Source organism: Sphaeramia orbicularis, chromosome 20 (assembly GCF_902148855.1).
Source record: "Sphaeramia orbicularis chromosome 20, fSphaOr1.1, whole genome shotgun sequence".
Taxonomy (NCBI): Eukaryota; Metazoa; Chordata; class Actinopteri; order Kurtiformes; family Apogonidae; genus Sphaeramia; species Sphaeramia orbicularis.
Genome location: NC_043976.1, coordinates 1,321,095 through 1,384,992, shown reverse-complemented (window position 1 = coordinate 1,384,992; position 63,898 = coordinate 1,321,095). Strand labels below are relative to the sequence as shown.

The following is a 63,898-nucleotide window of genomic DNA, read 5'->3' as shown; positions in this document are numbered from 1 at the left end:
TGTTTAAACATGTAAACAGGCTGTTGCAGTAGTCTAAGCAACATACGAAAGCGTGAACGATCATCTCGAGCTCATTTGTGGACACCATAGATCTGAGTTTGGAGATGTTGCGTAGTTGGAAGAAACAGTTTTTGACTAGGTGTTTGGAGTAGAATTCTAAAGACATGTCCTGGTCAAAGATGACACCCAGATTCCTCAGTTTGTCTTTACCGAGGAACTCAGGTCTCCAAGGTGATGTTTGATCCCTGGGATTGCACTATCCGGGGCAATGATGAGGGTCTGTGTTTGCTGGAGTTCAGCTGGAGGCTGTTCTCATTTAGCCACTGCTTCAGCTCTGACAAGCAGATGATTAAGGAACTCAGTTTGTGGGGCTCAGAGGAGTTAAAGGAGCAGTATCTGGATGTCATCTGTGAATAGATGATAGGAGACATCACTGTACTGTCGGATAATGTGGCCAAGTGGGAGGACATAGAGTAAGAATAGGACTGGTCCCAGGACAGAGCCTTGGGGCACACCACACAGTAGATCCGCTGAGTCAGATGGAAGTTGTTTATTGACACAGTGAAGCTTCTGCCGGTCAGGTAAGAGGAGAACCAGTCTAGCACAGGACCTGACATCCCTACCAGGTCCCTCAGTCTCTCAATCATTATGGGATGGTCCACTGTGTCAAAGGCCGAGGAGAGATCTAGCAGGACCAAGACCGTGGATTTCCCGGAGTCGGCCTCCATCAGGATGTCAAAGGCTCTTCCATCATGGCCTGGTGAGACGTAACTTGCGGGTCGCTGCTACGCCATGATGAAGGGTCTCCAACATACATAGCTCTGCAACTTCTATGGTATTGAGCCTCACACGCGTAAAGGTCATAGCATTTGATCCTTCGAAGCATCTCAAAATCTTTCCGGTCTTCTGCAATTTTGAGAACAGTGTCACCTCCAGCATATTCGAATCTAGATGTCGGTTCAGTTGTCCAGGCGCCTCCTTTTTGACTTTTTTCCTGCCAACTTTGTTGCAGAAAATGCAGTCTGGATTAAGATGAATCTCTTGCTTTCATTAGAGGGGCACCTTGATGGACGACCAGTATTGGTTTCAGTTACCGATGAAGAGGTTGACGAGGACGAAAGTCTTCTCAAATTTGATGTGAACCGCTTGTAGCATTCGCGATGATATCCCTGGTGCTCCCCAACTGTATCTGGAATTTGCGAACAGATATGGGTCATCCGATGAACAGAATCTACAGGCTCAGAAAGTCTTTGCTGTTTTATTTCTTTCAGCTTTGCCAGCCTCTCCTCTGTCAGTGCTGTGAAAGCTAATGATGACGTGTCCGTGTAATGAATGATGCAGAGTTCAGATTCGTGACCAGTGTCGGTGACACTCACATCCCTCTTACGTTTCTTGTGTGCCATTTTCATTCAGAATGGACACCTTAAAAGAAAAAAGAAGATGTAAGTACATTTTTATGACAAAACAGAATTTGAGAAAATACTGTTCTTCGATTGATAATGCGCAGGTGAATCACCGAAAAAAAACATGAAACAGGGAATCAGTTCTTGAGGCACCACTCAAAATTATTGTCTGAAACTGATATTTTCAATTCTAAAGTTGAAGAGATGGTCATAGGTTGTTATAATGTGGTTTATTGGATTGCTGGTACTCAAACACATAGGTATAGACACCAAAATCACGTCTCTATCTGTCATATTTGCAAAGTTATGAGCCCGAACAGGATTTTTCGAGTCGCGTCGGCGACCATTTTGAAAATGTCTGCTGATGGGTAGTCCATCCCAAAATTTTGATGTTGGCATCATATTTTCTTCTTCAGGAAGGTCCAAGGGAAAAAAAATCATGGTCTAGTACTGTTATGGGGGGGGTGCACGGTGACCCCTATTGGCCCATGGACTATGTTCACTGTGAGGAAGAGAGTCAGGTGAGTAATGACAGACAGACAAACAGATTCATGATACTGACGATATGACTGAGGTTTGACACATTTGATGAAAAACTGGTGACGAAAGTCTCCCACACCTTTAAGAAAACTGTCATGTAATAAAATGTCACTTAATCAAAAAATGTTACACAAAACAGACTCAGATTCAATACATTCTCTTCATGAAGCAATTCAGCCACAAGACAATGATTGACTCACAAATGTGTTCATTTAATCTGTTCTGAATAAAAAAATGTATGATTTCACACAATAAAGTGATCTTTTGCATATTCTAGGACCAAAACTGAGCAATAAGAATTGTAATCTACCTGCCACTGCGACTGAATAGATAAATAAACCATATATGTAAATGATCAGTCACACATCATCTCATCAAAACAAGTTCAACCAAAGTTTTTACTCTGGTTCACACTGGAACAAAACCTTTGTGTTGGTACTTTTAAAAACTGTATTAGAACTTCATCCTTTACCCACATTGTCGCTCATTTGTAGGTCTGTTCTGTCCATCTCTGTAGAAACAAACACAACAGTTACAGGCTTAGAAAGATGCATACAATTAGCATTCTGAGTCATCTGTATTATACACATCTCACTGTGTCAACCTGGACTTTGTACACTGGACAAAATCTAAATCTTACCAAGATAATTTTCACTTGTTCCATTGGCAGATTTTTTTGCTTGAATTAAGCAAACAAATCTGCCTGGAACAGGTGAAAATTATCTTGGTAAGATTTCTTGAACTCAGATTTTCCAGATCTATTGTCTGTAAATCAGTTCTTCTATCTCACTGAAAAGTTCCTCTTCAGGTGATTCTGTCTGATTTTAACTGTGATGAGATATTTGGACCAGAAATGAGACAAATACACTTGGTAAGATTTAGATGTTTTTCTGGTGTAGTTCAGCTATGAATAAAGAGATATGTAACAGATATTGCTAAGTATTAGTAGTGTAATTAAATAGTGTAATTAAATCATCAAATATTACATGTGATTCACTTGTAAATGCATATAATTTAAACAAGAGCCATCAGGGAATGATATATCATCACAGCTGTAAACAAAACTAGACAATTTCCACACGTGGAAATCGTGAGAGGCGCTCGGGGGTCGGGGGGGTGGGGGTGTCCCGCCGTCGGTTCTATTCTGAGGTCATTCACGACAACAGGTCCCGCTCGTGATCGCAAGGTCACGTCCATGTCCAGGCCCAAGCGGCGCACAGCCGAGGCAAATTTCCGGGACCGCTAGATGGCGCTATGAATCGGATTCAATATCGCTGTGTCATTTTGTTCGAGGCAGGAACAACATCAACCAGGTCAAGTTTGGTGCTGATCGGACAAAAAATAACCAAGTTACCATGCGGGACCACTAGGTGGCAGTATGAGCCTAATTCAGTATCATTTCATTCAGTCAGTATTATACACCTTGCCCCCCCCCCTTCTTAAATTCTCCCTATACCCCTGCACCAATGTAATGTGACATCTGCCAAGGGCCTTACCCACCAACCCAGTGGCTATATCACAGGGCTACGTCATGATTTAACCAGACTGGGAGAGCCATACTATTGTGTAAAGTTTTCTCCATCAATCAATCAATCAATCAATCAATAATATCTATGCAAAATACATTTAATATAATGTTTATGTGTATTTGTATGTTGTATATATTGTAAAAAAAAGTGTATGATATTGATAATTGAAATGTAAAAAATTATTTGATATTTAATTTTTATTAAATATTTATTTAATTAGATATTTACTTTTGTTGTCCATCTGTGACGTTGCCATTTGCTGCCATTTGCCAGTTGATATTTGTCAAAACTCTTGCTTATTAGGTATGATAAAATATTTTTTCCTCTAACCGATTATTAGGTTGTAAAATAGAGGGTATAAAAGTATACACTGAATACATTTAGGATGATAATGTCGTAGAAAACTTTACTTTTGAGAACTTTGTTATTCTTGCAAAAAATAGACATACATTTTTTGTCCATCTGTGACGCAGTAGTTTTGGATATTTTTCATTTAGAAATATTTGAAACTAATTTGGCCCTTTGAGTATGTTTAAGATGGCATTTAGACCTTTCCAATTATGTGAAATATTTGTCTTAACTTGTCTGGTTCAAAGTTATGAATGAAAGTAGTGAGCTGTCCATCTGTGATGCCCTTGACCACACCCAGTAGTAGTTTTTTCCCTTAGTTTTTATGATTAGAATTTCTGTGAGCCTAAATACAACATTTTCAATCTGACACACACACACACACACACACACACACACACACACACACACACACACATTTTATATATATTTATATTTTTTAGATATTTTTATATATTTATATATTTATTTATATATTATATATATATATATATATATATATATATATATATATATATACATATGTTGTCGCATACAGTTTCAAAAAATCAAATGCGTGTAGATTTTTACCTCCGCAAGGAGGTTATGTTTTTGCCAGGGTTGTTTGTTTGTCTGTTTGTTTGTTGTCTGTCCGTTAGTGTGCAACATAACTCAAAAGTTATGGACAGATTTGGATGAAATTTTCAGGGTTTGTTGGAAATGGGATACGGAAGAAATGATTACATTTTGGTGGGGATCGGGGGTGGGGGGGGCCCACGGGGGGGGCCACTGATCAGCCTTGGCGGAGGTCTGGCGCTCTCCGAGTGCTTCTAGTTTTTACTTAATCTACCCTGTCCATATTGAACCACACTGGGAACATGAAGAAATAGAAGCACTCGGAGAGCGCAGACCTCCGCCAAGGCTGATCAGTGGCCCCCCCCCTGGGCCCCCCCCCCCCCCATCACCACCAAAATGTAATCATTTCTTCCTTATCCCATTTCCAACAAACCCTGAAATTTCATCCAAATCTGTCCATAACTTTTTGAGTTAGGTTGCACACTAACGGACAGACAAACAAACAACAAACAAACAGACAGACAACAAACAAACAAACAAACCCTGGCAAAAACATAACCTCCTTGGCGGAGGTAACTAGCTCAGCTTGTCTGCATCAGTGCAGGATGAGGGGTTTGCTGCAGGATCACTTTCTCTGACAGTTCTGGAATGTGTTTCACAAATTCCATTTTAGCAGCAGCTAGGATGGATGATAGCCACTGTGAAGGCAAATATCATGACATCTGGTAACTATCCTCTATGCCAGTGTTTCCCAACCAGTGTGCCGCAGCACATTAGTGTGCCGTAAAAAGTCATCAGGTGTGCCGTGGAAGATGATCCAATGTGACCTGACTGGTACCGGAAGAACAGCGGGATATAGAACCACACGACTGTACGCACTAATGATCCACTCAACCACAACAGTCTCCTGTTTGCCTTTGCAAAAATAAAAATAAAAGTGAAAGTGAACCAGCCCCCATGCGGTGCGATCTGCTGATAAAGCCCCCCCTCACTAGTGACGGACGGACTAGTGTGGATTAGGCGAGTAACCCCCAAACCCCAGGCATCAGGCTGGGGCAGGGGGATATGCCTCCCATACTGTTACACATCGGACTTCAATCCGGGGGTTCCTCTGAGGGGTAGCTGACGAACCGCTCTCACCTTTCTTGTTCTAAACGCTCCGTGACAATGTGCCCCGATGTGCCACTCTGCTTTGAATAATTAGTTCAATTCCCAAAATGCATCTGTGATAGAATAAAGAGATATTCCAAAAAATGGTAGTATGTAATTTTCGTGTCCTTTTGACGTGTTACATGCGGATTTATGTATTAAATATAATGTTAAATAATATAAAAATGTGTTTATCTGAAAAATATTTCTCTTTATCTCAGAAAGTTTTTCTTTTTCAAATAGGAGTGTTTCCAAACCGCTTCAGAACATTCGTCTACATCTGGGTTGAATTTTCAGCCCCGTGTCCTGTTTTTAAGACCAGTTTCACACAAGAACCCAGTTACAAAAGGTCTTAGTGTTGATGGTACCTTTTCTCTGAGGGTCCAGGTTCACTATCAGAACGTAGAGGAGGATCTTTGGACCGATCACTCTTCACAGACCAGCGGCTGGACTCTGTAGACTCTGATGTGTCCTCTGTCTCTTCATCATCACTCTTTGGGATTCCAGTGAATGTGATGGCCAACCTTCAGCATGATGGAACCTGGAAGTAAACACTGTCATGTTTCTGGGCAGGTCTGATTGGTCCTCGTCTTGCTGTTGACTATCCTCCAATGAAAATATTCTTTACACATGATCCACATTAGCTCCATCTTTAGTCTCTCTGACACCCTAACCTAGTTCATGGATTATTTAAAGCTCAGTGGTTTAACCCATAAAGACCCAGTTGCTACTTTTAGGGCAGTTTCCAAATGAATTTTTCTCTCTATTTAACCTTTCCAAAATGATTTTTTCCTCCCTTTTATTGTAATATTAAACCCTGTATTTTGAGGTTTTTCACTAAAAATCAGGTATTTTTCAATATTAATTTGCCGATCATGTAGATGTGCATAAAAGTACAAATTAAAGTTGATGTTTATTATATCAAACAGAAAACTGAAGCAAAAAGGGACTTTATCAGTAACAATCCTCTCATTAACTGAACATAAACCCAGTGTGTCCATCACTGTCATTGATCCAACTCTCCATGGATTTTACTGGGGAATCAATGTTGTAGAAGATGACGGTGTTTCCACGGTAACTACGGAGCCTCTGAACGTCCAAATATGGTCATATCTGATGACCATGAAAAGATGAAGAACTGTATTTGACACCAGTTATTTTAACATATTCATAGTATTAGTGGATCAACAAGCATTTAACTTTTTAGATCAGTAAGTGATAATGGTCACCAGTGCATGTTTGGGTCTTTATGGGTTAATGTGAAGCTTTCATTTAATATTTTAATTAAATAATGGATGAATGCACTGATGATTTTCAGCTCATTTCTATAGCGTTATGACAATAAAGAAATTATGCATAACTTCAGTTTTGTTTTGTTTGTTTTTTTACTTTGTCACAATCAACTATGGATTCAGATTCCAAGTCTAACCATAAACTATAATAACAAACAGAACAAACCAAAGAGTTTGCAGACTACATTTTGGACTCTGCAGAAAGTGACACAGCCGATTCACTCCTGAAATCTTCTGGTTGTTTCTGAGGTACAGTTCAGTCAGATGGCAGGGGTTGGACTTCAGAGCTGAGGCCAGTGAAGAACAGCTGATCTCTGACAAGCTGCAGTTGTTCAGTCTGAATAAAATCAATGACATAGATTAATATCATAGATGTTCTCTCTAATTTCTTTCTTTTTTTTTTTTTTTTTGGTAACTTAAATGTTTATTGAATTTTATGGACAATTATAACAATTTAAAAAAGGCCAACAAAAAGAACACACAAACAAGAGAACAAGTGAGTACAACATGAGAAAACAATGTGTCCAGGTAGCAACAGTCAGTCTAGTGACTGAGTGTAAATATAGTCCATTTATTCCACTTTATCCAGTTGTGGTTCTTGCAGTCTCAGTCTGTGTGTTTATTTCTCCATTAGAATTATTTCTTCAGTTTTGGATGTTCACTGGTCCTTTGATGGAATGGTTGCCTTCCCCCAGATGTTCTCTCTAATTTCAGGTTTGCACACACTACAAGATTTGATAATCTTGGCAAAACATAAGATATTATTATGATTCCTTTGCCCGACGGATCAGCAACCACTTCATACACATAACATGGTGCTGAACACATACTTTCATTCATTCATTCATTTTCTGAACCTGCTTTATCCTCACTAGGGTCACGGGGGTCGCTGGGACCCTATCCCAGCTACATATGGGTGAAGGTGGGGTTCAGCCTGGACATGTGAGCAGTTCACTGCAGAGCTAACATACAGAGACAAACAACCACTGTCACATTCACACCTATGGGCAGTTTAGATGAACCCATGACCTATCAGAGCATGTGTTTGGATGGTGGGAGGAGCCAGAGGACCGGAGAGAACCCACGCAGACACAGGAGAACATGCAAAACTGCACACAGAAAGGCCCCTGGTTGGACTCCAACCCTGGACCTTCTGCTGTAAGATGACAGTTCTACTGCACCGTCATGTCACCCCACGATGACCGCTGTGATCCAGCTTGACTGACAGACGCAAATACTGGCCCTGGGTGTACAAGACTGATCTGGGTAAGCAGTGAGTTAGTTAGAAAATAAATACATAACTTAGACACAAGCAAGCATAGTCAGAGAGATAGCAGATAGCTGGATGGATAAAATAACTGCACTGTAACAAATGACTGTAAAAGAACAGGAACTTTTGTCCAGTATCCTGCTGTTCTTTGTAAATCCAGTCTAATGCTGTAAATACTGAGGTCTTTCAGGAGGACATTTAAAACAGTCAGCTCCTGCTACATGTGACAGTATTCTCCAGTCTTTTCTTCAGCTCCTCCACTGCTGTCCACCCAGAACTGGAATGAACAAAGTCATCTGGCATCAAGTCCCACCAGCTCCTGTAGAAGAACATTCAGTCTAACCAGTGTTAACTATAGACTGGCTGCATCAAAGGTTAGTGGTTCTTTTACCAAACAGAAGGAACAAATAAATACAGAAAAACCACTGTTTTCCCCGGACCATCCAGCAGTGGAACAGAGGCCACCTGATGCTCCCATCCTTCTACCTCCACTGCCATCGCTCCATCCTGCTCCAGTTGGTCATTTATCACATAAATGGGATTTTATCAGTGGAACTGTCCCCATGCTGTGGCATCTGGAGTTCATTAAACATTACACTGCCTCCATAAACCACGTTCACACCAGGTGTAACAGGCGGTGTAACAGGCGGTGTAACAGGTGGTGTAACAGGTGGTGTAACAGGCGGTGTAACAGGTGGTGTAACACTGCTTCATATTTGGGGTGTTAGCCTTATGTAGCTAACATGCAGCTAATGTAAGCTGAAGCATACATGCTAGCTGTGAAGTGGACACAGTTCAACTAAACAGTGTCAGTGTGTGTGGTTTTCACTGCCCCAGGTTACATTTAAAAGACTTTAAATCTGTAAAGTGGAATTTACTAACTCGGACATCCATGTTAACAGATAATGAACCACTGTTTTCATAAAGGAAGTGACTCAGGCTAATGTTTCCCTCTGTGTGGTCAGTTTGTATAGGATGTGTAGCATTATTGAATGTGTGTATGCTTTACAGCTCTGTAAACACAGTGTCATTCATCAGTGATCTCCCATTGTCCAAATGTGTTCCACTGCAGCTGATCCTGAGCTCACCCTGACCCTCCAGCCAGTCCCACACTAATACTGCTGGAAGTGTGTGTATGTGTGTGTGGATGTGTGTGTGTCTGTGTGTGTGTGTGTGTGTGTGTGTGTGTGTCAGTGTGTGTCAGTGTGTGTCTGTCTGTCATTCAGTCTGTCTGTTAGCTGTCTGTCTGTATCTGAGGAATAAAAGACCTGCTTTTGTCCTTCCATGACAGTGTCTACCACTGTAAGACAACAGCCATAAGTGGTAGCAGTAGAACTATGATACCAAATTTAAATAAAGTACGAAAAAAGTACAGAATAAATGTATGACTCAGAATTTTGGGTTCATCGTAACCAGTTTTCAGACCTTACAGTGACTCCATAGGTTCTGGGTAAACATTATATCTGATCCTGTTTTGGGACATGAACCTCAGTTCTTGTCTCCATCAGTTGCAGGTGATGAAGTCACATCTGGAAGTTGGATGATGAGCATTCAAAGCCATGTAGTCTGTGAAGGCCTCCAACCAAGCTTCATCACAACGCTGCTGCTGTCGCAGTGGATTTAAGAAAAGCTCATGTTATAAGGTCAGCTCTTGTTTGAGCTTTTTCTACCAATGTTCATGATTTTGTATTTTAAAATGTAATTTGAAATGTTACAATCCTAGCTTTTTGCTGTTATACTGTAAATATTACATTAAATATCCATCCATCCATCCATCCATTCTCTTCCGCTTATCCGGGGCCGGGTCACGGGGGTAACAGTCTAAGCAGGGATGCCCAGACTTCCCTCTCCTCAGACTCCTCCTCCAGTTCTTCTGGGGGGACCCCGAGGCGTTCCCAGTCCAGCCCACAGACATAGTCTCTCCAACGTGTCCTGGGTCTTCCCCGAGGTCTCCTCCCGGTGGGACATGCCCAGAACACCTCCCCAGGGAAACGTCCAGGAGGATCTGAAACAGACGCCCGATCCACCTCAGCTGGCCCCTCTCGACGCGGAGGAGCAGCAGCTCTACTCCGAGCTCCTCCCTGGTGACTGAGCTCCTCCCCCTATCCCTAAGGGTGCGCCCAGCCACCCGACAGAGGAAACTCATTTCGGCCGCTTGTATCCGGGATCTGGTCCTTTCGGTCCTGACCCAAAGCTCATGACCATAGGTGAGGGTAGGAATGTAGACTGACCGGTAAATCCAGAGCTTCTCCTCTCGGCTCAGCTCCTTCTTCACCACAACCGACCGGTACAGCGACTGCATCACTGCAGACGCTGCACCGATCCGTCTGTCAATCTCACGCTCCATCCTTCCCTCACTCGTGAACAAGACCCCGAGATACTAGCAAAGACTCCCCACCAACCCAGAGATGGCAAACCACCTTTTTTTTTTTTTTACATTAAATATGTTTTACAGTAATATATTGTTTCTTGGAATACGGTAGTTACTGTAAAATGCAGCAACTGTGGCTAACAGTATTTTACTGTAAAAGGAACATTATATACAGCCCAGTACCGTAATACTTTTTACAGTAAGTAACTGTAGTTGTAGATTACAGTAGAGGTACTGTAGAATAACAGTAACATGCTGGACACTCTAGCTGACAGTATTTGACTGTTATTTAACAGTCAAATTTATTACAGTGTAGCTATCCAGCTGCTAAATAATAATAATAAACAAAATTAAAGCTGCAAGCAGCATTGGGCAGGACCTCGCACCGGGCGATCCGCCTCCCCCGCGATCCGCCTCCCGTGACCGTCCACACCTCAGCTCCACTCACACCTCTCCGTCCCCATACCAGTTCCCATCCTTTAGTGTATGTCCTCCTTACATCTGTACAGAACACCAGTGACCCTCTGCTGAAACCACCATCACCTTTAAATGAGACTTTTATTTTGGAAACCCTACTGTGTGTATGTGCATTTGTTTTTAATGTGAGAGAAAGAATCAGTTTGAAAAATGAATTGAAATTGTATGAATAAGTGAGTATAAAAGTGATGATTTACCACATTTAAGGCTTTTATTTTGGAAAAACCCTATTGTGTGAGCATGTGTGTCTGTGAGAAAGAGTACTTTTGAATGAAGAAACATTGTACAAACAGTTGAGTGTTTGGTCATAAAAATGAAAAGAAGTTATTTACTAGACATTTTGTATTATTCTTAATTTTGGTTTTATTTTGAAAAAATGTACTCCGTGTACTTTTGAATGTGTGCAAAATTTCCAATATCCACAATACAATGCAGTAAAACCTGTTTTAAAATAAAATAATTAAAAAAAAAAAACTTTTGGATTATCTGGGACTTGAACCAGGGTCCTTCTGCTCCATAGGCAGCTACATGAACCACTACACTACAGAGAGACATGTGAAAATGTGCACCAGCAAGACTTTTATAGGGATTTTGCCATTTGGAAAAGTGAAACTAAACATAGTCTTCAAAAAAATAGCCATAATTCCATAACCGTAGGTCGTATCTGAAAAATTCTTTCACTTTTGGATTCTGCAGACTCGTGGGAATTCAATGAGGTATCAATGAGGTAACTTTTATGTCAAAACTCTGAAATGAATAAGCAGTAATTGAAGAAACGTAGAGTAACTTTCAAAGGCAGATTGCCAACTTCCTGTTGGAGTTAGCTCATGAGTGTCAGTGTATGATTTGTCGGCTCAATCAGACCAACATTTTGGCATTTGTTTCATGTTTCTGTGACATTCCTACTGGCTGCTAGGGCAGATTTTGTGTGTTTTTTAGTACATAGGTGGCGCTACAGAGTCCATTTTGGCACCCAAGGGGTTAATTTTTGATATTGTATGAAAGTGTTCACCAGCCATGACATACATGGCAAATTTGGTGAGTTTTGGAGCATGTTAAGGGGGTCAAATGGCAGTCTAAAGTGGAAAAAGTATGAAAATAAAAGAATTGTTATAAATCAACAACCGTACATCCTATCTCAAAATTTTTTGCATGTGAGCATTGTGCTGAGTCCCATGAACGTGTAGATATGTTACATGTCAGGAAAAACTGCAAAGTGAAAAATGAGTTCCAAACATCACAACTTTGCGGGCTTGTAAAAAAAAAAATTAAGACAGTTCCGGAAAAAGTGAGAGATCACTTTTTTGAGGAGGTTTCACTCTATCTTTTGATGCTATTTAGAAGTCAATATGACAAACGGTGTCATCGGAGTTAGTTTTAGAAATTTTATTTTGAAAGGCATATTGCAAACTTCCTGTTGGAGTTAGGTCATAAGTGTCAGTGGATGATTTGTAGTGCTTCATCCAACAAGAATTTTGGCACTGGTTTCATGTCTGTACGACATTCCTAGTGGCCACTAGGGCTTTTCCCATTTTTTTTACATAGGTGGCGCTAGAGAGGCCATTTTGGCACCTGTGGGGTTAATTTTTACATTTTATGAAATTTTTCGCCAGGCCTGACATGTGTGCCAAATTTGGTGAGTTTTGGAGCATGTTTAGGGGGTCAAAATCCAGTTGAAAGAGACGGAAGTATAATAATAATAATAATAATTAAAGCTGCAAGCAGCATTGGGCGGGACCTCGCACCGGGCGATCCGCCTCCCACGCGATCCGCCCCCCTGCGTGATCCGCCCCCCCCCGCGTGATCCGCCTCCCCTGCGATCCGCCTCCCGTGACCCTCCACACCTCAGCTCCACTCACACCTCTCCGTCCCCATACCAGTTCCCATCCTTTAGTGTCCGTCCTCCTTACATCTGTACAGAACACCAGCGACCCTCTGCTGAAGCCACCATCACCTTTAAAATGAGACTTTTATTTTGGAAACCCTACTGTGTGTATGTGCATTTGTTTTGTATGTGAGAGAAAGAATCAGTTTGAAAAATGAATTGAAGTTGTATGAATAAGTGAGTATAAAAGTGATGATTTATCACATTTAAGGCTTTTATTTTGGAAAAACCCTATTGTGTGAGCATGTGTGTCTGTGAGAAAGAGTACTTTTGAATGAAGAAACATTGTACAAACAGTTGAGCGTTTGGTCATAAAAATAAAAAGAAGTTATGCAACAGACATTTTGTATTATTCTTAATTGGGGTTTTATTTAGAAAAAATGTACTCCGTGTACTTTTGAATGTGTGCAAAATTTCCAATATCCACAATACAATGCAATAAAACCTGTTTAAAAAAAAAAAAAAAAAATTTTGGATTGTCTGGGACTTGAACTAGGGTCCTTCTGCTCCACAGTCAGCTACATGAACCACTGCACTACAGAGAGACATGTTAAAAATGCACCTGCAAGACTTTTATAGGGATTTTACCATTGTGAAAAGTGAAACTAAACTTAGTCTTTAAAAAATCGCCATAATTCCATAACCGTAGGTCGTATCTGAAAAATTCTTTCACTTTTGGATTCTGCAGACTTGTGGGAATTTAATGAGGTATAATTTTTTTTTTAAAAGTGTGAAATGAATAAGCAGTAATTGCAGAATCATAGAGTAACTTTCAAAGGCAGATTGCCAACTTCCTGTTGGAGTTAGCTCATTAGTGTCAGTGTATGATTTGTCGGCTCAATCAGACCAACATTTTGGCATTTGTTTCATGTTTCTGTGACATTCTTACTGGCCGCTAGGGCACATTTTGTGTGTTTTTTAGTACATAGGTGACGCTACAGAGTCCATTTTGGTACCCAAGGGGTTAATTGTGATATTGTATGAAAGTGTTCACCAGCCATGACATACATGGCAAATTTGGTGAGTTTTGCAGCATGTTAAGGGAGTCAAATGGCAGTCTAAAGAGGAAAAAGTATGAAAATAAACAAATTGTTATAAATCAATAACCGTAAATCCCATCTCAAAAATTTTTGTATGTGAACATTGTGGTGAGTCCCATGAACGCGTAGATATGTCACATGTGGGGAAAAACTGCAAAGTGAAAAATGACTTCCAAACATCGCAACTTTGCAGGCTTGTAAAAAAAAAACTAAGACAGTTAAGACTAAGCTACGAGACCACTTTTGTGCAGAGGGTTCACTCTATCTTTTGGTGCTATTTAGAAGTCAATAGGACAAACGGTGTCATCGGAGTTAGTTTTGAAAATTTTATTTTGAAAGGCATATTGCGAACTTCCTGTTTGAGTTAGGTCATCACTGTCAGTATATCATTTTTAGTGCTTCATCCAACAAATATTTTGGCACTAGTTCCATGTCTCTACGACATTCCTACTGGCAACTAGGGCAGTTACCGTTTTTTTTTCACATAGGTGGCGCTAGAGAGCCCATTTTGGCACCTATGGGGTTTCTTTTTTCATTTTATCAAATTTTTCACCAGGCCTGACATGTGTGCCAAATTTGGTGAGTTTTGGAGCATGTTTAGGGGGTCAAAATCCAGTTGAAAGAGACGGAAGTATAATAATAATAATAATAATATTAAAGCTGCAAGCAGCATTGGGCGGGACCTCGCACCGGGCGATCCGCCTCCCCCGCGATCCGCCACCCGTGACTGTCGACGCCTCAGCTCCACTCACACCTGTCCGTCCCCATACCAGTTCCCATCCTTTAGTGTCTGTCCTCCTTACATCTGTACAGAACACCAGTGACCCTCTGCTGAAGCCACCATCACCTTTAAAATGAGACTTTTATTTTGGAAACCCTACTGTGTGTATGTGCATTTGTTTTTAATGTGAGAGAAAGAATCAGTTTGAAAAATGAATTGAAATTGTATGAATAAGTGAGTATAAAAGTGATGATTTACCACATTTAAGGCTTTTATTTTGGAAAAACCCTATTGTGTGAGGATGTGTGTCTGTGAGAAAGAGTACTTTTGAATGAAGAAACATTGTACAAACAGTTGAGTGTTGGTCATAAAAATGAAAAGAAGTTATGTAATAGATATTTTGTATTATTCTTAATTTTGGTTTTATTTTGAAAAAATGTACTCCGTGTACTTTTGAATGTGTGCAAAATTTCCAATATCCACAATACAATGCAGTAAAACCTGTTTTAAAATAAAATAAAAAAAAAAAAATTCTTGGATTACCTGGGACTTGAACCAGGGTCCTTCGGCTCTATAGGTAGCTACATGAACCACTGCACTACAGAGAGACTTGTGAAAATGTGCACCAGCAAGACTTTTATAGGGATTTTGCCATTTGGAAAAGTGAAACTAAACATAGTCTTCAAAAAATCGCTATAATTCCATAACCGTAGGTCGTATCTGAAAAATTCTTTCACTTTTGGATTCTGCAGACTTGTGGGAATTCAAAGAGGTCTAACTTTTATGTCAAAACTCTGAAATGAATAAGCAGTAATTGCAGAAACGTAGAGTAACTTTCAAAGGCAGATTGCCAACTTCCTGTTGGAGTTAGCCCATTAGTGTCAGTGTATGATTTGTCGGCTCAATCAGACCAACATTTTGGCATTTGTTTCATGTTTCTGTGACATTCCTACTGGCCGCTAGGGCAGATTTTGTGTGTTTTTTAGTACAAAGGTGGTGCTACAGAGTGTATTTTGGCACCCAAGGGGTTAATTGTGATATTGTATGAAAGTGTTCACCAGCCATGACATACATGGCAAATTTGGTGAGTTTTGGAGCATGTTAAGGGGGTCAAATGGCAGTCTAAAGTGGAAAAAGTATGAAAAGAAACAAATTGCTATAAATCAATAACCGTAAATTCTATCTCAAAATTTTTTGCATGTGAGTGTTGTGGTGAGTCCTGTGAATGCGTAGATATGTCACATGTGGGGAAAAATAGCAAAGTGGAAAATGAGTTCCAAACATCGAAAATTCATGGGCTTCTAAAAAAAAAACTAAGACAGTTAAGACTAAGCTACGAGATCACTTTGTTGAGGAGGGTTCACTCTATCTTTTGGTGCTATTTAGAAGTCAATACGACAAACGGTGTCATCGGAGTTAGTTATAGAAATCTTATTTTGAAAGGCATATTGTGAACTTCCTGTTGGAGTTAGGTCATAAGTGTCAGTATATCATTTGTAGTGCATCATCCAACAAACATTTTGGCACTGGTTCCATGTTTGTACGACAAACCTACTGGCCACTAGGGCCGTTAACGTTTTTTTTGACATAGGTGGCGCTAGCGAGCCCATTTTGGCACCTATGGGGTTAATTTTTTCATTGTATCAAATTTTTCGCCAGGCCTGACATGTGTGCCAAATTTGGTGAGTTTTGGAGCATGTTTAGGGGGTCAAAATCCAGTTGAAAGAGACGGAAGTATAATAATAATAATAATAATAATATAAAAACGAACGAATAACAATAGGGCCTTGCTTGCAGGCAAGGCCTCTCACTGTGTGAGAGGGCCTTACCTTTCGGCTCGGTCCCTAATAAAAACGAACGAATAACAATAGGGCCTTGCTTGCAGGCAAGGCCTCTCACTGTGTGAGAGGGCCTTACCTTTCGGCTCGGTCCCTAATAATAATAAAAAACGAACGAATAACAATAGGGCCTTGCTTGCAGGCAAGGCCTCTCACTGTGTGAGAGGGCCTTACCTTTCGGCTCGGTCCCTAATAATAATATAAAAACGAACGAATAACAATAGGGCCTTGCTTGCAGGCAAGGCCTCTCACTGTGTGAGAGGGCCTTACCTTTCGGCTCGGTCCCTAATAATAATAAAAAACGAACGAATAACAATAGGGCCTTGCTTGCAGGCAAGGCCTCTCACTGTGTGAGAGGGCCTTACCTTTCGGCTCGGTCCCTAAAAACGAACGAATAACAATAGGGCCTTGCTTGCAGGCAAGGCCTCTCACTGTGTGAGAGGGCCTTACCTTTCGGCTCGGTCCCTAATAATTAAAGCTGCAAGCAGCATTGGGCGGGACCTCGCACCGGGCGTTCCGCCTCCCCCGCGATCTGCGTCCCGGGAATGTCCACACCTCAGCTCCACTCACACCTCTCCGTCCCCATACCAGTTCCCACCCTTTAGTGTCTGTCCTCCTTACATCTGTACAGAACACCAGCGACCCTCTGCTGAAACCACCATCACCTTTAAAATGAGACTTTTATTTTGGAAACCCTACTGTGTGTATGTGCATTTGTTTTGTTTGTGAGAGAAAGAATCAGTTTGAAAAATGAATTGAAATTGTATAAATAATTGAGCATTAAAGTGATGATTTCTCACATTTAAGGCTTTTATTTTGAAAAAACCCTATTGTGTGAGCATGTGTGTCTGTGAGAAAGAGTACTTTTGAATGAAGAAACATTGTACAAACAGTTGAGTGTTTGGTCATAAAAATGAAAAGAAGTTATGTAATAGAAATTTTGTATTATTGGTAATTGGGGTTTTATTTAGAAAAAATGTACTCCGTGTACTTTTGAATGTGTGCAAAATTTCCAATATCCAAAATACAATTCAGTAAAACCTGTTTTAAAATGGAGAAAGAAGAAAAAAAAAAAAAAAAAAAAATTGGATTGTCTGGGATTTGAACTTGGGTCCTCTTGTTTCATAGGCAGCTACATGAACCACTGCACTAAGGACAGACACATACATCTGTGCACCAGGAAGAGTTTTATAGAGACTTTGTCATTGTTAAAAGTGAAAGTAAACATAGTCTTCAAAAAATCGCCATTATTCCATAACCGTAGGTCGGATCTGAAAAATTCTTTCACTTTTGGATTCTGCAGACTTGTGGGAATTTAATGAGGTATAACTTTTTATTCAAAGGTCTGAAATGAATAAGCAGTAATTGCAGAAACGTAGAGTAACTTTCAAAGGCAGATTGCCAACTTCCTGTTGGAGTTAGCTCATGAGTGTCAGTGTATGATTTCTCGGCTCAATCAGACCAACATTTTGGCATTTGTTTCATGTTTCTGTGACATTCCTACTGGCCACTAGGGCAGATTTTGTGTGTTTTTCAGTACATAGGTGGCGCTACAGAGTCCATTTTGGCACACAAGGGGTTAATTTTGATATTGAATGAAAGTGTTCACCAGCCATGACATACATGGCAAATTTGGTGAGTTTTGGAGCATGTTAAGGGAGTCAAATGGCAGTCTAAAGCCGAAAAAGTATGAAAATAAACAAACTGTTATAAATCAATAACCGTACATCCTATCTCAAAAAGTTTTGGATGTGAGAGTTGTGCTGAGTCCCGTGAACGCGTAGATATGTCACATGTGGGGAAAAACTCCAAAATGAAAAATGAGTTCCAAACATGGCAACTTTGCGGGCTTGTAAAAAAAAAAACTAAGACAGTTATGGAAAAGGTGTGAAATCGTTGTATTAAGGAGAGTTCACTGTATCTTTTGGCACTATTTAGAAGTCAATACCACAAACCGTGTCATCAGAGTTAGTTTTAGAAATTTTATTTTGAAAGGCATATTGCGAAGTTCCTGTTGCAGATAGGTCATGAGTGTCAGTGGATGATTTGTAGAGCATGATTCATCAAAAATTTTAGCACTGGTTTCATGTCTGTACAACATTCCTACTGGCCACTAGGGCAATTGCCGTTTTTTTTCACATAGGTGGCGCTAGAGAGCCCATTTTGGCACCTATGGGGTTAATTTTTTCATTTTATCAAATTTTTTCGCCAGGCCTGACATGTGTGCCAAATTTGGTGAGTTTTCGTGCATGTTCAGGGGGTCAAAATCCAGGTCAAAGTGGTGTGTGAATAATAATAATATAAAAACGAACGAAAAACAATAGGGCCTTGCTTGCAGGCAAGGCCTCTCACTGTGTGAGAGGGCCTTACCTTTCGGCTCAGTCCCTAATTAACAAATGTGGGTAACACTTTATAATAAGTCCACACTATGAAGCATTAGTTAAGCATTAACAAATACTGTATTCATTGTTTGCAAAGCATATTTCTGACATGAATACTCATTAGTATATGGTTTATAAACACAGTTATAAATGTTTTACTCATCATTCATAATCATAATCCTTCATCATTCAGTCATGCAGTTTGTTTAATAATCCCCTGTGCTGTGTCTTTCCTTTGTTAGAATAACAGACTTTTGTGAGTCTTTAGGCGTTGCCATCCTTTAAATCTCATTTGTAAATGCTTTAGATGTCACAGATAGTGCACACTTTAGATGAGCTCACACCAGAGACTGAATCAATGAGTAGGAAGTGCTTTAGAACTACCTGAAAGAATGAATTCCTGTGTTAATAACTGTTTATGGGACATCTATTGGAAAATAAATGTGTGTTAGTATATAATACACACTAACATATTAGTACATGTCTGAATACTGTATGTGTGAGCAGAAATGCACATCAGAACTGGTCTGAACCTTGTGTGTGATGCAATACTAAACATTTAAATGCTGAATCCCTAATTTATAAAGTATGAAAATACAATCATTAAGCACATTGTAGATGAGCTTATTAATGATGAGTAAAACATTCATCACTGTGTTTATAAACCATATACTAATGAGCATTCTGTCATGTCGGCTGTTGGACTTTGTCTTTTCTGTTTTGTTTGTCGTTTCCTGTTTTATTTTGTTAAGTTTCCCTCATGTGTCTTGTCTGTTGTCTTTACTTCCTCTCCCTGATCGTGTTCACCTTTTCCCTGATTACCTGACTCCTCCCTGATTATCTCCACCTGTGTCTCATTGTCTTCCCGCCCTCCTGTGTATTTAAACCCTCAGTCTTCCCCTGTTCAGTTGCCAGTTTGTGTTCTACAACTAGTTTGTGTTCACTAACCAGCGTTTCTTGGATCCTGTTCGTTTGTCTGCCGTGTTTGACCTGTTTCGTCCCTCGACCATCGATTCAGCCTGTTCCTGTCCTGCCTGTTTGTTCCCGACCTGGTTCGTTTACCCGACTCTGTCTCTGCCTGCTCCTTTTGTTACCTCAGCCTCCAACGATCACCTGTGCTTCGACCTCCGCCTGGATTACTACCGTGAGTTAGCCTGTCCCCCATGTACCGTTGCTTGTATGACTGTCTTTCCGTGTATGACCTGGCTTGTTTATTGACCACCCTCTGTCTGTCCCTAGTGGGGATTCCGTTGGGGTTTTCCCGGCTCGGCCAAGCCGACTGCCTATCGTTACCACCCGCAGCCCAGACGTTTATCCCCGGAACCAGAGGCTCCACAGGAATTATATATTCTCTGTGTTGTTCCATTTTCCCTGTTAAAGTGTTTAATAAAAACACTAAACCTTATTGGTTTCTCGTGGTCTTGCTTTTGGGTTCAGCCTTTGTACTCAGCCCATTACAGTACAAACTGGCCAACATTATGAACCCAGCAGACCTAGACCAGGTCCGGGAAGCTATCCGCCTACAGGGGCAACGCATGGGGGGACATGAGCAGATCCTGCAGTCCCTTATGGGCCAGATGTCTCAGCTGTCCTCCCAGATTTCCCAGCTCACCGGTAATCAGGCGTCCGCCCAGGGTCCCCCGAGCGAACCTGAACCCTCAGATCCACCTGTGAGGGCCTCGGAGGAACCTAACATCCCTCCTCCCTCAAAGTACTCTGGTAATCCGGACACATGTCAAAGTTTTTGTACCCAGATACGCTTAATTTTTGATTCCCAACCCAGATGCTTTTCTTGTGAGTCAGCTAAAATTGCTTATGTAGCAAGTTTGTTGGAAGGACCTCCATTAAGTTTTTTCAATTCCCTCATGGAGCAGAATTCCCCCCTAGCTCAGTCTGCGTCTTGCCTGTTGGCCGAACTTAAAAGAATATATGATCATCCTGTTCGTGGCCAGCAGGCTGCACTGAGGCTTATGAGGCTGAGGCAGGGAGACCGATCGATCAGACAATATGTGAGTGAGTTTCGCTCTTTGGCAGTTGAGTCGGGTTGGAATGAGGCAGGATTAATTACTGCTTTTCAGTCAGGACTGAACCGCACCATTGGGCGTGAGATGGCGCTCTGTCAGGAACTACACACTCTGGATGACGTCATCTCAGCTGCCACCCTGGTCTCGGATCAATGGGGCATCTGGCAGACTGAACCGTCTGGGATTCGTCCAGCTGATCATGACAGGAAGGTTGTAGATCCTCCGTTACCAGTACCGGAATCTGGCCAAGCCTCGAGGGAGGAGCCAATGCAGTTGGGCCGCACACGTCTATCCGCAGAGGAGCATCACCGTCGTCTGACGACCGGACTGTGTCTATACTGTGGACAAGAAGGACATTGGGTCGCCAGCTGTCTGCTGAAGCCCAAGACTCCGACAGGTGAGGGCGCTCTCTTGAGCCGTACAGTGTGTATGCTCAACACGTCTCGGGTGCAGCCTATGGTTTGCTTGTCTTCTGACTCTGTCTCGCTACAGCACTCCGCCCTGATAGACTCCGGCTCAGACGCTAACCTCATGGATGAGAGACTGGCTAAACAGCTAAAACTGGAACTGATACCGGTGCAGCACCCCCTGGAGGCACGGGCTTTGGACGATCACATCATCTGTCGTGTGGTGCTGCGCACTCAACCAGTTACTCTTCAGTTCCAGGATGGCCATTCAGAAGAGCTTAGCTTTCATATCTTCCACTCTGATACTCAACCCCTCATTTTAGGTCACCCGTGGCTTATACTTCATAACCCTCGGGTAGATTGGAAGACAGGAGAGGTCCTGTCTTGGGGGGAGGCTTGTGTGGATCATGGAGTAAAGGACCGGTCCCGGGGTCTCCCATCCGCTCCTGTCCAGCCTGTTGTGGCTTCTGTGGAGGCCCTGAGGGAACAAGAGACGGATTTTCCTGCACTAAATAAGGTACCTGAATGCTATCATGACCTTAAGGAAGTTTTCAATAAAGCCCATGCCACCTCTTTGCCTCCCCACAGACCTTATGACTGTGCCATAGACCTGCGCCCCGGGACCTGTCCCCCTAAGGGAAGGTTGTATTCCCTGTCGGGCCCGGAGACGGACGCCATGAAGAAGTACATTGATGAGTCCTTAGCAGCTGGTTTGATTCGACCCTCATCGTCCCCAGCAGGAGCTGTTTTTTTCTTCGTAGACAAAAAGGATAAGAGTCTCCGTCCCTGTATTGACTACCGTGGCTTAAATGATATAACTGTCCGCAACAGATACCCTTTGCCACTCATGTCGTCAGCTTTTGAACTGTTGCACGGAGCTAAAGTGTTCACTAAGTTAGATCTCCGCAATGCCTATCACTTAATTAGAATTAGAGAGGGGGACGAGTGGAAGACGGCATTTAACACCCCCAGTGGACACTATGAGTATTTGGTTATGCCATTTGGTCTCACCAACGCCCCCGCTGTCTTCCAAGCCCTGGTGAATGATGTTTTGCGTGACATGCTTAATGTTTTTGTGTTCGTCTATTTAGACGATATTCTGATTTTTTTCCCCGGATGAGAGGTGACATGTCCAGCATGTCCGCCAGGTGCTCCAGAGGCTTCTCCAGAATCAGCTTTTTGTGAAAGCGGAGAAGTGTGAATTTCACCGCCCGTCTGTGTCATTTCTGGGGTTCATCATTGCTGAGGGGAGTGTGCAGATGGATCCAGATAAGGTCAGTGCGGTCAGGGATTGGCCTACTCCTACCAATCGTAAGGATGTCCAGAGATTCCTTGGATTCGCTAACTTTTATAGAAAGTTTGTTAGGGGGTTCAGCAGTGTGGCTGCCCCTTTGCATGCCTTAACCTCTTCTAAGTCTGTGTTTAGATGGAGCACCGAAGCTGAGGCGGCTTTTAAAAAGCTTAAGGAAGCCTTCACGTCGGCCCCCATTCTGTCAGTCCCGGATCTGGCTCTTCAGTTCGTGGTGGAAGTGGACGCCTCTGATTTGGGGGTTGGAGCTGTTATTTCACAGCGCTCCCTGAAGGATAATAGGCTCCACCCGTGCGCCTTCCTGTCTAAGAAACTATCTAAGGCAGAAAGAAACTACGACATCGGCAACAGGGAGCTACTAGCCATCAAAGTGGCTCTAGAAGAATGGCGTCATTGGCTGGAGGGAATGGAGGTTCCGTTCTTGATCTGGACGGATCACAAAAATCTTGAATATCTATGGACCGCCAAAAGACTCAATTCCCGTCAGGCCAGGTGGGCATTATTTTTTACTCGTTTCAATTTTTCTCTCTCATATCGGCCTGGCTCCAAGAATGTAAACCTGATGCCCTATCCAGACTGTTCATGCCTGATAAAGCTGATCCTGAGCCTGAAACTATTCTGCCTGAGTGTTGTGTGGTGGGGGCTGTTCAATGGGAGATTGAAGAGACTGTTAATAATGCTTTAAAGGACTGTGATATTCCGGCTGGCATTCAGTCAGACCGTCTGTTTGTCCCCGCTAACCTCCGCCCGCAGGTTATTCACTGGGCTCACACATCCAGGCTGTTTTGTCACCCAGGAGTCCAGCGGACCATGTTTGTAATAAAACAGCGCTTCTGGTGGCCCGCCATGGAGAAAGAGGTGGCGGAGTACGTCGCAGCCTGTCCTGTCTGTGCGGCATGTAAGACTTCTAATAAACCCCCGGTTGGTCAATTGCATCCATTACCTGTTCCTAGTAGACCCTGGTCTGACGTGACATTAGACTTTGTGACAGGACTTCCCCCGTCAGATGGTAATACCACTGTGTTAACCATTGTGGACCGATTTTCTAAGATGGTTCGCTTTGTTCCGCTACCTAAGCTCCCCTCGGCCAAAGAGACGGCAGAGGCTGTGTTATATCATGTCTGCCGTCTACATGGGTTCCCTAGGGACATAGTTTCTGATAGGAGCCCTCAGTTCGGTGCATGTTTCTGGCGTGCTTTTTGCTCCCTCATCGGGGTTTCTGTCAGTCTGTCCTCAGGTTATCATCCCCAGTCTAATGGTCAGACTGAGCGGCTCAACCAGGTGTTGGAGGCCGGTCTGAGAGTTTTGGCCTCTCATAACCCGGCATCGTGGAGCCGTCAGCTGATTTGGGTAGAGTATGCCCACAATTCGTTACCCTGTGCTTCCTCTGGTCTGTCTTCATTTCATGTAGTTTTTGGCTATCAACCTCCTCTGTTTTCAAATCTGGAAAAGGACGTCAGCGTCCCGTCGGCCCTGGCATTAATAAGGAGGTGCAAGAGGACCTGGATTCGTGCCAGACGGGCTCTGCTTAAGGCGTCTGGAACCTATAAGGCAGCGGCGGACCGGCACAGGACCCCGGCTCCGGTCTACCAGCGTGACCAGCGTGTGTGGCTGTCTACCCGTCATCTTCCTCTGAGGGTGGAGAGCCGTAAACTGGCACCCAGGTTCGTGGGCCCTTTCCCGATCTCAAAGGTTATTAATCCTGTCTCTGTGCGCCTTAAATTACCCAGGACTATGAGAATTCATCCGACGTTCCACGTCAGTCAAGTCAAGCCTGCAAAGGAGAGTCCACTGGTCCCTCCCACCCAGCCACCGCCACCGCCCCGGATCATCGATGGGGACCCAGCTTACACGGTGCGCCGGCTCATGGCAGCCCGCCGTCGAGGGAGGGGCTTCCAGTATTTGGTGGACTGGGAAGGATACGGCCCTGAAGAGCGTTCCTGGGTGCCCGCCTCCTACATATTGGACCTGGACCTGATTCGGGATTTCCATCAGCGCCACCCAGAGGTTCCTGGGCCGTCCGGTGCCGTCCCCTAGAGGGGGGGGGTACTGTCATGTCGGCTGTTGGACTTTGTCTTTTCTGTTTTGTTTGTCGTTTCCTGTTTTATTTTGTTAAGTTTCCCTCATGTGTCTTGTCTGTTGTCTTTACTTCCTCTCCCTGACCGTGTTCACCTTTTCCCTGATTACCTGACTCCTCCCTGATTATCTCCACCTGTGTCTCATTGTCTTCCCGCCCTCCTGTGTATTTAAACCCTCAGTCTTCCCCTGTTCAGTTGCCAGTTTGTGTTCTACAACTAGTTTGTGTTCACTTACCAGCGTTTCTTGGATCCTGTTCGTTTGTCTGCCGTGTTTGACCTGTTTTCGTCCCTCGACCACTGATTCAGCCTGTTCCTATCCTGCCTGTTTGTTCCCGACCTGGTTCGTTTACCCGACTCTGTCTCTGCCTGCTCCTTTTGTTACCTCAGCCTCCAACGATCATCTGTGCTTCGACCTCCGCCTGGATTACTACCGTGAGTTAGCCTGTCCCCCATGTACCGTTGCCTGTATGATTGTCTTTCCGTGTATGACCTGGCTTGTTTATTGACCTCCCTCTGTCTGTCCCTAGTGGGGATTCCGTTGGGGTTTTCCCGGCTCGGCCAAGCCGACTGCCTATCGTTACCACCCGCAGCCCAGACGTTTATCCCCGGAACCAGAGGCTCCACAGGAATTATATATTCTCTGTGTTGTTCCATTTTCCCTGTTAAAGTGTTTAATAAAAACACTAAACCTTATTGGTTTCTCGTGGTCTTGCTTTTGGGTTCAGCCTTTGTACTCAGCCTATTACACATTCATGTCAGAAATATGCTTTATAAATGATGAATTCAGTATTTGTTAATGATTAACTAATGCTTGATAGTGTGGACTTATTCTAAAGTGTTACCCACATTTTATATATCTACACTATATTTCCAAAAGTCTTGTCTCCTCCATCCCAGTCATCAGACTCAGCTGTTCCAGTCCCTTCCATGTCCACAGGTGTATTAAATCCAGCCCTAGGCATGCAGACTGCTTTTACAAACATTTGGGACAGAATGGGTCTCTCTCAGGAGCTCAGTGAATTCCAGCGTGGAACTGTGATAGGATGCCACCTGTGACACAAATCCAGTGGTGAAACTTCCTGGCTCCTAAATATTCCACAGTCAGCTGTCAGCTGGATTATAAGAAAGTGGAAGTGTTTGGGAACGACAGCAACTCAGCCACGCAGTGGTAGGCCACGGAAACTGACGGAGCGGGGTCAGCGGATGCTGAGGCGCAGAGTGTGAAGAGGTGGACGACTGTCTGCAGAGTCAGTGGTACAGACCTCCAAACTTCATGTGTCCTTCAGATTAGCTCCAGAACAGTGCGCACAGAGCTTCATGGAATGGGTTTCCGTGGCCGAGCGGCCGCATCCGAGCCATACATCAGCAAGTGCAATGCACAGCGGTGGATGCAGTGGTGTAAAGCACGCCACCACTGGACTGTAGAGCAGGGGAGGAGCCTTCTCTGGACTGACCAATCACACTTCTCCATCTGGCGATCTGGCGGACGGGTCTGGGTTTGGCGGTCTCCAGGAGAACGATACTTGTGGGAGCGCATTGTGCCGAGTGTAAAGTTTGGTGGAGGGGGGGGTTATGGTGTGGGGTTGTTTTTCAGGAGCTGGGCTGGGCCCCTTAGTTCCAGTGAAAGGAACTGGGAATGCTTCAGCAGAACAAGACATTTGGGACAATTCCACGCTCCCAACTTTGTGGGAACAGTTTGGAGCCGGCCCCTTCCTCTTCCAACATGACTGTGCACCAGTGCACAAAGCAAGGTCCATTTGGACATGGAGGACAGAGTCTGGTGTGGATGAACTGGACTGGCCTGCACACAGTCCTGACCTCAACCCCATAGAACACCTTTGGATGAATTAGAGCGCAGACTGAGAGCCAGGCCTTCTGTCCAACATCAGTGTGGGACCTCACAAATGCGCTTCTAGAAGAATGGTCCAAAATTCCCATGAACACACTCCTAAACCTTGTGGACAGCCTTCCCAGAAGAGTTGAAGCTGTTAGAGCTGCAAAGGGTGGAGCCACGTCAGACTGAACCCATAGACTAGGAATGGGATGGACCTGACATTCATATGAGAGTCAAAGCAGGAGAGGGAATACTGTTGGATATAGAGTGTATTTATAGAGATAGATAGATAGCTAGAGAGAGAGAGAGAGAAGGTTTGAATTAATAACAAAGAAGTAAATTGAGTGAAAAGCACCTTATTATTATAACAGAATCAATAAAGAATTAATGTACGACCACCCCACCCCCACCCACCTGGACACACCACACCATAACCAAGCAAATCCCTCCCAGACCCCCTTCCCAAGAATGCAAGACCAGGGGAAACACTGCACCCCAAATACTGTCAGTAAAATAAAATTCAGGCAGACTTTTCTTTCTCTTCAATTTTGCATGAGAGATGGGATTCTGATTTTACTACAGTAACTTTTAGATCTAAATAAATTAGATTTATAGTTAATTAAAGTTATAAATTCTACAATAGAATGTGTGAACTGACCCCAGAGTCTGGAGTTTACAATGTGGACTCTGCAGAAAAGGACACAGCTGCTCCACCACTGAATCCTGACGCTCGTTCCCACTCACATCCAGTTGTATCAGATGAGAAGAATTGGACTTCAGAGCCAAGGCCAGAGAAGAACAGCTGATCCATGATAAACTGCAGCTCAACAATCTGATGAAAGAATAAATGATGCAGATTAAAAATATATTAATGACTGTTAGATGTGTTCATGTTTTTAATGTTCAGCTCAACTTTATTAACTCTTAATCATCAAGCTTTACCTAAAATTACTATTATTGTAGATCAACATAATGTCAGGAATAAACAGACATCGTCCACGTTATTATGTACCATGCCACTGATCTGTAACGATAACCTTTTGTGTGTTTGTAGTCAGTCTTATGACATTTGATATTTACCTCCGCCAAGGAGGTTCTGTTTTTGCCAGGGTTTGTTTGTTTGTCTGTCTGTTTGTCTGTCCGTTAGTGTGCAACATAACTCAAAAAGTTATGGACAGATTTTGATGAAATTTTCAGGGTTTGTTGGAAATGGGATAAGGAAGAAATGATAAAATTTTGGCGGTGATCAGGGGTGGGGGGGGCCACAGGGGGGGCGCCGACCAGAAAATTTCATCAAAATCTGTCCATAACTTTTTGAGTTATGTTGCACACTAACGGACAGACAGACAGACAAACAAACCCTGGCAAAAACATAACCTCCTTGGCATGGGGGGGCCCATGGGGGGGGGCCACTGATCAGCCTTGGCGGAGGTCTGCGCTCTCCGAGTGCTTCTAGTTTTGAATGTGACTTCTTTATAGTACAGTCTGCAACCATGTAAATCAGAGGCTTAAACATTAACTATTAACACAAAACACAGATACATCCATTTAACAGGGTATAAACTGAAACAGTATGAGTGGAAATGACTGCAGCAGTTTTATAATTCACATGAATTAAGAGGAGCGGTGCCGGCCATTTATACAAATAAATTTACATTATTTACTGTCTCTTTTAACCTTAAAAACCGTGTATTTTACAGAATACATGCCAAGATCCTCTCAGATACAAAGTACAAGTACAAGGTAAAATAACAACAGGAATTATAAGTTGTCAGTGTCCCTTGATAATCTACCCAGATCTATCTTTGTCAAGGAGATATTCAGTGTTGGTTTTACAGAAGGCAAATGTGCATCCAAAAGCCTCAGGTGCGCTATATTACATTACAGGCTTGAGGTGAAGCGGTCTTGAAAAGTTTTAAAAGGGACATGAGCTGATCAAATTCAACAGGTCTCAGTAAAACCTTAGATAAGATTTAAAAAATATTTTACCAATGACTTTTAATGAATGATGATGTAAATTCTATGACAGAAAACTGACCTCAGACTTCTAAGTCGACAGATTCTGCAGAAAACCACACAGATGCATCGCTCCTGAATCCTGCAGGTAGTTTTTGCTCAGGTCAAGTTCTATCAGATGGGAAGGACTGGACTCCAGAGCCGAGGCCAGAGAAGAACAGCTGATCCATGACAAACTGCACCAGTTCAATCTGAATAAAAGAGTAAATATCAGAATTTAACTCCAACATGGAGTTATTATGGATCATCATAAATTCAACCTCATAAATATCACAATTACTCATGTTTAACGCTATTTTTCTTTCTGTGTTTGGAACCTGATTGAAAACCACTGAAAAAAACAAAATGTCATTGTGACTTGTTTTTAGTGTCTGATGTTACTGAAGTTTTGTTGTTCAAATGGTCACACATGAATAAACACAGGAGAATAAAACGATCAAATCTCCAAACATATCTAGCAAAGTTTCTCCTCACCTGTTTGAATGTAGTAAAATGAGCTGAACCAAAGAAATAACACAAATCTATATATTAAAAGGGAAGTGGACTCTGTGTGTGTGTGTGTGTGTGTGTGTGTGTGTGTGTGTGTCAGGTATCACACTGTACACAGCTGACTGCTGTAGTTTGTCATACATATGTATTTTTGGTCAATGAACAGACTAGTAGGGATGCACCAGTACCACTTTATCCCAGACCGTGTACGAGTGCAAGTCCTTAACAAGAAAAGCACTCGGAGAGCACAGACCTCTGCCAAAACAGACCCCCCCCCCCCCATCACCACCAAAATTTTATCGTTTCTTCCTTGTGCCAGTATCAACATTTCCTGAAAATTTCCTGAAAATTTGTCCATAACTTTTTGAGTTATCCTGCTAACAAACAAACATACAAGCATGCATGCACATAAAACAAAGCATCACAGTACCTCCTGGTGGAGGTGATAATCCCATTCCAGTTGTTAGTTCCTTTTGTAAATGTGCTTTACTGTCGTTGTCATTAGTCTGACTGGAACAAAGTGCTGCTACTGACATTTAATGTGTTGGAATGAGCGTTTTGGCAATTAATCCACCAGGGGGCGCCGCTCTGAATTAACCATACTGGACAAATACCACGAAGAAGAGGAAAGTTTAATGAAGAAGAAGAAGAAGAAAGTCAGTAATAACAAACCTGTAGACGACAGAGGGAACACTACTGTGATACTAATGTTAGTGTTTTCTCTGGTAAGGTTTAAAAGTTTAGCTTCAGCAGGAAGAGAAAAGACAAATGAGTGACAGGTTGGTTTGCACTTCCACTGGCGGCGGTCCGCACCGCTCCGTACCTCCATAGTGTTATCAGTAGGATGGAACCGGTCCAGCCCTGGGTAGTTGTCCTAAGCGTGTCAGTAGTTTTTCTGTAAACCGGTCCAGCCCTGGGTAGTTGTCCTAAGTGTGTCAGTAGTTTTTCTGTAAACCGGTCCAGCCCTGGGTAGTTGTCCTAAGCGTGTCAGTAGTTTTTCTGTAAACCGGTCCAGCCCTGGGTAGTTGTCCTAAGCGTGTCAGTAGTTTTTCTGTAAACCGGTCCAGCCCTGGGTAGTTGTCCTAAGCGTGTCAGTAGTTTTTCTGTAAACCGGTCCAGCCCTGGGTAGTTGTCCTAAGCGTGTCAGTAGTTTTTCTGTAAAACCGGTCCAGCCCTGGGTAGTTGTCCTAAGCGTGTCAGTAGTTTTTCTGTAAAACCGGTCCAGCCCTGGGTAGTTGTCCTAAGTGTGTCAGTAGTTTTTCTGTAAACCGGTCCAGCCCTGGGTAGTTGTCCTAAGCGTGTCCAGTAGTTTTCTGTAAACCGGTCCAGCCCTGGGTAGTTGTCCTAAGCGTGTCAGTAGTTTTCTGTAAACCGGTCCAGCCCTGGGTAGTTGTCCTAAGCGTGTCAGTAGTTTTTCTGTACACCGGTCCAGCCCTGGGTAGTTGTCCTAAGCGTGTCAGTAGTTTTTCTGTAAACCGGTCCAGCCCTGGGTAGTTGTCCTAAGCGTGTCAGTAGTTTTTCTGTAAACCGGTCCAGCCCTGGTAGTTGTCCTAAGCGTGTCAGTAGTTTTTCTGTAAACCGGTCCAGCCCTGGGTAGTTGTCCTAAGCGTGTCAGTAGTTTTTCTGTAACCGGTCCAGCCCTGGGTAGTTGTCCGAAGCGTGGTCAGTAGTTTTTCTGTAAACCGGTCCAGCCCTGGGTAGTTGTCCTAAGCGTGTCAGTAGTTTTTCTGTAAAACCGGTCCAGCCCTGGGTAGTTGTCCTAAGGTGTCAGTAGTTTTTCTGTACACCAGTCCAGCCCTGGGTAGTTGTCCTAAGCGTGTCAGTAGTTTTTCTGTAAACCGGTCCAGCCCTGGGTAGTTGTCCTAAGCGTGTCAGTAGTTTTTCTGGTAAACCGGTCCAGCCCTGGGTAGTTGTCCTAGCGTGTCAGTAGTTTTTCTGTAAACCGGTCCAGCCCTGGGGTAGTTGTCCTAAGCGTGTCCAGTAGTTTTTCTGTAAACCGGTCCAGCCCTGGGTAGGGTGGGTGGCTGGGGACTCATGATGACATAAGGGGGGTGTTTGTTCAAAAAAGGTTGGGAACCACTGAGCTAGACCAAGCCCATTCAGCCACTTCAACACAAACAATAACATCTGAAAAAGAACCAGACGCTACTTCAGGATAAAGGTCTTGGTCTTATTGGGTGAAATACATTGATGTGGGCTGAGCTGGACCCTTTCATGGGTTGCTCCTCTCAGAAGATACAGGATGAGTTGTTACCTCTTCCTGCATTAGCTGCTGTTTTCAAACTGTTGAATGTGTCTGTAGTTGTAATCGGTCCGTTCTCAGCAGTCACTTGTTCTGTGTTTTCCGGGGTATCTGGAATAGCCAGTACATATGTATGGATCAAAGATACATCCTAGAATACACTTTGGTACATCTTCAGTGACATTCCTGATGTCATTTATTACAAACTAAGTAAACGAAATTGGTTGCTACTAAACCACTTAGCTAACAGTGGGTAGAGAAATCTGATATAATAACAAAAACGACCAGTTTTCACTATTTATAATGTCAAACATGAGCTCAGGCAAACACAGAAAAAGAGTTAATGTGAAAGAAAAAGACACACAATCTTAAAATATCAATAGAGTAAACTGACTTCAGAATCTCCAGTCTGCAGTGGGACCCTGAAGTCCAGAAGACAGCAACTTCACTCCTGAATCCATCAGGTCATTTCTGCTCAAGTCCAGCGCTGTTAAATGGGAAGGATTTGACATCAGGGCTGAGGCAACGACTTCACCGTGAAGCTCTGAAAGTGCACAGTCAGCAAGTCTGTAAACACAGATTCCATGTAAAGTGAAGAACAGTTGTAGAACATTTCTAATGTGTAAGAAAAGACACAACCACAGCTGAACAGTATTAGTAGCATTAATAGTAATAACATCCACGTCAGTTCTTACTCAGCCTTTCGGCAGTTCCTCACAGCTGGAATCAGTCTCCATCGTCCTTCATCTGATGTGTTGTACTTCCACAAGTCCAACTCATCCAGAACCTCCTCAGACATCTGCAGCATGTAGGCCAGAGCTGAACACTGGATCTCAGAGAGTTCCTTCTCTGATCTGTTCTCTGACTTCAGGAACTCTTGGATCTCCTGATGGATCGTTTGGTCGTTCATTTCCGTCAGACAGTGGAAGATGTTGATGCTTCTGTCAGGAGAGATACTCCATGTGTTTATTTTCTTCAGGATGTTGATGACTGTCTGTATTGTTTTCTGGACTGATCTTTGTTGGACCCAGCAGATCTCCTAAACTCTCTGGTTGGACTCCAGACAAAGACCATGAGGAAACGAACCAAAAGGTCCAGGTGACCATTTTTACTTTTGAGGGATTTTTTCATGACTTCTCTCAGGAAGACATTGAGGGTTGAATTATGGTCCCATTGTCCCAGAAAACTCCTCAGTACCTCTGTGTTGTTGGTGTTGTAACAGTGGTAGATGTAGACTGCTGCCAGAAAACTCCTGAACACTCAGATGAACAAAGGTGTAGACTGTTTTCTTCAAGATCACTCTCTCTGTTTTGAAGATCTCTGTACAAACCCCAGAGTGAACCCAAGGCCTCTGTGACATCCAGACCACACTGCTCCAGGTCTTCTTCAAAGAACATGATGTTTCCTTTCTCCAGTTGTTCAAATGCCAATCTACCCAACTTCAGAAGAACTTCCCGGTCAGCCTCTGTCAGCTCTTCTGGACTGGTCTCATGTCCTTTTTCATACTTCTTCTTCTTCCTCTTTGTCTGGACCATGATGAAGTGTGAGTACAGGTGGGTCAGGGTCTTGGGCAGATCTCCTCTCTGGTCTGAAGTCAACATGTGCTCCAGAACCATAGAACTGATCCAGCAGAAGACTGGGGTTTGACACATGATGTGGAGACTCCTGGATTTCTGATGTGTGAGATGATTGTCTTGGACAGATCTTCATCACTGATCTCCTTCTGAAGTACTCCTCCTTCTGGTCATCAGTGGTGAATCCTCGGACTTCTGTTATCCTGTCCACACATGAAGGAGGGATCTGATTGGCTGCTGCAGGTCTGGAAGTTATCCAGATGAGAGCTGATGGAAGCAGGTTCCCCTTGATGAGGTTGGTCAACAGGACGTTGACTGGTTTCTTCTGTGTGACGTCTGAAACCACTTCACAGTTGTTGAAATCCAGTGAAAGTCTGCTTTCATCCAGTCCGTCGAAGATGAACAGAAGTTTGCAGACGTTGATCTGCTCTGCTGTGACCTTCTGTAATGTTGGATGGAAAACATGGAGCAGCGTCAGCAGGACTGTACTGCTCATCGAGACCAGGTTCAGCTCTCTGAAGGACAGCAGAACCACCAGACTGACGTCCTGGTTTTCTAAACCCTCGGCCCAGTCCAGAGTGAACTTCAGCACCGAGAAGGTTTTTCCAACTCCAGCCACGCCGTTGGTCAGAACCACTCTGATGGGGTTCTGCTGGTCTGGAAGGGCTTTGAAGATGTCCTGACACCTGATGGGTGTGTCATGGATGATCTTCTTCTTCTTGTAAACTGTCTCCAGCGTCCTCACCTCATGTTGGGTATTAACGTCTTCACTCTGTCCCTCTGTGATGTACAGCTCAGTGTAGATCCGGTTTAGACGGGTTCTACCTCCTGCTTCATCAGTTCCTTCAGTCACACATTCACATCTGCTCCTCAGACTGAGCTTATGTTCATCTGACAACACAAAATACAAACACTTTATATACAACAGCATGAACTTCATTCCACTTGGTCACACAGAGACCAAGCAAACTGGCTGGTGGATTCCAACCCAGGACCCTCCAAGCACACGTTGAAACATTCCATTTCAAATCCATTGAGATGTTCAGTGTGTTCCACTGTCCAAATACTTCTGACCTGATCTGACATCTGGAATTCACACTGGGGACAGGATGAGTCTCCTGATGAACCAGACTGGTCCCAGTATGACCTGATGCACTGTCTGCAGAACCAGTGTCCACAGCTGGTCCAGACTGGATCACTCAGGACCTTCTGGCACAAAGAACAGGACACTGGGTCCACTTCAGGACCAGGACTTGTCTTCCAGTCTTTGTGGACATTAACACATTCTTTAATTAACAACAACATCAGCAGTGACTTAACGACGGTTCGTCCTGTTCACGTTCTGAATCTCTTTACATTCACTTTCACATCAGATGTTGAACAGAACTAACTTGTTTGATGTTTTCTGCTTCTGAGCAGATTCTTACTCAGCAGTTTGTGTTTCATGTGCATTAAGATAAGTTAAGATAAAATAGATACACTGTAAAAAAAAAAAAAAAAAAAAAAAAATCCTGCTGTTTTTCAGAATTATTCTTGGCAGCTGTGGTTGCCAGTAGAATTGTGTTAAAAACTCAGTAGAAATGTAAACATCTTTACTGGATAAACTGTAAATTCTACAGTCAAAACCTGTTGTAATTTCCAAAAAAATAAATCTTAAACCTGTAAAAGTTACAGCCATTTTCTGTTGAATTAGCATGATAAACTGTTATTAAACTATTCCTTTCAGTAATATTAACATTCAGCTGTATATTTTACATCAAATCCCATTCAACTTAACTGAAAAATTCACAACAAACAACATCGTTTTTCTGTAAAAACCTCATTATGAGACTGTCATTTAACTGAGTTTTCCTGCACATGTATTATTTTTTCCCAAAATTTCCACTGAAATGTATTAATTATGCTTTAGAAATACATACATTCCTGCTCAATGAATCTTATCCAATATCACTCTCAAATGTAAAATACAGAACTGTAAAGTAATTTGCATCACTACAACAACTACTTAGTGAAAATAACTATTATATACACTAGCGACATTGTACCCGTGGTGCCATTGTTCGATCACATGAGAGGCTCAGATCTCCCAGCATACCTCACAACATTTGAATACGGACATAAAATTGTGCCTAGTAGATAGTCAGATAACGTTTGTATTCATTTGGCAGCGATCAGGCCTGTTGAAGGCTGAGGAAAACCTGTACAAACGTCCTCCTGTGGTGGAACAGCGACTGGACGGACACAGAATGTGCATTATATAGTAGGATTCCATGCAGATTGGCCACTTCCATCTTACACTCTTAATTAAACTGCAGCATTCTTACAGTTTTTTAACCTTTACCAAAAAGAATGACTCAGTGTAGTGTGAACTATAAAAAAGACATAGTATAGTAGGCTGTTGGGATGAAAAAAAAAAAAAAAAAAAGCCAAAAACCATCTATCTTTCCAAAGATTTGTTAACGCACTGGACTAAACCTGTCATCACTCAAAACACACACACACAGACACACACACACACACACACACACACATATACATATATATATATATATATATATATATATATATATATATATGTATATATATATATATATATATATATATATATATATATATATATAGATATATATGATATGAAATGATGAAAAAAATGCAGTAAAAACATCCAACTACACTGCATCTGTTTATATGACATTGAAGATTGTTTTCTGGAGTAATCTGATACTTGTCTGAAATCTGATGCATTTACATGCTCTTCAGAAATGGGACAATCAGAAAACCTTGGTTTGTCAGATTCCTTTTGGAGTATGTACCTATGTATGTGACAGTAGAATAAAACTTCTGTCATTGTCTTCAATTTCAATTCAATTCAATTCAATTTTATTTGTACAGCCCAATATCACAACCAGGTTATCTCAGAGGGCTTTACAGAGTCAGTTGGAGTAAACAACAGTCAAATAAACAGCAAGAAAATGAGTCATGTCCAGGGCATCCCCCGTCCTTAGACCCTCCTTCTCGGCGAGGAAAAACTCAAAACCCAGTGGGAAAAGGGAGAAACCTCGGGGAGAACCACAGTGAAGGAGAGATCCACTCCCATGGACGGACAGGCAGGTCTTCGGCTCTCATTTGTCACTTCTATTGTCTAGGATTTCTTTTTCTTTCTCTCTTGTTTTTTTGTTTTTTTTTTACACCTGTGCAGATGTAAAAGAATGAAATAAATCAGAGTACTGGGGTCAAATCCAGGTGCACAGAGCAGTCTGTCGGTTCATTGACTGATGTTCTTCCTTTTTTTTATGCTTTTGTTTGCATTAATGCAAATGTCTTTCTGTTTGTATCTGTTGGTTGAATTGTGAATATTGAATAGAAATGAATAAATGATAAACATCAACACTGTTTCTCAAACCACATAGAATTCGCTCCCGTCCGTTCCAGTCCTCCTGTTATCTGTCTACTGTCCTTCACCACATCAAGTCCAAATATTCTACAAGTCCACCAGTCAAAGTGGGTTTCAGTGGACTCACTGTGGCTCTGAGGTCCTGGTTCATCAGTGCCTCCTGGAGGATCCTCTGTGGACAAACCCCTGTTTCCACCACAGGTTAACTCTGCTCCGTCCTCCTCTTCATCCATATTGTGAACTTCAGTCGGTCTGAAAGGAGAACCAGTAAAACTGCTGTGAGTTTACGTCACAGAAACACTGTGTTCACAGCAGGAGAAACACAGTGAACTCAGAGTCCAGTACACCTGGTCCACACTCCAGCTGAAGGCCATCCATCAAGTTTTCTGTCCAGTCACAACAATAACTAAACAACAGAAGACACTCAGACTGTGGCTGGAATATGTGCCACCAGAAACTGAATGTGAATCATGAAAACTGAATCTGAATAGAATAATTTGAAACTGAATTTATTATTTCGGAACTGAAATCCAATAAACTTGAAACTGAATGTAAGATTATGACATTTCAATGGGCTGAAACATGTGCCACCAGATTCAGTTTTTTCAAATTCAGTTTCTGGTGGCACATATTCAGTCCATACTCAGATACTCTGAACACAAAACAGGCTGAATGAACTCCCCCTGAACCAGACATGGTCTGTTCCATCCACAGTGAACACAGTCTGAACCACCTGACCCATGGAATTCACCTGTGTAACCTGCGCAGACCAGCCCGCCCCTCTGCACTGTGTTAACACTTTGATTGACACTGATGATAAACTGACATGATTTGTAGATTTGATCATAGAACAGAAATATTGAACCCATAAAGACCCGAACAGCCGCAGACGAACAAAACCATCTACTGATCTAAACTGTTTAATCCTGTCAGTCCATGTCAGTAACTGGAGTCAAATACAGTTCATCATCATGGTCATCAGATATGACCATATTTGGACATTCAGAGGCTCATAGTTACCATGGAAACACCGTCATCTTCTCCAACATTGATTCCCCTGTAAAACCCATGGAGTTGGATCAGTGACAGTGGATGGACACACTGGGTTTATGTTCAGATAATGACAGATTTTGCAGAAAAAGTCCCTTTTTCTTCAGTTTTCTCTGTTTCTGATAGAAGAACTCTCAACTTTACTCTGAGCTTTTATGAACATCTACATGATCATTGAATGAAACACAGGAAAGTACATGATGTTCACTGGAAAAACACAAATACACAGGACTATGTCATAAGAAATTGTGATACATCACTTAAGAAAAGTTAAATATAGAGGAAAAAATATTTTGGAAGTGCCACCAAAGTAACACTGGGTTTTTACGGGTTAATGACAAAGAATTCAGCCTCATCAACATCAGTCATGACCTTTGACCTCAGGGACACAGTGAGTCTACATCACATCTGCACATTTGACTCAACAAAACTGCGATGTGTTTCATTTTTCTCTGTGCAGATTATCGTCCTCAATAAGGATATTTAAAACAGAAAGAAATCCTCTGAATGTACTCACCATGAACCAGATGTCTGAACTCTTCCTGACTGACTCCAACAGAACGTCCTCTTCCTTCTACTTTTACAGAAGTCACACATTAACCTTTGTGTGTTTGACTAAAATAATGAAGCTCCTCCCCTTTACATCACATGACTCGTGCATTTACAGGACTCCGAAGGAACCAGTTAAAATGTGCAAACCTCATTCAGCAAAAAAACAACAGGCATTCTCTAATACAAAAGAAAAACTCACATTTGTTAGCCTCACAGCATAACTGCCTAACTTATATCGTTTTTTCTAATTCATAGCAATGATGAAAAAGAAATCAGCAGTGTTAGGAGAGTAAAGTTACCCAGATACCACATACATCTGTGCACGGGGAAAGAAAAAACAGAAAGAAACTGTAGAAAAGACAAGTTGTGTAGTCCAACAGGAGTTGAAGACAATAACAGGAAGTTTGATTGTATCATCACTACGCACACATAATGGACTGGAACATCTGCACCAGGGTTTATGGATGACTGTGTTTCTGAAGTGCATGTAGATGCATCAGGTCTGATGACGACTATCTGACTGTAACAGTTATCAGCTTTTTATGGTCATGTAAACGGGCTCAGTGTTGGTCAGTCTCAGCCAAAATGGGGATCAGTAAGTGGTTATTAATAAGTAAACGGCATTCAGAACTTTTAATGTCAAATGTCAAAATGTCCGACTCTTCTTCTTTTTCTCCTTTGGTTCTTTAAAAAAGAATGTGACCTAAAATTCTAATGTCTGATTAATACATTCAACAATATAATCCACATATTTTCAACTCTCGTTCCAGGTCACTCAGCTGAAGTGAACGGTCACTGCAGGTGTGTGCGTCATGTTCTCAGCCAAACGTACAAGAGCAAAAGGGGAAAAAATATTTACACAACAAAAGCTCTGTTAAGCACTGAATGATCAGTGCCCACTGATACCCTGGAGGGCTTTTATTTTGTAGGGATTAAGGAAGTCTTGATAGAAAAGTGCAGATTATACAAATTGAGTTCCAGACAACAGCAGCTGATTATTCACCCAGTTAAAAATATTAAAAGTCAATAATCAGATCAATTTACAAACAGCACAAATTATGTTTAAAGCCAAAAATAATCAACTACCAAAGAATATTCAAAAAATATTTATTAATATTGAAGGAAATCTCAATTTATTTATATATATATTATATATATACATATATATATATATATATATATATATATATTATATATATATTATATATATATATTTATATATATATATGTATTTATATACCAGTCCAAAGTTTTCAAACACCCAGTTTGTTCCAGTTGTGTCTGTAAATTCCATCAGTTCCAGTTTAATGAACAGCTGTAAATGGTCCAAAGGTCAGAGTGAACTGACAGAGGAAAAAAACAAGGTAAGGTTAAAGAAAACTGAAAAATAATGTCCATTTCAGAATTCTACAAAAAGGAGAACAAGAAATGGGTTCAAACTGAAGCAGTTCTGCAGCAGTGGAGGTGGATCCAGTCTGGAAAGTTGGTGGTTCAGTTCCTGCAGGTGTCCCAACGTTTGTGAATTCCTTCCACCCCCTGTGTCTGCAGAACAGGAGTGTGGAACACACTGTGGTACCAGAGCCATGGAGCAGGACTGGAACAGGACTGGACTGAAGAAAGGAGTGTGGTACTGTAAAAATGGAAAAGAGGAAAAGGAATGAACCAGAGAAGAGAGACAGAGCATCAGAAGAGGGAAAAATGGAGGTGTGTCCTCCAGAGAAATGTCCAAGAAAGTCCTGGTGTCAGGAAGTCCAGTTTCCTTCAGCATCCAAAGGCTGCAGATCTGCTTTCAGTTTGAACCCATTTCTTGTTTGTCTTTATGTAGAATTCTGAAATGGACATTATTTTTCAGTTTTTTTAACCTTACCTTGTTTTTTCCTCTGTCAGTTCACTCTGACATTTGGACCGTTCACATCTGTTCATTAAACTGGAACTGATGGAATTTACAGACACAACTGGAACAAACTGGGCTGGTCTAAAACTGTAGACCAGTAGTGTGTGTGTGTGTGTGTGTGTGTGTGTGTGTGTGTGTATATATGAGAGAGAGAGAGAGTTCGATTTAGATGTATGATGCGTTGGAAATAGATGTGTAAAGAGAAGATTTTGTCAAGATATGGGACCAAAATGTTAGAGTATCAGTGGATTTGCTGCGGTTTAAAAAAGTAAAAAAGTAAAACTGCTCAAATTGGTTATATGGTTATTTATTTTTAGGTAATTTTTTATTTATTTCATTATTATTGGGGGGGGGTTCTTCCTGTGGTGGGATGGTCATAGTTTTGGTGAAGCTGTGATTAATTATGCACTTGCATCGTAGAGTGATGTCAGGTATACAATATTACAATAATACAGTGTGTATTAGAATATTTCAATATTGTCATGTATGATTCAGGTCAAACTTGTGGGATTAAACATATGCTTCATTCTTCACACTCCTTTCACATGAGTAAATATCACTAGTATTTCTTTTGTATAATAGTATAAATTACTTTTTCTGATTGTCTTACGTTGATAATTTGCTGTGTTGTGTGTTTTTTTTTAAATGTCTGAAATAAAACATCTACTTATTTATTCATTACATAAATGTATTTATTTTAATCTTTTCATTAACAGATAATGTAATGAAGGACTAAAAGACTTGAAATAGGAACTATTTTATTTTTATAATGAACATTTCTTTGTTAAGAAGATAAATACTAAAACAAAAATAAAACAAAAGGTACTATGATATAATAGTGTAAATGTCTTTTTTTTATCATCTTATGCTGATAATGTCCTTTAGGCATTTGCTTTGTTGGTGCTTTTATTGTGTTTCTATATCCAACAAAACATTCATTCATGAACATCAAATGCGAACTGATCAAAATGAAGTTTCACAGTAAATTCAACCATATGTACATGATCAATAAACACTGACTCTAAACACATAAATACCATCAGACTGTTTCCGCTGTAGCTGCTCTCATGTGTTTATCTATGAATCCAAATGGAACTGTTGAATTCCTCTGGTCTGAGGGGGTTTTATACAAACGGTGCATTTATGTACCGTTATTATCAACTCACAGATGTATATGCAGGCCTTCTGCTCTAATTCTCTGTCATTTCAGTTAAACTTTGTAATATCTAATAAATGCAAACGTTTCAAATGATAAATTAATAAGTAAAAGTTGTAGAAAAGTACCAATGTATGGTTTATGACTAAATCTGTGTTCATGAATAATTCATGAAAAAGGCCTGTTCTGCTTCTGATGTTTCGCTGATTAAAAAAGGCTGAAATGAAACAGAATAAGTGTGAGTTTGAGAATATCTGGACACTTTTCACTGTTTCTGTTCCAAATTTAAACAGAACATCTACAGAAGGTGAATGGTGTGTGCGGACCATGTACCGCCCATGCGTGGGATTCTTTCTTTCTTTCTTTTACTTGCGTGGTTTTGTTAAAATTATTTATTTAAGAGGAATTTGAGATTTTATTTTCATTTTATACAAGCACTATTTAAATATGAGAGCATCATTATGATGTCTTTGTATGTCTGATCATTATATATTACTTTTAAAATTCCAAATAAACATATTGTGGAAAAAAAAAAGACATTCATGACTAAGTCTAAGTTCTAAATAATAACAGCGTTAAAACTAAAATGAGGGAAATGAAACTTCTCCTTCTGAATAAATCCTTCAAGTTCATTGTTTCACACATTTGACCTTTTATTTCCAGATTCAAAGTCACTTTTCATTGTTTCCTGAATTTGCGCTGTTCGTTTTGTCGCTACAGTCTGTTTTTCCTGAAAAGTAAAAATAAAAAAGCAGGTCAAGAGCCAACATGTTTTTAAGAAACGTACAATACAGTCACATGATCATGGCGTTAATATTCATCCAGTGTCAAAGAGAGAAGTCAAAACGTTCACTTTTTTACAGGACAGTGGTGGCGTTCAGAGCAGATGAGCTGTAAACAAGAGCAGACGTTCACAGTTCACAACATTTAAGTTCAAATGCCTACACATGAAAACACATGAAAACACTTTCAAACACTTTAAGACACATTCAACAGGTACCGACTCCAGTGTCGCCTCATTATATTTACACCAGACCCGCATGTGGACAAAGTATGTGGACACTTTGAATCCAGGTGTTTGTTTCTAACAGGGCTCTGGGGATCCAAAACTATAAGGACTATGTTAGAATAGAGTTTGATATTATGGGATACATATCAGTGCATTGGTTCGTTTGGGTTCAATTATTATTTCTCCTCCGGACTGAATTTCTCTCAACATTGATTTATTTTTTTTTCCTCCAGGACTGATTTTAAACGTTCTTCTTCTAAATGTCTTTAATATTTTTCCTGCTCTGACTGAAATAATAATTTTCTTCCTCATCAACCCATCTACTTTCATCACATCTGACTGAAGGAAAAAAAATGTGCCACTAAACTATAAGGAAATATTTATGTTTTTATGTCAAATCCTCATGAACAGGACAGCTGACAGCTGTAGACAAGATGTGTCCCAATATTTATGTCCATATAGTTTAAGATAAGATCATTTAAAATAAGATAAAGTATTTAAGATAATACAAGTTAACCTCCTAAAACAGGAGTTTCACAGCTTTATACAACCCCCCCGCCCAAAACAAAACAAATGGAAAAAAAAAAAAAATGCATCTGAAAAACTGTTTGCATCCTGATGTTTTCCAATATAAACAATTATTTCATTAAAAAAAAAAAAAAAATAAGAACTTGTACTTTCCTGGGCCTCAGGAGGATAAGGTAAGGTAAGATAAAGTTAGCTAAGCTAAGGTAAGATAAGATAAGATCATTTAAGGTAAGGTAAGATAAGATAAAGTAAGATAGATAAAATAAGATAAGATAAGATAAGGTAAAGTAAGCTAAGATAAGGTAAAATAAGATAAGATTAGATCATTTAAGGTACGATAAGGTAAGATAATCGTGGGTAAATTTCGGCAGAGAGAAATGCAGAGAAAAAAACAGAAAAACAAGTGAAAAATTAAATGTAAGAGAAAAATAAGAAATTTGGTATTGATATAAATTTTTATATAAATGCAGAATTCCAGTTAATTATTATTTCCATATGAACATTAACATTGTAGTTGCACATGTCAGATGTTCTGTTCATGAGGATTTGACCTAAAAACATCTGTGTTTGTTTTATTAGTTTAATGGTAGATTTTTCCTCCTCAGATGTGATGACAGTAGATGGAAATTATTATTTAATGTCAGAGCAGGACAAATATCAGAGACATTTAGAAGAAGAACATTTAAAATCAGAGCCATGGAGAAAAAAAAAACAAAAAAACAAAATCAAGGTTGAGAGAAATTCAGTCCAAACCATCTGAGTCATTTTAGAAACAAAGAGAAGAACTGAACCCAAACCAACCAGTGCACTGATATCTATCCCATAATATCAAACTCTACTCTGACATTAGTCCTGATAGTTGTGTATTCCAGAGCCCTGTTAGAAAACAAACACCTGGATTGGACGTGTCCCCAGACTTTTGTCCACCTGTTGTTTCTACAGAACACACGTGTGTTCTCCTCTGTTCCGTCACCTGCTCTTCCTTCTACAGTCATGGAATCAGTTTGGCTCATTTTCTGTCCAGTGAAAACAGTCTGTTCGTGTTTGGACGCCTCAGTGGAACGACATGACGCTGAAAAAACGTCTAAAACGAACAGAGGCTTTTTCAAGTCAGAGGACGACGGACACAATGAGCGGTGACAGTCTACGTTTTCAGGGGATTCCATCCGACTTTTCTGCTAAAATGGTACAATGTCCTTTCTGTTGACACCAAACCAACAGAAATACAAATGTACATTTAACAACGGGACGGCAAAATCCTCTCCTAACAACTAACAACTGTTTTAACTAACGAGGTATTAACTAAGAACCAAAAAACTTTAACTGTTTGATGGAAGTTCAAACTAAAACCTAATAAACTGCAGACGTCAACTGTCATTTGTCAGATTTTTTCTGATTGGGGGAAATGGAATCCTGACGTTCCGTGTGTTTGGACTGGGTTGAAGACCTGGTTCAGATCACAGACTTTTGGAACCAAACCACCAACTCAACAGGAAGTCCAACATTTAGGCCACGCCCACACCAAACCGCATCTGTTCCTGTCCGATCTTTTTCTTTGTCGTTTTCGTAGACGGAGTCGTTCCGGTGTAACAGGGTCGATTATTTGGCAGCAGTGTGGGTTTGTAGATGATGTTGTGGAATGTTGGTTATAATGTTTTCTTCTCATTTCTTTTGGTTCGTACCTGACATGATGGGCCTCAGTCAGTGGGTGGAACTTTGAATTAGACTCTGTTTCCCAGTGAGTCACTTACAGTGTGACACTGCCCAGTATGACTGGAGTGTTGGTGCCTTCACCTCTTCTCTTTTGTTCCAGTTCTCTGTGGTAAGCAGAGGAACGCAGCTGTGCAGTCACAGAACATTTGTGGTTCATCCTCTGGTGATTGAATCTGTAGATGAACGGCTTAGTTCAAAGTGTGTCAGGTGCTTCTGATGCTCAAACACATTTGTGGATCATTTGATTTGTGCAGGAGTCTGTTCTATGGGGGTCGCTGACCGGAGGTTTTTGTGTTTTATGCCACTTTTGTCAGGTATGCTGTATTTAGTTTGAATAATTTAACCCTTTCATGCATGAATTATGAGAACCTTAGTCAAGATTTTTTTCCTGAGTGTTTTATTCCTCTTCAGGCATGACAAAACAATGCGATTGGAATTTTTTTATGAACCTATTTGTCGTGGTGTTACAAAAATGTCCACTCAGCTGGACACCATGCATTTAATTTTTGAAGCAAAGAAACATGTATTTAAAACCCATCATCAGAAAGTGATAAACTGTATGAAAGCGATGAAATAAAATGCAGCTAATCTGATGTTTTCTCACATTTGAACATACTCTAATACTAGTTATTACTCAAATCATGGAGATAATATGTAAAAAAAAACCCTTTTAGGTTAAGAAAACTGTTAATTACAGTCTAAAAATAACTAGTTATTGATTTATTTCAAACATGTTAGTGCAGATCAGGTTTATCAAGAACAGCAAAGCTGTAGTAATGGTCTGAATGTCAGTGACTGGGATGATGCACAAGTGTCCACTGTGGTGATCAGTATGCATGAAAGGGTTCATGTACCCGCGGTGTCATTGTACGACAGCATGAGGGGCTCAAATCTCCCAGCATGCCTCACAACATTTGAATACGGACATCAAATTGTGCCTGGTCGATAGTCAGGTCGTGTTTGTATTCATTTGGTGAGTTTGGCGGTGATGGGGCCTGTGAAGGCTGAGGAAAGCCGAACAAACGCCGTCCTGTGATGGAACATCAGGACATCGATCGGACAAACACGCACTGGACACAGAAGAACGTCCATTACAGTAGGATTAGCCTTTTGTTCCGGATCTCTATGGGAGAGGGGCATGTTTTAAGGGGGTCGCTGACCAGAGGTTTTTGTATCTTTGTCACTTTGTCAGGAGCCGAAAAACAATAAACGGAGACTGCCTTCAGAGTTATCCGTGCAGGTCTCGTCCTTAAAAAAACACAACGCAGAGTCCGACACCACCGGTTCCACCAGGAAGTATCTGCGTCCGCACGAAACCACTGGAAACCGCTGAATACGATGTTGTACAAATGCTAGGCCTGTAGGTGGCGTTGGAACGCTCTTGCAAAAAACAGAGTAGAAGACGTGGAGCGTGTGCACAAAGCTAGCATGGTTCTACCGGTCTGATCCTATAGCTCCTCCTGGCTGCTGCTCTCTGACATCCTGGTTTTAGAAAAGTTGTGGTTTGGTTTGGTTTGGTTTGGTTTGGTCTGGTTTGGTCGTACAGACGAAGACGTGAAACCAGCGTTTTCAGATGGATCCAGTCTGGGACCTGGTTTAAAAAGTTGTGGTTTCAGTGACTGAAAACGGTGGTTTCATGTGGACGAAGGGCCTGTCCGATAAAACAGTGTTTCTATTGTTGGGATGCCGTCGGGGGGCTTTGAAGCTGAGAGGGGGATGGGGGGTGTTCCATATGCCCCCCCCGGTCCTCCCACAATAAGGTACATCATGGTACCACGCCCCAGTCTTTGGTGGTAATGGCTGTAGTTTCCCCCCCTTATCTATGCAATGTATACCCCGATTGCACTTTTATTTTTCTGTGGGGGGGGGGCTTATGCGCTCATGATGACGGAAAGGGGCGTTTGTTCAAAAAGTTGAAGAAACACTGCGAAACAAAACTTCTGCAGATACGACTGAAGCCGTCTTGGTGTGGCCGGGGCCTGGGGTTTGAACCAGACACTTTTAGGTGATAATCGTCCTTTAGTTTTGAATCGTCTGTTTTCAGAACTCATAACAGCAGAAAACCTGCCTCCTCTGAACTGGATCAACTAACACCTCAAGGAAAATAATCCACTTTTTAGATTAAATCGCTTCCAAACGTCCCAACTCTTACTCATCACTGACCCACATCTGTTTAGTATTTGAATGAGGTTTTAAAAAATTTCCTGTTGGTAAAACAGGTTTTGGTGGGAATTTTGCTCCAACACTGAATCATTTTTCTCAAATTCACCTGTGATTCCAAATAAAAAGGCTGTTCATGTTTCCAGTGTCTGCGTCGTCGTCAGTTCTCACTTTCAAACTCCACTTGTTATTTACATAGTCAGGACTTTCCCCCGTTCATTTCCAAAGGTAAGTTTGACACAAATAAAAAGAGTTTCACTTCTGCCACAAGAGAATCATGGGTAATTGTGTTCTGGAGGTGTAAGGGGAATTCTTCATTGGTTCAGGGCCTCAGTGCAGCAGGTCAAAGGTCAAAAACACGTCATCCACTGGAAACGTGTCAAATCAACTCTTAAATACAGTCAGCAGCTTAAAGCCAGGTCCGGTCAGTGCCGGTTCTGGGTCTGGGTCTGGGTGCTGCTGCCCCCTAGCGGGCGGGGGCATGATGCGCAGCCCCCAGACCCAGGTATTCCAGGTTTTCTGCGGCCGGGAGGAACTGTCCGTTGGGGGTTAAAGCCGATCCGGTCTGCGGCAGGAAGTGGGCCTGGTAGTCCAGGTTGTCGAGACTGTCGCTAGGGGGCGGGGCCAGAGCCAGCGAGCTCTGCATCGTGTTCAGGTATTCGGGTCCGGACGTGTTCAGGTCCTCCAGAGGGGGGGGCAGGCACGTGGCCCCCAGGCCTGACTCAGGTCCTCATAGTTGGGGTTCAGAACGTCTGACATCCTGCTGCTGCGGCTGGTCTCACTCATACTCTGGTTCATGTACTCTGGAAAACACCAGGGATTAGTCTGAGCCGCAGGTCTGGACTACATTCTACAGCTGGAAAGGGTTCAAGCAGGACGAAGAGAAGATACAGTCACATCTGGTTCTAACAGTCAGCTCTCCACAGCATCCAACTAACACATCTACAACCCACACTTTTACAAATAGAAAGGTACTTTTTCCATATTATTAGTTTTATATCATAGTAATCATTATTACTATTGCTTATTACATGTTATTATTATTATTATTATTATTATTATTTACTACTTTACCACTTGTTTCTACCAGTACTTTCCAATATTCAATTGTAATTTTTCATGACTGTTTTTTGTACTTATTGTTTTGCTATTTTCTTATGTGTATTTTCACTGTGTTCATATTGGAACCTCGATTTCCTGATGGTTCTGCCCAAAGGATCAATACATTCTATCAAACTGAATCGAATCGAATCGAATCTAATCTAATCTAATTTAAGTTAAGTTAATTAATTTAATCTAGTTTAATTTAATTTAATTTAATCTAATTGAACCACTTTTCTCATGGTGGAAAATGACTCAAATATTAATAAAACACAGTGGAACAGTGAAACACTTTTTAAAACTATCATATCTCAGGTTTCTTCTGTAAAATGTGAACATGTGACCTCACCCCCCCCCCCCCCCCCCCCCCCCAGGATGCCCATATAAGGAGCTGTAAATGGTTCCCATGGCAGTTTACCCACAATGCACCTGCAGCCCAGATCTGTGACACATGGCTCAAAGACATGAAAGGTTTGAACTGTAGGATGTGAAGTTTAGAGTCCCAGCTGCAGTGTCCTAAACCCTGCACCAGGGTTCTAAACTCCTGTTCTTTCAGGTTCCACATTCAGCCCCATCTGATCTGATCTGCAGTGGAGCAGACCAGTCAAGTACGAACAGAAAAACAGCAATAATGACAACTCCAAATTTTTGTCTATGTTTTAGTGCAGCAAAAAAAAAAAAACTTACTAAATTATGAAAATACTTACTTTTATAAACTATCCAAACAAAATGATGTGAAGAACCTGAAAAAACTGACATTTCTTCAGTAAAATCAGTGTAATTTTCTCAGTCTTCTTCCTCCACTTCTCATTAGTCCATGTGCATTCTGGATCAGATCTCCAAAGACACTAAACACTGAGGACCAGGAAGAAAAGAGTTCAAACTGGACTGAATTTAATACAGACATTTCAGGTTGGTCATAATTCTTCAGGTTCTTCACATTTTATTGGTACAGGAGAGTTTCCTCCACCAGGAGCTTCTGTGATCACTGTGCTTTGTGTGTGTGTGTGTGTGTGTGTGTGTGTGCGTGTGTGTGTTAGCAAGATAACTCAAAACGTTGTGGAGAGATTTTCATGACATTTTCAGGAAATGTTGATACTGGCTTTTCTTGTTTGTAAATGTTAATATTTTCATAATTAAATGTTATTTTTTGCACTAAAACAAAGACAAAAATTTGAAGTTAATTCAAGATTTTTTGCTAAATTTAAGATTTTTTTTTTTTTTTTTGCTTAATTCAACATTTTTTCCTTAATTCAGGTAATTTATTTTTTTGGCTTAATTCAATTTAAGACTGTGGAATTTTTGACTTTGCTAATTCATCCCACAGGCCAGATTGGAACCTTTGTCCCCCGGGACACATGTTTGAGACCCCTGCCCTAGAGGATCATGGGTAAAGGTGCAGACGTGCTGGTCTATATGTGGACCTGCAGATGAAGCGTTAGCGTACCGTGTCCGCTGACGTCGTCTTTGTCCAGCGGGTTGAGCGTGGGGTCTGTGATGTAACGCAGGACGACGCTGTTTCCTCTGACGGCGTGTCCGTTCTGAACCACAGAAGAAGAATACACCCCTGTTTGGAAAACACACACTGAAAACACACACCACGGACCAGGGCTGTGTGTGCGAGCTCACCGTAGCGCCGCAGGGCCGGTCGTCATGGTTACTGGCGCCTTTGTAAGGCAGCAGGTACTCCTCGGCGTCCACCACGTCGTCCATGTCGTCAGCGCTCAGGAGGCGGGAGTAAAACCTGCTGTCGGTGGGAGAGAGGGGAGGTCGCCCTGGCAACGAGACAAACAAACACATCCATGAAGACAGCAGGGGGACACGGGGTCCAGCAGGGGGACACGGGGTCCAGCAGGGTCCACAGGGGGACACAGGGTCCACAGGGGGACACAGGGTCCACAGGGTCCAGCAGGGTCCACAGGGGGACACAGGGTCCAGCAGGGTCCACAGGGGACACGGGGTCCACAGGGGGACACAGGGTCCACAGGGGGACACGGGGTCCACAGGGGGACACAGGGTCCACAGGGGACACAGGCACGGGTCCAGCAGGGTCCACAGGGGGACACGGGGTCCACAGGGGGACAACAGGGTCCACAGAGGACACAGAGGACACAGGGGGACACAGGTCCACAGAGGGACACACGCGTCCCAGGGTCCACAGAGGGACACAGGGGGACACAGGTCCACAGAGGACACACGGTCCACAGGGTCCACAGAGGGACACACGGTCCCACTAGGGTCCACAGAGGGACACAGGGGGACACAGGTCCACAGAGGGACACAGAGGGTCCACAGGGTCCACAGAGGGACACAGGGTCCACAGGGTCCACAGCGGGGTACCACAGAGGGACACAGGGCCACAGAGGGACACAGGTGACACAGGGTCCACAGAGGGACACAGAGGGTACACAGGGTCCACAGAGGGACACAGGGTCCACAGGGTCCAAGAGGGACACAGGACAGAAGCAGACAGAACTGAACAGCTGTTTGTCTCTCCTGTCTTCTTTTGTCTTTTCTGACATTTTTGTCTTTTCGTCTTTCTTTAATTGCATCTGTTTTATCGTGTTTTATGTGGACTTTTACTGACCTTTAATGCAGCTATCTGTGTCCTTCTTGTCTGACTGTGTCTTTGCATGTTGTCTGTCTTTTTCGTCTAATTGTATTTTTTTTATTTTTTGCATATTTTGTCTTTTTCGTCTAGTTGTGTATTTTTATTTTTTGCATCTTTTCTGTTTGTTTCGTCTAACTGCATCTGTTTATCTTTTTCATCCGATTGTATACTTTTTATTTTTATGTCTTTTATGTCGTTGTTGTAAAATTGCATATTTTTCGTCTTACTGCGTCTTTTCTGTCTTTTTCGTCTGTGTATTTTTCATTTTTGCATCTTTTCTGTCTTTTTTGTCTAATTGCATATTTCATCTTACTGCGGCTTTTCTGTCTTTTTTGCGTAATTGTATATTTTTTGCGTCTTTTTTGTCTTTTCATCTAATTGTGTATTTTTTATTTTTTCGCATATTTTCAGTGTTTTTTGTCTAATGTATATATATTTTTTTTTTTTTGCGTCTTTTATGTCTTTGTCATAACTTTGCATATTTTTTCTTTACTGCATCTTTTCTGTCTAATTGCTATATTTTTCGTCTTACTGTGTCTTTTCGTCTAATTGTATATTTTTTTGCGTCTTTTTTGTCTTTTTCATCTAATTGCATATTTTTGGTTTTGTTCCGTCTCCAGTTCATCTGTTTTGTTGCTAACTGAATCTAATTCCATGGATTTTATTTCGTCTTCTATTTCCATCAGTATTTTTAAGGTAAAATCAGCATTTCTCAATAGACATAATTAAAGGTGTGTTTTTTTTTTTTCCTTTCTCATGATGCAACACCTCCGTACCTGTATGACCAGGTATCGTTGTGGGTCGCTGGCCATCCTGGAGAAGTCCCGGACCAGTTCTCTGAACCTGGGCCGACTGGACGGGTCGATCATCCAACCTGTGGATGGACACACACATACACACACACACGCACGCACGCACACACACACACACACACACCTGGCTCAGTACTTCCTGTGGGCCCTTGGTGGGCGTTAGCATGCGGCCCTGACTCCGCCCTCTTACATTTGACCATGATCATGTAGACGTCGATGGTGCAGATGGGAGGCTGAGGGAGGCGGTCTCCTCGCTCCAGGACCGAGGCGATGTCGGTGGCAGAGATGCCGTCGTACGGCTTCGACCCGAACGTCATCAGCTCCCACACGGTGACGCCTGCGGCCGAAGACGAGGCAAAGTACAAACACACAAACGAATAAGATCCAATGCTCAGAAAATGAACCGGAAAAGCCACCGCTCACAGTCTGAACTGTTCTCAAGTTATTTCAAACATCAGACACGAGACGCTGATCGATCATCACTGGACTCAATTTGACACTCGTTTACAATGTGTTATTTTATTATTATTTGTTTCTTTTCTAGTTTGTTTCTTATTTTGTTTATTTTATTGATTTCGTTCTTTATATTATTCATCCATAAAACAAACCAAATAATCGCAACACAACGTGAACAACAAAAGACACAACAAAACAAAAAAAGATGCAACAAAAACAAGTAAAAGATGTAACAAAAACAACAAAAAAGACACAACAAAAACATTAAAAACACAAAAACAACCTAAAAGATAGAAAAACAGTGTAAAAGACACACAAACAACCTAAAAGACACAAAAACAATGTAAAAGATGTAACAAAAACAACATAAGACAACAAATATGTAAAAGACAAAAACAATGCAAAAGACAAAACAAAAACCACAAAAAAGACACGACAAAAACATAAAAGACACAAAAACAACCTAAAAGATAGAAAAACAGTGTAAAAGATGTAACAAAAACAACATAACACAACACAAAAATGTAAAAGACACAAAAACAATATAAAAGACACAAAACAACCTAAAAGATAGAAAAACAGTGTAAAAGACACAAAAACAACATAAAAGACACAAAAACAATGCGAAAGACAAAACAAGAAAAAAGACACGACAAAAACATAAAAGACACAAAAACAACCTAAAAGATAGAAAAACAGTGTAAAAGACAAAACAAAAACCACAAAAAAGACACGACAAAAACATAAAAGACACAAAAACAACCTAAAAGATACAAAACAATGTAAAAGATGTAACAAAAACAACATAAGACAACAAATATGTAAAAGACAAAAACAATGCAAAAAGACAAAACAAAAACCACAAAAAAGACACGACAAAAACATAAAAGACACAAAAACAACCTAAAAGATAGAAAAACAGTGTAAAAGATGTAACAAAAACAACATAACACAACACAAAAATGTAAAAGACACAAAAACAATATAAAAGACACAAAAAACAACCTAAAAGATAGAAAAACAGTGTAAAGACACAAAAACAACATAAAAGACACAAAACAATGCACAAGACAAACAAGAAAAAGACACGACCAAAACATAAAAGACACAAAAACAACATAAAAGACACAAAAACAATGCAAAGACAAAACAAGAAAAAAGACACGACAAAAAGCATAAAAAGACACAAAACAACATAAAAGACACAAAAAAACAACTGCAAAAGACAAAACAAAAACAAGAAAAAAGACACGACAAAACATAAAAGACACAAAAACAACATAAAAGACACAAAAAACAATGCAAAAGACAAAACAAAAACAAGAAAAAACGACACGACAAAACATAAAGACACAAAAACAACATAAAAGACACAAAAACATGCAAAAGACAATACAAAAACAAGAAAAAAAGACACGACAAAACATCAAAGACACCAAAAACAACATAAAAGACAAAAAAGAATGTAAAGACTCAAAACAAAAACGACATAAAAGATGCAACCAAACCAACGTAAAAGACACAAAAAACTTAATGCAAAAGACACAAAAATAATATAAAACATGCAACAAACACATATTAAAGACACAAAAACAACATAAAAGACACAGGACGGAGGACAGACCATAGCTCCAGACGTCGCTCTGGTGGGTGTACGTCCACTGGAGGATGGACTCCAACGCCATCCACTTGATGGGAACCTGCGGAGACACCAGAGGAGCTCAGACCTGTCCACCCCTGGACACCGGAAGCGTCCAGAGGAGCTCAGACCTGTCCAACCCCTGGACCACCGGAGCGTCCAGTAGGAGCTCAGACCTGTCCAACCCCTGGACACCGGAGCGTCCAGAGGAGCTCAGACCTGTCCAACCCATGGACACCGAAGCGTCCAGAGGAGCTCAGACATGTCCAACCCCTGGACACTGGAGCGTCCAGAGGAGCTCAGACCTGTCAAACCCCTGGACACCGGAGCGTCCAGAGGAGCTCAGACTGTCCAACCCCTGGTGACCACCGGTAGCGTTCCAGAGGAGCTCAGACCTGTCCAACCCCTGGACACCGGAGCGTCCAGCGGAGCTCAGACCTGTCCCAACCCCCTGGACCCGGAGCGTCCAGAGGAGCTCAGATCCTGTCCAACCTGGACCAACGGAGGTACCGAGGGAGCTCAGACCTGTCAACCCCTGGACACCGGAGCGTCCAGAGGAGCTCAGACTGTCCCAACCCCTGGACACGGAGCGTCCAGAGGAGCTCAGACCTGTCCAACCCCTGGACACCGGAGCGTCCAGAGGAGCTCAGACCTGTCCAACCCTGGACACCGGAGCGTCCAGAGGAGCTCAGACCTGTCCAACCCCTGGACACCGGAGCGTCCAGAGGAGCTCAGACCTGTCCAACCCCGGACGCTCCGGTGTGGTCTTACGTCTGTCTGACCCGGGGTCTCACCTTCCTCCGTCAGCGTGGTACTCGCTCTCGTTGGCCGTCAGCAGCTTGGCCAGGCCGAAGTCTGTGATCTTCACGTGGTGTGGAGTTTTCACCAGGACATTCCTCGCAGCCAGATCCCGATGCACCAGGTGGCGCTCTTCAGGTAACTCATCCCCTACACATTGACCACAGTGAGTTTGAGCGTTATTTAGAAGAACTGACCAGATGGAGATGAGCTCATTCCATCACACTATTATTATTATCATTATCATTATTATTATTATTATTATTATTATTATATTATATTATTATTATTATTATTATCAGGGCAGCTGTGGCTACAGATGTAGTTTACCACCACCAGAGGGAGAATGTGAGTGCGAATGAATAATGGGTCAATAATGTAAAGTGCTTTGGGTGTCTAGAAGGCACTATATAAATCCAATCCATTATTATTATTATTATTATTAATAATAATAATAATAATAATTAATAATAATAATAATAAACACATACTATGCCTATTGTAATAGAACATAATTACTTGCTATTATTATTACTACTTTATTACTTATTTCCATTAGTACTTTCAAATGTGCAATTGCCTGTTTCTCCACTACGATTTTTAGAGCCATTGTTAACATTTTTTTCCTCTTTTTGTTGTCATATTTCTTATACATTTGGTGTTGTGCTGCTACTAGATCCTTTATGTCCTGAGGGATCCATAAAGATCTATCTAAGATAAGATATACACTGAACAAAAATATAAATGCACGACTTTTGTTTTTGCTCCCATTTTTCATGAGCTAAACGCAAAGATCTAAAACTTTTTCTCTGTACACAAAAGGCCTATTTCTCTCAAATATTGTTTCATAAATTTGTCTAAATCTGTGTGAGTGAGCACTTCTCCTTTGTCCTTTGCTGAGATAATCCATCCACCTCACAGGTGTGGCAGATCCAGATGCTGATTAGACAGCAGGATTATTGCACAGGTGTGACTTAGGCTGGCCACAATAAAAGGCCACTCTAAAATGTGCACTTTTACTGTATTGGGTGGTCCAGGGGGGTCAGAAAACCAGTCAGTATTTGGTGTGACCACCATTTTCCTCACACAGTCTTCTTCATGAATTCTCTGAAACAGCTTTGCAGATGGCTTATGGTAGAGAAATGAACATTCAATTCACAGGCAAAAGCTCTGCTGGAGATTCCTGAAGTCAGCATGACCAGTGCATATTCCCTCCAAACTTGTGACATCTGTGGTATTGTGCTGTGTGATAAAACTGCACATTTTGGAGTGGCCTTTTATTGTGGCCAGCCTAAGGCACACCTGTGCAAAAATCCTGCTGTCTAATCAGCATCTTAATATGCCACAGCTGTGAGGTGGATGGATTATCTCAGCAAAGAAGAAGTGTTCACTAACACAAATGTAGGACAGATTGTGAACAATATTTGAGAGAAATAAACCTTGTGTGACACAGAAAAGTTTTAGATCTTTGAGTTCAGCTCATGAAAAATGGGAGCAAAAACAAAAGTCGTGCATTTATATTTTTGTTCAGTATATTTTCATTATCATTGCACAGACATACTAAGTACATGGTACTGCTCCACATGGTGCAAAAAAAGAAAGCATTCATCAATAAAAACATTAAATCTATGTCTAATCTAATCTAAAATCCCTTTTCTGGGTGAAAAATGAATGAATGATTTTATTTCCGTTTAGTTATTTTATTTCCGTTTAGTTGTATTCTTTTTCGCTGGTGTTCATTGTGGGTTTAATGAGTCCAGAGTTTGTGTTCAGCTTTGGGTCAAACGTGTCTTTTTGTTTTGGGAAAATGAAGACGGAGGCGTTTGTTTTCCTCCTTTACAGCCGCAGAACAACAGGAGGACTTTCCGCTGATCTGCTTGACCTTGGCGGCTGTGGTTTTCCCACCTCTTTCAAACCCAGATGGGAATGTCAGCAGATTAGTTCAGACTAAACTGGTGCCGTTTCACACACTAATAAGCGTCGGTGGGATTAAGGGCGGAGCCGCCGACCGCGCCGTGCCTGGGGCGTTTGATTCTCACCTTGGCGATCTGGACGCACCAGTTGAGCAGCCACTGGGCGCCCATGCGCTGGCGGTGGTGGCGAACGTAGTCCAGGAGGCAACCGAACGGCATCAGCTGAGTGACCAGCTGCACCGACGACGTCAGGCAGATCCCCAGAAGACGACAGACGTGAGGGTGGTCCACGCTCGCCATCACGTAGGCCTCCTGCACAAACAGGAAGTCCCAAGACAAGGCATCAGGAAAACCAGGCTGGCCATCAAAAGACTGTGACAGCAGAAGGAACGACGAAAACAGACGTAACCATGACAACAGACAGAATGACGACAGCAGAAAGAACAATGGCAACAGATGTAACCATGACAACAGACATAATCATGACAACAGCGGGAACGACGACAGGAGAAAGAACGATGATAACAGATGTAACCATGACAACAAACAGAACGATGAGAGTAGAAAGAATGACCACAACTGATGTAACCATGACAACAACAGACGGAACAATGACAGCAGAAAGAACAACAAAAACAGATGTAACCATGACAGCAACAGAAAGTACGACGGCAACAACTGACGGAACAACACAACAGAAAGGACAACAACAACAGACGTAACCACGACAACAACAGACGGAACAACAACAGTAGACGTAACCATGACAACAACAGACAAACCAATGACAGCAGAAAGAACGATGACAACCGACAGAACTATGACAACAACGTAAATAACATAAAAGATACAATGAAAAACCACATAAAAGACACAACGATAAACAGAAGAAAAGAGGCAACACAACAAAAACAACATTAAACATACAAAAAACAACATAAAAGACACAACACAATTCAAACATAAAATACAAAACACAAAAGATTCACCAAAAAATCAATGTATATAATACAATAAAAAAGATAAGAAGGTGCAACATGAAAACAACAGATGGATAAAAATAGAAAACAACAGACAAAGCACAAGAAACGACTGAAAAAAGCAGAGCTGCCACAGTTATTATGTTGTAAAAACTATTACAGTTACTTTATTTGGTTTATATGGTTTCTGTTTGATCTGCTGCATGTAAAGTGTCTTTGAGTTCTGTGCAAGCGCTATACAAATAAAATATATTATTATTATGAGTATTATTATTATTATTGAAATGTGCTGCTTTTCAGTCTCTTATGTGAACGGATCAATATCTGTGTGATGTTGGTTGGCTCTAAGTGGCTCTGAGGAATTAAATAATCAATACGTCATTAATCTCTGTAAATTAACTGCAAAAAACAACACACATCAACAATATATAAAAGACAGTGTTTCATCTCCTTAGAAGGATTTCACAACAGCTGGTGTTTTCTCCTCCTGCTGCTGGAAATAAAAAGAATAAGAAGAAAGACTGAACTGATTACACGAGAGACAACACAAAATAATCTGTTAAATGGACAGAGATGAACAAAATAAACCATAAAATGTATAGAAACCAACAAATAAACCATAAATGTACAGAAATGAACAAAATAAACCACAAAATGAACAGGAACAAACAAAATAAACCATAAAATGCACAAATAATCAATAAATGAAGAAAATAATCAGTTAAATGGACAGAGATGAACAAAATAACCATAAAATGTATAGAAATGAACAAAATAAACCATAAATGAACAGGAACAAACAAAATAAACCATAAAATGCACAAAATAATCAATAAAATGAACAAAATGATCTGTTAAATTAACAGAAATGAACAAAGTAAGCCATAAAATGAACAACGATTAATTGAGTAATGATGATTTGTCTGAAGTTAAAGTTGAATATCGGTTTCGGTCGGTTACTATGGTTACAGTCTTTATTCTACACGTTATGAATCACATGATAGTTGACAGTTTAAAAGTTTAGAAAATGAACGCCTTACGTCGAGGATTTCTTGGTTCGCTTTGGGCGACGTTGCTTCTCTGAGAACTTTTATGGCGACTGGGATTTTCACATTTTCTCCGTCTGGAACCCACAGACCCTGAAAAACATCATGAATGAACATGTTGACAAATGTGTAAAATCTCCAGGGTCACGTACCGTTACTGTTTTAGACATGAAAGTAACTAAAGGTTCACTGATCAGACCTTCAGTGTAAAAATCACATACTGTACGTCCAATACACCCACTACCCTCGCCTCATAATCTGAAATCTGGAACATCAGGGACTTTGACCTTTCACCACTTCATCCTTTCGTTGACGTGAAGGTTTTTGCTAAATTTGCAGGTTCTGTTTAATCAGCGCCACCAGTAAAATGATGGAAAAGTTCATAGACATGTAAAAAGAAAGGTCTACATTATATATTTCAGAGCTACGTTCACAATATATTCTTCATTTATCAATAAAAACTACCACATGCCTGGCTAACGTTAGCTAGCTTAGCATGAAGATGTTAGCAAACAGAAAATAACTCTGACCTTTTATTGATGTTTCTTTTATTTAATAATGAAGTATTGTCTCAGTTTAAGAGGGTAGAAAATTGATCAGCTGAACTGGCTTTGTTTGCTAACGACTGCATGCTAAGCTAATAAGCATTAGTGTTCAGGGAAAAACAATGAACAAATGGTTTTGAGTGTAAAAAGGAAATTATATAATTTTTTTTGGTGAAAATAGCTCTAAAGGATCATATGAGAAGTAAGAAGAAAAAGACAATATGTATTTAGGATCTTTAATTACAATACAGCCGTGTACAAAAGTAACATTAGCTAGCTTAGCATACAGATGTTAGAAACATTAGTCAGCATTTAAAACATAACAGGGACCAATTTTAAGAAGAAACTGTCTAATGAATCTGGAAAAAGGAAACATTAACTTTCAGAAAAAATATTGACAGAGGGGATTATAATATATTTGTTGGAACAATATTCACAAAATAGCCTTTACTTGATCATGAAAACAACTTCATGCTGAGCTAATGTTAGCTAAGTTAGCATACAGATGTTAGCAAACAGAGAAAATGACTCTAACCTTTTACTCATGTTTCTTTTATATAATGATTCAGTATTTTCTAAATCTCAAAGGGTAGAAAATTGATCAACTCACTGTAATTAGCCCGCTGTCTGTTTACTAACAACCATGTGCTAAGCTAATGAGCATAAGTGTTAAGGGAAAAACCATGGATAACTGGTATTGAGTGTAAAAAGGAAATATGAAATTTTTGTGAAAATAGCTCCAAAATATCATAAGAAAAGTAGAAAAAAGACAACAATATGTATTTAGGAGTCTTAATCACAATATAAGATAGCCTTTAACAGATCAATAAATCTACTTTGTGCAAAGCTAACATTAGCTAGCTTAGCAAACCGATGTTAGAAAACATTAGCTAGCATTTAAAACATGACATGGACCAACTAAAGATAAAACCGACTAATACATCTGGAAAAAGGAAGCTATAAGTAAATAGAGACAGAGAGGATTATAAAATGTATTTAGGTACAATATTCACAATGTAGCCTCAGCTTGATTAATAAAAACTAGCTCATGCCAAGCTAAAGTTAGCTAAGTTAGCTCACAGTTACAAAGTTACAGAAAAAAGAAAACTGTGACCTGCAGCCGATGTTACTGGTGTTTCCTTTATGTAGTAATACAGGATTTAACTGGTCTTAAATGGCATAAGATGGACTAAATTATAACTAATAGTTAACTATCTTTATTTACTAACAGATGCGATGCTAGGTAACATTGGTTAGCATTTTCAGCTCATCTAGTTGTGAATTTTTGTTTCTGAGCTTGAACTGGACTTTGAGGTCAAACTCGTCATGTAGTGTACGTGTACGACTACTTATATAATATCGTTTTTTAAATATTTAAGGACTGTAATGAGTAGTCATGCTGCGTTCCAGTCCACCTGTAACTGCTGTTTTTCCGTCCTTCTACTGGTGTTCTTCCGTCCTTCTACTGGTGTAAATGCACTGGAATGTTCAGTCAAACCTGGGACTTCCACCCGAACTGGTACTAGATCCATGTTCTCCCAGTTCTGAGTTCTGACGTCACGCAGCAGTGGCGCCCCCCCATGGATGTGGTGTTTATGCAGACAGTTAATTAAAATAAGGTATTTCTCTGACATTATTTATCTGTAAATGTTCTGTATAATCAGCAGCTGCACTCGTGTTAGCTAGTTTTCAGTCCAATGAGTGACAGAAGAAATTAAAACCAAATCTGAATCCAAATACACAAAGAACATCGAAGGTAGATCAGCTTCTCTGTCCTTATGCGCCGTTTTTCCTCCTCTGTTTCCCTCAAATAAGCAACGATCAAACACCTTTGGTGATAGAAATGACTATAAATGAACATAAGGTACGCTCCACCATGTTGGTTTGTTTACATCTAGCTACCACTTCCTTGCGCTCAGGCAGTTTGGTGTGACTAGCCTGGAACGTCACAAAGTCATGAGTCGTGGTTTGAAGTTGTGACTTACGGGCTCAAAAAACATCCCTGCACGCAGACTAAAAGTCAGCGGACAACACTGATTCTAACAGTGTGCTGTTTGTACTAGTGGCACTGTACCCGTGGTTCCTTGTACGCTAGTGCCCTCCCGTGGTGCAACAGCAGCATTGTTCCCAAACGCCCTCCCGTGTCCCGCGTTTGCAACATGGATCGGACATCAATGGGACGGACAGCGGACACAGGGCGGGGCTAAAAGGTGCATTATATAGTAGGGTTATTGGTGTATGAGCTTAGACTCCAAACTTCTGTCTCCACTTGTTTTATTCGTGTTGTAGTGAGCCACACTGACTGCACTGTCCGACAGTTTGTGCTGAGTCATGTGACTGGCGTAGTTTGCAGTGTTGCTGAGTCATGTGATGGTGTGCTACTTTGCATGTTGAAATATGCGTTAAAAGCTGGTTCCTGTTATGCGTTGTGCAGTCATGTGACTCATGTTGTGCCTCTGGGGGGAGGGCAGCTGAGTTGACTGGATGGAGGGAACGTTTGAGTTTGACACCATGACTGAAGGCTCTGTGCTGCTGCACTAGAGGATGTGCTGTATCACACACGTGTGGTTGGTAATGGAAGTTAATAAACCTGCCTTCACGTAGCCGTGCGGAGCATGGAGCCCTGAGAAGTGCAACCCAAGCTCCCCCTCCTGTGACTTAATTCTGGTGAAACTTCATAATGTCAGGTTTTTTCAGTCTTTTGACAGTTGTGTATTTATATGATGACATGTTTGTCCTTTCAGGTTGGGCTCTGGTTCATGTGTGGCTGGACGTGGTTTGGACCAGATCAACCTGTGGATCTGCAGGGGTTTCTGTCGGGGTGCAGGTGCATTTTACTGACAGACGGCCCGTGGCGTTTGCGTCTGCTGTTTGTACCTTGAAGACGGTCCCGAAGGCCCCGGATCCCAGGACCCGGATCTTCTTAATCTCGGTCTCCTTCAGGATCCGGAGCAGGGCCTGGTTCGGGGCCTGGCCACTAGGGGTCAGCGGCTCCACCAGCTGCATCACAGACATGGAAACACATGAGGATATCCCAGAATGCCTAGCACTTACCACAGCAAACAAAGACTAATAAGAGAAAACATTTATATACTCGAATATTTAGGATTAAGCCATGAATGTCCCTTCTGACCCCCACTGATTATTTCTCTAAAATTTGTATCTTCGTAATCTCATAATATTCTGTTTATTCTAGTATATTCACCACTAGAAAACAACAATAGGATGGACAAAATAATTAATGAAGTGAACAAAATAATCACTTAAATGAACAGAAATGAACAAAATAATCAATCAAATGAACAAAATAAACCAGAGAATAATAAAATAATCAATAAATGGAACAAAATAATCAGTTAAATGAACACATATACACAAAATTATCAATAAAATAAAGAAAACTGATAATATAATGAACAAAATAATCAATCAAATTAACAAAATCAACCATAAAATATTCAATAAACTGAACAAAATAATCAGTTATAATGAGTGAAATAAATAAAATAATCAATAAAAGGAACAACTAAACCAATAAAATGGACAAAATAATTGATGAAATGACAAAGTAAGTATTTAATTGAAAAGAAATGAACAAACTACTCAATAAAATGAACAAAATAAACAATAAATAAACTAAATAATCAATAAATGGAACATAATCAATTAAATGAACACAAACGAACAAAACAATGAAATAAAAAAATAATGAAAAAATTTACAAAATAATCAGTTAAATGAATACAAATGAACAAAATAAACAATAAAATGAACAAATAAATCAATAAATGAACAAAATAACTGATGACATGAATAAAATAATCAGTCATATGAACAGAAATGACTTCAGTCATCCTATTTATGGATCAGAATCCACTCTCGCCTCTCTCTCCTGCAGCAGCCGTCGCATCGTCCTCCTCCTCGTGATCCGCCGTCGCCGTAGCAACACAAACACCACCAGCGATACGATGACGGCGACCAGGAGCCCGCCGACCACGCCCGCCGCCAGCATGGACTGATGGGTAGAGCTGCGAGAACAGGCAGAGCAGGTGGAGGTTTGGACTGGGTCCAGTTTGAGCTTTAAAAGGTGACGTGAATGAGTTTTACCTGCATCCGGACGGTCCAGGACCAGAACACCTGAGGACGCAAGACAGGACCGGGTTAGGACAGACCATCTACCGAACACCAACCAAACCACGGACAGGGTTAGGACAGACCATCTACCGAACACCAACCAAACCACGGACAGGGTTAGGACAGACCATCTACCGAACACCAACCAAACCACGGACAGGGTTAGGACAGACCATCTACCGAACACCAACCAAACCACGGACAGGGTTAGGACAGACCATCTACCGAACACCAACCAAACCACGGACAGGGTTAGGACAGACCATCTAAAGCGGGTCTGAATAAAAGCCGGGCCTTCTGTGGACCGGGTTCCTCACCCGTGGGTGCAGTTCTGGTGACAGGACCGACAGCGGCCCGTCCGGTCAGCGTACTTCCACACCCGCTGGTCTCCGTCTCCCAGGACACCCTGAGGACAGCTGTGGACGCAGTGGGGGCCGTCCTTAAAGTGGGCGCACTGGGAACACTGGTCTGGACCCTGAGGGACACCAAGGACACATGGGGGGGGGGGGGGGTCAGCGGACTTTAACTCAAATACATGAACAAATAAAGGCCTCCCACTGGTGTTCTGACTGCAAACAGAACGTCACTTTTGAACGTTCTGAACCATCCACCCACCCATCCACCCATCTGTCCATCCATCCATCCATCCATTTATTCATCCAATCATCCATCCATTCACATTAGAAAGTATTAGTGGAAATAATAAGGTCCTAATAATAATAAATAATAATCACATGATAAAAGTTATTGTAATAATAGTAATAGTAGTTGTAATAAGTAAGTAATCTAAGTATGTAAGTAATTATAATAATACTAAGCTGACTGACCGGTCCGTGGCAGGTTTCCACTCCACTCTGCAGACGACACTCAGGGTGACACTCCTGACAGCTGCTGTTCACCACCACCTCCCTGGGCTCACTGAACACAAACACAGCATGTGACCGACAAAAGCCTGGACACTGGGGGGGGGGGGGGGGGGTGGCAGAGCCACAGGTCAAAGGTCACACAGCACAGCATCAGTCTCACCCCTCCAGCAGGTTACACAGCTGCACACAGCGCCCCCTACGGTCAAAGTGTCGACAGGAAACGCACATGGACGGACCTGGACCCCAGCAGCCGGCGGCGGTGCATTCACTGTCACACGTCTGGTTCTGTAAAACTGAACAACACCACCCCATATGAGCAGATATGGACAAACAAAGGGCCTCATGCACAAATATTCTCTTAAATTTATCTTAGTTTTTTTTTCCATTAAGAGAAAACAAATATCAAACCACTTCCTCTGATTTCTGGAACTGGTCGTCCATTTCACTGCTGATAAAGTTGTTTTTCTTTCTGCACTTTTTTGGTGATTCTGTAAAATTTCTGACCCAAAGTTGACTGTTTGCTCATGACACAACAACTGCCCTTACATGGTGTTTAGTGGGTGTGGTCACATGCTAGTTGGCCACGCCCATCCCATTTACAATCAACTGAAATTTAACATTTTTCATAGTGGGGTTTTGCCACACGTGCGGATAATATCTAGTTTAAATATGGATAGAGTATGAATATATTATTACTATAAAGGACAATATAGAATATTACATGTATTTATATCATATATGTATATGTGTTTTTGTTTGTTTGTTTTTT

General features: G+C 41.5%; 1 protein-coding gene and 1 pseudogene across 1 annotated transcript in view; both read right to left on the bottom strand.

The window, feature by feature from the left end:
• Positions 1–5,956: 5,956 nt before the first annotated feature.
• LOC115411677 (NLR family CARD domain-containing protein 3-like) lies at positions 5,957–37,813 on the bottom strand (annotated as a pseudogene).
• Positions 37,814–45,108: 7,295 nt separating this feature from the next.
• LOC115411482 (melanoma receptor tyrosine-protein kinase-like) overlaps positions 45,109–63,898 on the bottom strand; it is an 89,818-nt gene continuing 71,028 nt past the window's right edge. Inside the window, 16 exon segments of the mRNA XM_030123639.1 lie at positions 45,109–46,933; positions 46,936–47,031; positions 48,777–48,870; positions 48,959–49,090; positions 49,093–49,104; positions 50,717–50,814; positions 50,943–51,089; positions 52,833–52,908; positions 55,685–55,870; positions 57,579–57,677; positions 61,007–61,129; positions 62,013–62,157; positions 62,237–62,266; positions 62,581–62,738; positions 63,091–63,181; positions 63,290–63,422. Coding sequence (XP_029979499.1) covers positions 46,695–46,933; positions 46,936–47,031; positions 48,777–48,870; positions 48,959–49,090; positions 49,093–49,104; positions 50,717–50,814; positions 50,943–51,089; positions 52,833–52,908; positions 55,685–55,870; positions 57,579–57,677; positions 61,007–61,129; positions 62,013–62,157; positions 62,237–62,266; positions 62,581–62,738; positions 63,091–63,181; positions 63,290–63,422 — 1,859 coding nt within the window. The 3' untranslated portion in view covers positions 45,109–46,694.